This window comes from Vulpes vulpes, chromosome 16 (genome assembly GCF_048418805.1).
Source record: "Vulpes vulpes isolate BD-2025 chromosome 16, VulVul3, whole genome shotgun sequence".
NCBI lineage: Eukaryota > Metazoa > Chordata > Mammalia > Carnivora > Canidae > Vulpes > Vulpes vulpes.
Window position 1 is genome coordinate 47,572,189 of NC_132795.1, and position 50,471 is coordinate 47,622,659.

At 52.1% G+C, this 50,471-nt stretch overlaps 1 protein-coding gene and 1 long non-coding RNA gene across 7 annotated transcripts; one reads left to right on the plus strand and one right to left on the minus strand.

Annotated features, from left to right (window-relative positions):
• Nucleotides 1-2,341: 2,341 nt before the first annotated feature.
• On the minus strand, nt 2,342-33,453 carry ZBED4 (zinc finger BED-type containing 4). 6 transcript variants are annotated; one of them, XM_072741029.1, is made up of 3 exons: nt 33,302-33,426; nt 14,084-14,204; nt 2,342-7,443 (listed from the first exon to the last, which is right to left on the minus strand). In XM_072741029.1, the coding sequence occupies exon 3, from the start codon at nt 7,096-7,098 to the stop codon at nt 3,601-3,603; it is 3,498 nt and encodes a 1,165-aa protein (XP_072597130.1). In that variant the 5' UTR covers nt 7,099-7,443; nt 14,084-14,204; nt 33,302-33,426; the 3' UTR covers nt 2,342-3,600. The 6 variants fall into 6 exon arrangements, with proteins under 6 accessions (XP_072597130.1, XP_072597131.1, XP_072597133.1 ...); XM_072741030.1 differs by having other exon boundaries at nt 14,140-14,204; nt 33,302-33,416; XM_072741032.1 differs by lacking the exon at nt 33,302-33,426 and adding an exon at nt 30,197-30,279 and having other exon boundaries at nt 14,140-14,204.
• Nucleotides 33,454-34,625: 1,172 nt separating this feature from the next.
• On the plus strand, nt 34,626-36,419 carry LOC140595831 (uncharacterized). The gene is made up of 3 exons (XR_011997720.1): nt 34,626-34,845; nt 35,497-35,676; nt 36,071-36,419. It is a non-coding gene; the product is annotated as an uncharacterized lncRNA (long non-coding RNA).
• Nucleotides 36,420-50,471: the final 14,052 nt, after the last annotated feature.

Consider the following 50,471-nt stretch of genomic DNA (forward strand, 5'->3'; position numbering starts at 1 on the left):
GGCCCTGTGGAGTAAGTGGCAGAAGCAGCTGGGCCGTCCCCTGCATGCTGCTCTGGCCCCGGCCCCCCGGTCCCCCAGCCCCACTCCCCCCGGCAGGCTGGCCCCGGTGCCTGAGAGTGGCCTGCAAGCAGAGGCCCAGGTGAGCCTCGGGGCGGCCTGTGCTGGGCCTGCAACAATCCTGCAGGACTGACACGTGTTCAGATAAAATAACTTCCAAAAACTCGTTTGGATGCTGCCGATTTTATGAAAACCAGCATATAAACCCAGGGGTGTCCACTAACAGTAGCTGCGGAACTAAAGTAGCTCGAGTGAGGGGTCTACGCAAATCCGGGCAGCTGGAGGGGAGGTGGGCCTGGGGCCGCGCACAATTCCTGCTCAGGGTCCCTGCTGCAGGCTCAGGGCTGGTGACCCGGTGACCGGCCAGGACCCCCTCTCCCTCTCCCCCCACCCCTGCACAGGACCCGCAACACCACGTGTGTGGACGATGCCGAGGCTTCTGTTCTGTGTGCACACGTGGCTGCTGCCTCAGCCTGTGCTCGGGCATCGGCTGCGTCCAGACGACCCTGCAACAGGCAAGTGACCTCTCGGCTCCCCAGGTTTCCCGTTGGTCCCCGTGTGGGGCTTGCTGGCGGGCACAGAGGGGGTGCGGGGCCGGTCCTGGCTGTCGCCGGTCGAGCTCGTGGCTGCGGGGACCGGTCTCTGCTGTCCTGCTGAGTCACGTGAAGGCACAGCAGCTCCAGACCCGTTCACTGAAGGAAACCTGCGCGTCCCCCCCATGCGCCAGGGCCCCCCGCACCCCGGCCCCCAGGACCCGCCTGCACCAGACCCTGCTCCTCAGACAGCGCCTCCCTCCTGTCGTCACAAAGCTCTTTGCACAGAGAGTCTGTCCGGCCTCGGCGGTGGTGGGGACACCCGGGCTGCGGCCACCAGGTCGCAGGGGCAAGGGGAGCTTTAACTTTGAATAGTCCCAGGTTCGGCTGACATGCACGCACGCTGCAGGGCCACCAGGTTCCTACAGGACTCCTCCCTACGAGTGACCAGGGAGTCAGGCCCAGCTCACCACCCGCTCTGCTCTGCGCACAACAGACCTGCCGGCCTCAGCAGGAGCCGCATCCCTCCCACCCGGAGGCTGCTCTGTCCCCGGGGCCGCCCCGCCGCACGTCACTGGACAGTGCGGCCCAGGACCGACGTGTCCTGCAAACGGGTGTGTCGTGGGCCTGGGCGCTGCCGTAACACGGCTGAGACACGGGCTCCGGTGACCAGGGCAGCGTCCACTTTACCACTGTGCCAGCAGCGGGCTGCACCTGGAGGAGGGCCGCTCGGGCACCAGGTGGGGGCAGGCTGCGTCCTGGGTGGCTGTGCGCTCGCTCATGCAGGGGCAGCCGTGCCCAGTGGGTTACCACTCCTGCCCTCGTGCAGCCAGGCCTGGGCCACGCGGTGCACCCCCATCCGCAGCCCCATGGCTGCCAGGGGTGGAGCCCTGCTCTGGCCAAACTGGTGATGCTGGGCTGGGAGGCATCGCGGGGTCAGGGGGTTGGGGTGTATCACAGGGATGGCGGAGGCCGCAGGACCCCAGGGAGATGCCACGGAGCCCTGGGCACAAAGGGGCTGGGGAGGGGCCAGGGCTGGGGGGCACAGGGCTGGGGAGGGACAGGGCTGGGGGGGCACAGGGCTGAGGGGGGACAGGGCTGTGGGGGGGACAGGCCTGGGTAGGGAACAGAGCTGGGGGGGTGGACAGGGCTGGGGGTGCAGGGCTGGGGGTGACAGGCCAGGCGTGGGGACAGGCGGCAGGCTCACCTTGCTATCCTTGCACGGACCCGCCCCCAGGGGAGACAGAAGGTCGGAAGGGGGCCAAGCCTCGCCCCAGGTTCCCAGCCGCCCCCCACCCTGGTGACCCCAACCCCACAGAGGCCCCCGGGGCCCAGAACTCACGGGGCGGCGTGTGCAGCTCCCCTCGTGCAAAGCAGAGGCACAAGAGCTCCTTCAGGCACAGCCATGACACCTGCCGTGGACTCACATCGGCAGCTCGGATCCTGGCTGGGGAGGATGAGGAGGATGGATGCACACATCGCTTCGCAGACGCTCCTAGAAATTCCCATGGAGAGCAGGTGGGCAGGACTCGCGAGCACGCCCCGGCCCTGCGGGGAGGCACCTGTGCCGCCCACCGCTCTGCCCGCTGGCACCAGCCGAGGCCGCCCGCTGCCAGCCCGCTGCCAGAACCGCGTCCTCCCCGTGCCAGCCCTCCCCGCGAGCGCCAAGATGAGAACTCCAGCAGGGAAGGCCGTGCCAGCGGGACCCTCCTATCATCCTCAGAATAAAAAGCCAGTGTCCTCCAGCAGTAGAAAATTGCAAATAAAAAGTTTAATTTCAGAAACTGAGTTCACCATTTATAAATACACTAAAACATAGTCAATGCAAATCCAGATTAATAATAGGTACAGTTTTTTTTAACAAAACAACTTTTCTAAAAGGTCATAGGCAAATGAGTAACTTGCTTCATCCAGAGTATTTAATCGGTTTGAAATAAGAAAACGAACCCTTCTCTAGATGTGGAAGCAAAACTTCTGAAGAGAGATCATTGTTAAAAGACTCTGACGATGGACGCCTCGTTGTGTCCTCGGGCTTCACACCCGGCGATGGCTGGTCCTCCCTATCATATATATAAAAAAAGCTAAACGCCTAAGGCTAGTCTTACACTGCAGTACGGCAGTCTCCTCCCTGTTGATGAGCCATCTCTTGTAAAAAGAATTTTATACATAATTTGATCAAATTGGGGTCAGTGGGGTCAGTGCACAAATTTCAAAGGATAGCTTCCTGGTGTGGAGACAGCAGGTCCGAGGCGGGGCATCCTCGTGGGCCTGCTGTGAACGGCCCCTCGCGTGGGCTCATGACCCAGGTCGGGGCCTCCGCGTGAGCCGACCACGTAAAACCTGAATGGGGAGCACAGACCAGGAACGCGCTCTTTAACCAGATCGCTACATAACCGACGTTCCAGGGCACGTCTTAATTTCATCTTCCGATGCCACACCTCTGTTGCGGTCAACAGTTATGTTCCAGAATATTCTCTGTACTCCTTGACATAGAGCCTGCAGTTAGAAACTGCTCAGCCAGGATGGCTTGAACTCCACCTCCTATTTACAGAATTCACTTAACAGCCATAAAGGCCGTTCTGTTGATTTAAAGCAATCTTTAACTAAAATACAGTACCTGATTCGTGGTTTTTACATAATTGAATAAAAAGCCTAGAGAATAAAATTGTTTACATCTCCTCTGCCCTTCTAGTAAGACAAATTACTAACCCCCAACTTTTAAAAAACTTTACAGTTATGAATGAAACCCTAATCATCGTTATTTCATCATCGGCAAGACAGGCTGTTCCTAGTGGGCCCGTGGGGAGCCCGCGGTGACACCCGGTCTGCAGGACGGGGAGTAAGGCACTCGTAGACATTACAGTGACGCTGGACGGGGAGGCTCGTGCCCGCCTCGGGATGCCGGCTGCGACACCCCGCATGGCCCCGCCCGGAGCGCGCCGCCACCCCGGGACGGACGGCTGGTGCCAGGTGAGCGACAAGCTGTGGCCTGGTGGTTCCGCTGTGAGTGTCAATACTGAAAGTATATCAAGGGAAGATTCACTTTCAAGAAGATCAGTTTTTCAAAATGTTCCATCGTGAGCCTGGACTGGCCGAAGCCACCATTCTCCGTGGGTGTGCTGAACAGCCTTTCAGAGGGTACGATACTGGGGGGGCAGCCCAGGAACCTGACGGCCAGGGCGGACAGGCCCGGCCAGGCCGACTTCTTCAGGTTCCAGTAGGTGAGGGGGTCACAGCTGTGTTCGAGCACCTCCTCCTCCAGATACGCAAGCACCATGTCCTCGGGCACCTTCGTCTTTTCCCTGGGGCCCTTCTTCGTCATCTTGGCCATGAGTGACCACAGGTTCTCCTCCCCCACTGCGTCTTTCGAGGGGGAGCCTGGGTCACACCCGTTGGAGACAGGCGTGTCCTCTGAGGTAGAATTGAGCACTTCCAGTTCCCTGATTAGATCCTGCTTGTACTGCTCCGCCTCCTCTTCCGAGAACAGGGAGGCCTTGTAGCGAGGGTCCAGCAACGTGGCAAAGATGTACCTCGGGTCGTGGAGGGTGGCAGCCAGCCGGCTCACCATGGCTTCCTTCAAGGACTTCAGCATGGTGTCGATGCCCATCGTCTCCTCAAAGAGCATCTCGATTTTCCTGTTGAGGATGTGGATCATGGGGATAACCTGGCTGAGCGTGGACACGTGGGTGCTCATCTCTCGACTCGCGGCATCAAAGGGCTTCAGCGCGTGGCACACGGACTGCATGACCTCCCACTGGTCACAGCTGATCAGCTCTCTGAAGTTGCACTCGATCGACATCTCGTTAATCGCCCGTTTCTGTTCTATGAGTCGCTCAAGCATGTGAAACGACGTGTTCCACTTGGATGGGACGTCTTGAATGAGGTGGTGCTGGGGCAGCTCGTACTCCTTCTGCAGCTCGGCCAGCTTCTCTTTCGCTTTCGGAGACCGGTGGACCCGCTCGCATATTTTCCGTGCGATGCTGAGGAGGTTCTGGACCATCCGCTGGCTCTTGATGGCCTCGCTGACGACCAGGTTGACTGTGTGGCTGAAGCACTGCACACTGGCGCGCTCCCCCTCACTCAGCGTCTTCCCGATGCTCGGGTTGTCGGTGACCGTGATCCCAATCTGAAGGCCGGTGGACGTCACCCAGGCCTCCCACCAGCACTCCAGCTGCTTCCGGATGCTGTTGCCGCTGTAGTCACAGTCCACCTGAGACACGTCCAGCAGGGCTGAGCAGTGGTGGTCCTCACAGTACGGCCGGGCCGATGACGCGAAGGTGACCCAGTGGGCGGTGAGCGTCAGGTACTCACGAGTCTGGTTACTCATCCATATTCCGGACGTGAAGTGGATCACGCCGCTCTCCGCTTCCTTAAGGTGTGACAGGACGATCTGTTTCACATTATCGTACATGCCTGGGATGGCTGTCCTGGAGAAGTAAGAAGGTGAGGGCAAAGAGTACTGAGGTTTCAAGTATTCGAGCAGCCGGTTAAAGCCAACATTGTCTACAAAAGAATATGGCTGGAGGTCAAGTGCAATCATTTCAGCTATGAGACTTGTGATTTTTTTGGCAACTGGATGAGAATCATAGAACTTCTCGTTGGTGTCGTCGAAGGAGGAAGCTCCTGACAGCTGTGCGCTCAGGGGCCCGCGGAGGCTGGGTGAGGAGGCCCGCGCCGCCCTGGGCACGTCGGGCTTGAGCACGCTGCCGTGGAAGCGCTGCAGATGGCGCAGCAGGCAGCTGGTGCCCAGGTTGGTGGGCTTCTTCCCCCGGCTGATGGTGCGGCCGCAGTGCAAGCATACCACCTTGGTGGGGTCCGCAGAGCAGATGGAGAAGTGATTCCACAGCTTGGAGGTCTTCTTGCTGTTAACGGGAAATAGAACCTGATTGTTTTTCGTAACCATAGTTGGCAAGTCAGTCAACTTGGAGGAGGAACTTTCTGCAGAAGCCAAGGTGGCGTAGGGAGAATTTGCCAACCCAGCACCCAGAGAGCCCTTCTGGTTGCCCACGACGTCTGGGTGGCGTCGGTAGAGGTGCCGCATCAAACAGCTGGTGCCCACGTCACCCCTCTTGCCCCGGCTGATGATGCAAGCGCAGTGTCTGCACACCGCCTTGAGGCTGTCCATGGGCGCCAGCGAAAAATGCTGCCAAACCTCCGACTTCAGCCTCTTCATGACCTTCTTATTCTGCTGGAACACAGCACCGCATTCCAGCAGGCTGGGGCTCATCCCGCCAGCCTGCGGCTTCTCGGGGGAGGATGCCAGCGAGGCCTCACCCACATCGTCAGAGGACAGCGCCGACGCGTCTTCCATCAGCGTGTCCCCGGCGTGCAGGTGCACCTGCAGGTCCTCCGTCAGCCGGTCAGGGGAGGAGGACGCGGAAGGGGACTCCTGGACCAACTTTCCCGGAGAGGACGACACGGAGCTCGGGTCCCCGTCGGGCGGCGGCAGGGCGGGCAGCAGGGTGGGGGGCACGGCGTAAGGTGGTGGGAGTCCCGAGCCCCCGTTCTCCTGCAGCACGATGGAGCGGTGTGCCCGCCACATGTGCCTAATCAGGCAGCTGGTGCCCAGGTCCTTGCCGTTCTTGCCCCTGCTGAACTCGTTCATGCAGTGGATGCACACGGCCTTGGAGTTGTCCAGGGGCGACAGGTAGAAGTGCTTCCACACAGCCGACCGCCTCCTGGAGCCCGAAGTGCTCTTGGGAGGCGGGGGATTCCTCTCCGCCCCGTTCTCCGTGCTGTCCTCGCAGGGGAGGGAGGGCATGGGGGGCGGGCCCCCCGGGGCCTCCTCCCTGCCGTACTTGTCAGAGGCGGGCGCGTCGGAGGGGGCTTCTTCCGAGGAGACCGCAGACGCAGACTCCTCCGTCATGTCATCAGGGGACGGGGCCTTCAATGCCAGTTTCGGGGCGAGGCTGACGGGCGAGAGCACGGCGCTCAGGTCCCCGGGGTCGGTGGGCTGCGGCGGCAGCCGCAGAGGAGGGGGTGACAGGGAGGGCAGGCCCGGCACGCCACCGTTCTCCTGGACGAGCACTGTGGGATGAGCCCTCCGCACGTGTCTCATGAGGCAGCTGGTGCTCAGGTCCTTCTCGTTCTTCCCTCGGCTGAACTCCTTCATGCAGTAGGTGCAGATGGCCTTGGTGCTGTCCCGTGGGGAGATGAAGAAATGCTTCCAGGCCGGAGACTTCTTCCTGGAGCTCACGGCCCGGCCCGAGAGGAGGCTCTGCGTCACAGCCTCCATGGCCACGTCGTACAGCGTGCTGCTGTACTGGGAGAACAGGGAGCCGTACTCCTCCTCCTGGTCGGCAGCGGGGCACTTCCCAGGCGGCCCTCTGGCCTCCGCCCGGCCCCCGCCACCCTCAGCCCGGTTCCCATCCGGCTCCACTTTAAACTCCACTCCTTCCAAACTGTGATTAGGGATTTGAACATCATCTTCCTCTTCTATTTTAAAATTTATTTTATCAGAAACAAATTCACCATCCCTTCTGGGACGCGTCTCCTGGTTGTTCTCCATGACTGACCATAACTACTCTGGCTGCTTCCTCCTGTTCTCTTAGGTGGGTGAAAACCTGATCCAAAGCCTCATCTGTGCCCCCCAAATGTACATTATCTTCAGCTCTTAAAAAATAATTCCATCTTTCGAGATGCGTGTGAATGTGGCTGATGATAAATCTGACCGAAGAGGGCATGTGGCTGGAGGGCAGGCCACTTCACCTCAGGGTGCAGAGCGCCACCTGCCCGCAGCCTCACCACAACCTGCTTCTTGGCGCAGACACCAACTGACACGGCGGAGACCCGCGTCTTGTCCTGGGAACTGGGCCGCTGTCACCTGGACAGCACAATGACCCTTCGGCATCATCTGTAAAAGAAGACAGGATCAAGGTTAGCACTGACCTAAGTCGCACATTTCCAACCAACCCGTCACGGCTACACAGGCCTCAGTACGCCTAGGAAAGTTCCATCACCAAAAGGTACAATCCAGAGCACTGGCTCCTTGACATCTCACAATCCTCTTATACGAGGAAAATGCCCTAGGACTACAAAATAAGCGAAAAATAAAGACAGGAGTTGAAGTGTCAAGGATCTACTGGTCAAGGACCGGGGAACAAGAATACCTCGACCACGGCCGGCAGCTGGGGGGTCCTGTGGGGCCCAGAGCCCCCGAGAGCCACTCTCCTGTCACTTTGCTCTCAGAGTTAATGTACCAAGTGGGGACCAAACCCCGCCGGCCCAGGACATAACCAACTCAGACTACACGCTGAACACCTAAGAGGGAGCCCGCGTCCAGCCGTGTCCCGCCTGTCCACTCCGCAGGCACCACAGCATGACACGGGCACTGGGACGGGACAGTGGCCCTGGGAACCGCCGCACCACAGTGAACGCTTGCAGCCAGTGTGCAATGGCGCCGGGGCAGGCGTGTGAGCAGGACAGGCTGGGACGGAGCGGGCTGGCACACGGGTCGGGGACGGGGTGCACACGGAGGGATGTGCGGGCAGTGGCGCACGGACAGGCCTGAGACGACAGCAACCAGGGCCTCCCCGCGCCCGGCAGCAGAGATGGCAGAAGGAACATGCTGACATATGAAAATAGATTCTAGAAACCTACTATAGACGTATGTTGTTTCTTCCTACAGGACCAGGGGTTTAGTGTAAACACAGTTGGGAGAGAAACACTTAACACGACCCATAATCAGCAGCAGAATGCCGGTGGGGCCCGACGGCGCACCCCCCCATAAACACCAACAAGGAGGAGGACTCAAACGGAGAAGCAAAGGCAGGCAGGGAGGAGCGAGTGTCACGCAGCGGCCCCAGGGCTGTGTCGGGGCACCAGGTGCCACCAGCACGCAGCCCTCTGGGTGGCCCAGCGCTCCGGCCCATGGGGTCTCTTGGCGGCTGCCCCGCCGCCTGGGGCCTGGCACAAGCGGGCCCTGTGCGGTCAAGCTGCCAAGGGGACGATGCGCTCACTGCCTGGCCCGCGCCCGCCCCGCTCGCGCCCGCCTCCGCCCCCGCTGGCCTGGATGAGGCTGAAGCACACCGGGCACCCGCCTCGAGCACCCGAGGCCGGGCCGGCGCGGGCAACTGCGCCTCGGCCATAGTGCAGGGAGGACACCACATCCACTGGCACAGCGGCTGCAGGGCAGCCCGAGCCCTGGGGGTCTCCGCACCTCGCCCGCCGGGGCCAGCTGGCTGCCCTCCGTGTCCCTGAGCCCCCGCACGGCCACCGGGGCCGTGGGGATGGCCTGCACCTGGGGCACTGGGTGGCACGATGGAGCAGTGAGGGCTGCCGTCTACACCCTGCCCAGCGGGCCCCATGGCCCTCAGCCCCTGCCCAGGACCGCCCTGGCCCTGGACTCGCCCACTCGGCCGCACGGTTCTCTCACCATGTTCACATGGACATGCCCGCTAGGAGGCCAAGCACCGCCAACCAGGGCTGGCCCCAGGCAGCACCCAGGTGGCCACCCCAGCCAGGCAAGCCGTGGCCAAGGGCCAGGAGGCAAGGCTGCGGGGCCGGCCCAGGGCCCTTGCAAACCAGCACACTACCAACGCGAATGCTGAAATGCCAGGCTCACCTGGCGCCTGCTGCACAAAGCAGAAAGTGCAGCCACCCTAAAACAGTGTGCGCACCTCACAAGCAGCTAGCTCCTGCCAGAAGCAAATTCACGTTTTTCAGAAAACATCCCAAATAATGAATTGCTCAAAGTTCGGGCAAATACTCAGAATGAAAAATTAGCTTACAAATAAGATCTCAGTAAGCACAAAGGAAGCAGGCCACCAGGAGCAAGAGCCAGCAGCAGCACCAGGTTTACAACAACGAAGACTTCCTGGTGTCACCACGGAGCACAGAGTGATTATATGGACCTGTGTTTGTAAAACAGTATGTGTAATTACATAATTCCTAAGAAAAATTACATGTATATATAAATTATATATATATATATATATTTTTTAGTACAGAAGCCAAACAAAAATGACCAAAACATAAGACACTATAAAAACAAGAAGTCAGGGGTCCCTGGGTGGCGCAGCGGTTTAGCGCCTGCCTTTGGCCCAGGGCGCGATCCTGGAGACCCAGGATCGAGTCCCATGTCGGGCTCCCAGTACATGGAGCCTGCTTCTCCCTCTGCCTGTGTCTCTGCCTCTCTCTCTCTCTCTCTCTCTCTCTCTCTGTGACTATTATAAATAAATAAAAATTAAAAAAAAAAAAAAGAAGTCAGTTTGGGAAAAGACTTTTTAAAAATTACAATTTTAGGTTTACATAAATCAAAACCACAATGAGACACTCACAGGATGGCGACACTCAAAAAGACAGATAATAACAAGTGCTGACAAGGATCTGGAAATACGGTACCCTCACCCACTGCCACTGGGATGAAGATGGGGTGCCCCCCTGGAAAACCACTCTGGCAGCTTCTCAAATGTATAAAAAGTCACCACAGCAATCCAGCTGCTGTGTAAATACCGAGGACAGACGAAAATGTCATCGCTCAAGAACCTGTGCGTGAGTGGCATCGGACAAAGAGTGGAAACAGCCCAAATGTAATCCACAGCAGAAAAAGTGTGCGGCAGCGCTACCTCCGCAAGACCGTGCTGGCCACGACAGAGGAACCGCGACGAGCTTGCTGGACCGAGCTCAAAGAAAGAAGCCGGACACTAAAGGTCGCACACTGACTGGGTGACAGAATTCACATGCAATACTCACAGAGAGGGGTGTCCAGAGGCAGGGAGGTGAGCGGAGGCCAGGGGCTGGACTGGTAATGGGCAGGAAGCTTCCTTTAGAAGGAATTAAAGATTCTGGAATCAAGCCACCCGGATGGCTCAGCGGTTTAGCTCAGGACATGATCCCGGGGTCCTGGGATTGAGTCCTATAGGAGGTCCCGCATCGGGCTCCCCGCAGGGAGCCTGCTTCTCCCTCTGCCTGTGTCTCTGCCTCTCTGTCTCCCAGGAATACAAAAATAAAATCTTAAAAAAAAATCTGAGGACAGTTGGAGAAATGTGAACACTTAGTGCATATTTGAATCCCACTAAGAAAGTATTTATTTGGAGCATGAAATGGTACGGTATTTGGACTTTCCTGCAAAATAATCTGATTTGGTGCTGGGGCAGACAGAAGGCATACATGAACCATGCACGTGCGGATGCTCACGAACAGGCACAGGGCAGCCGTCACTGGATGCGCGCCATGGTTCTACTTGTGGGTATGCTCAAAATCTCCACAATGAAAAGGATTTTAAAATTACAGCCAATACACTCATGAAAATAAAAGAAAGTTCCTTTTAAAACATTGACAAATCAGATTCAGTAGTACCAACGGGACTACTCCAAGGCTGCAAAGTTCATTTAACATTTGAAAATAGGTTAATATAATTCACCACAGTCAGAGAATGAAAAACCGCACCATCATTTCAACAATGTGGGAAAAACATGATACAATTCAACACATTCATGATAAAAATTCTCAGCAAATGATAAACAAAAGAAAACTTCATTAACCCTATAAAGGACACGTGAGCCTGGAGTCCCTGTTTGCTTCTGCTCAGTGACAGAGACTGAACACCGTCCTGAGGTCGGACGAGGGTGTCCATCCCTGTTGCTCCAGTCAGGGCCACGCTGGCAGCAGGAGCGGAGCAGGGGGCTCCAACAGAAAACAGATAGGAGACGGACTATCTAATGGAATGGCCGGGAATGGCCTGCATTCCCAAGAAGAAACAGCAAGGAGGGCCGGGAATGGCCTGCATTCCCAAGAAGAAACAGCAAGGAGAATCCTCAGAAGGGCACAGACTCAGCAGGAGGCTGAGAATAAAGGTCTCTCAGGAGCCATCCCAGCGCAGCCTCAGCACAAGCCCCAAGAGGGGCAAACTGCAACTAATTTAATCATGTCCTAAAACAAGTCTCAACAGAACTTACAGGAATGTAACAACACCCTGCACACAATAAAGTAAAATTCAAAATGGCTAGCATCAAATAAAAATTACCAGACACACAAAAGAGCAGGAAAACATGACCCCCTAACCAGGAGAAAATCACTGATGGGCACAGACCCAGCTAGGACGCAGATGGTCAAATCCAGCTAGGACGCAGATGGTCAAATCTGGAGACAGGAATATTAACACAGGCATTACGAACACAAAGGTATAATGGTACAATGTGCGGAGGTAAATGATAACATGCAGATATAATACACGGAAATAAAACAAGAGGAAACACAGAAAGGAAAAAAAAAAACTGGAAAATTTAAACCATGAGAATCAAACAACACTACTGGGTGAAAAGACAAGGTGTAGAATGAGAGAAAATATTTGCAAATCATATATCTGATAGAGGGTTAATATCCAGGAAAGACAACTGCTACAACCAAGCCAACTACCCAACTCACAAATGGCCAAAAAGCACAAGGAAAGAGGCTTGATGTCATTAATCGTTACAAGAAGTGCAAACCAAAGTACTAAGATCACTTCGTGCCCACCAGGATGGCTGGTATTAAACAGCAATAGTAAGAAAGGGAAAAAGTGTTAAGATGTACAAAAACTGGAGGTGTGTTCCTTAAAGCCTGATACCGCTGAGCATCTTCCACGCATATCTACCATTCACAGCTCTTCGTGAAATATTTGTCTGTGCTCTCGCTAGGCTGGGCAGTTCTTGATACGAGTTCTGAGAGCTCCCCACGAATCTGCAAACAAGCCCTTTATCACGTATGTGATTTGCAAATATTTCCCCCCAGTCTCAGGCTTGTCTTCTCTTCGCAGTGTGTTTTGAAAAGCAAAAGCTAGGGATCCCTGAGTGGTGCAGCGGTTTGGCGCCTGCCTTTGGCCCAGGGCGCGATCCTGGAGACCCGGGATCGAATCCCACGTTGGGCTCCCGGTGCATGGAGCCTGCTTCTCCCTCTGCCTGTGTCTCTGCCTCTCTCTCTCTCTCTCTGTGTGACTATCATAAATAAATAAAAATTTAAAAAAAAAAAAAAAGAAAAGCAAAAGCTTTTAATTTTAATAAAATCCAATTTACCAATTTGTTTTTTAGTGGATTGTGCTTTTGGGATTATACTAAGAAATCTTTGCGTAACCCTAGTCACAGAGATTTCCTCCTGTGTTTTCTCTTCTAGAAGTTTTACCACTTTGTGTTTTATATTTAGATCTTTGAAACATTTAAATTTATTGGCTTGTATATGAATATCTAATTGTTCTAACACCATTTGTTAAAAAGACTTCCTTTTCAACAAAGGATGAATACCTTTGTAATTTTGTTGAAAATCAGTTGTATGTAGACATACATATATGGCTTACGTGCACACCAAGGTTTGAATAGTGTTGATAGCAGCTGTTTACCTACATAAATAAGATTAAATGTGTATGCATATTTATTCATCAGACTGTATACTTTAAATGTGTGATTTACTGAATGTAAATAAATCCCAATCTGGATAACGTGAGAAACACGCGTGTGTGTCTCTGCCCTCGGGTCCTGGCACGGAGCTCCTGAGACCCCGGGGACCTCCTGGGAGCCTGGAGTGTTTGCTGCTGATGAGGCGATTTGGGTGGGCTCCCGGGTGGGGAATGGTCACCAGACACGCCGAGCTGCGATCCCAGGCTGGGGGTTCAGGGAACACCTGATCACGCCTATGTGATCAAACCGCCATGAAAATCCCACACGTGTGGGGTATGGGGTTCAGGGGACCCGTAGGTTGGGGAGCACATCCGCGTGCTGGGAGGGTGACACACCCCAACTCCACGAGGACACAGACGCCTGTGCTGGGGCCCGCCCTGCATGTCTCCACCCACTGCTCACCTGTATCCTTCACCACAGCTGTCACTGAGGATCAATGAGGAGAGGAGTGGGCGCTCCCCCGAGGTCTCTGAGCCGCTCCGGGGAGCAGTGGGACTCCAGAAAGGCTCGTGGTGGTCCCATGGAGCCGCGCCGGACAGAGGCTGTGGGTAACCCGGGGACCTGCCCCCCGTGGGACTCAGCCCTTCCCTGCGGGATGTGACACAAACTCTGGGCAGATGGTGTGAGAGGTGAGTGCAGCCGGAGGACCCCCCGCGGGGTTGGAGACCTGGTCTCGGTGGGGAAAAGCACCCACACATTCGTGACCAGAAGTGTCTGTGACTGGAGAGTGAGTTAAGGAGAAATGGGAGTTTCCCTAGACACACAGAAAAACTTTTTTTAAAAAGGCAGGGATTGTCAGATTGGATAAAAAATCAAGACTAACTCTATCACTCACAGGAAACAAACTATTTTTTTAAAGATCTGATTTATTTCAGAGACAGAGAGCAGGAGAGAGCATAAGCAGGGGGAGCGGCAGGGGCAGGGGGAGAAGCAGACTCCCGCTGAGCCCGGAGCCCAACGCGGGGCTCGATCCAGGACCGAGATCACGACCTGAGCTGAAGGCAGAGGCTTAACCATCGCTTAACTGAGCCACCCAGGCTCCCCAAGAAATAAATTTTAAACATAAAGACACAAACAGGTTAGAAGCCAAAGGACAGAAAAGGTGCACGTGCTGATACCAACCACAAGAAAGCTGCAGTGGCCGCATTAACCTCAGATGGAGATTGAGGATGACGTACCAGGGACAACAGGGACTCTGTGAGAAGGGACAACGGCCAAGTCACCAGACGCGCACACGGCAGAGCTAAAGGGAGACGAGACAGAGTCACAATTAGAGATGTCAATACATCTAATTCAACAGTCAACTAAACAGGTAGAGAGAGCGTCACCAAAGGCAATAGAAGCTTTAAAAATGCCACTGTCGCCTGACCTAATTGACAGTTATTGAACTGTTCAGCCAACAAAAATAGAACCCGTGTTATTTACAGATGCACACAAAACGTTCCTCAAGATCCACTGTTCTCAGGACAGTAAAGCAAACTTCAACGAATGTGAAAGAACTGAAATCAAAGGTCTTTGACAAGAAATCAACAATAGAATATCTGGGAAAATCTGGAATGTTTTCTTTTTTTTTTTTAATTTTTATTTATTTATGATAGTCACACACACACACAGAGAGAGAGGCAGAGACATAGGCAGAGGGAGAAGCAGGCTCCATGCACCGGGAGCCCGATGTGGGATTCGATCCCGGGTCTCCAGGATCGCGCCCTGGGCCAAAGGCAGGCGCTAAACCCCTGCGCCACCCTGGGATCCCTGGAATGTTTTCAAATAAATAACCCTTCCACATTAAGCCAAGGGTCAAAGGCAAAAGTCAGGAAGAACAGGAAAGGAAATTTCATGCCAAAGTAAACCGAGAGAAGACAACAGTGAGAAAAGATGTAAAGTCACTGAAATGAAACATTGCTTCTTTGGAAAGGTCAGTAAGATGGAAGACAAATCACCAACACCAGGACCCAAGACGGCTGCCAGGCTGGACCTCACAGGAAAGAAGGGTAAAATATGGAAATACACAAATAACTTTATGACAATAAATTCAGCCAACTTAGATGAAACGGACAAATTCCTGGAAAGACACATGTTATAGAAACTCACTAAAGAGGTAAGCCAAGTGTGTATTTAAAAAATTGAGCCTGGGCAGCCCGGGTGGCGCAGCGGTTTAGCGCCGCCTTCGGCCCAGGGCGTGATCCTAGAGACCCAGGATCGAGTCCTGCATCGGGCTCCCTGCATGGGGCCTGCTTCTCCCTCTGCCTGGGTCTCTGCCTCTCTCTCTCTCTCTGTCTCTCATGAATAAATAAAATCTTTAAAAAAAAAAAATCTTCCCTTAAAAAAAAAAATTGAACCTATAGTTTAAAAACCTTCCCAAAAGAAGCTCCAGGCCCAGTTGGCTGCACTGGTTACCAAACACTGACGAGAAAGAATCAGTGAAACACAAACTCTTCTGTAAGATCCAAGAAATACTTTCCAGCTCTTCATGAGGCAGTGTCACCTTGATACCAAAAATCAGAAAGACACTACAAGAAACAGATCCACGTCCCTATGATCACAGGAAGATGTCAATAAACTTAGCAAGTTCTTAACATTTACCAAATCAGGGGGCGCCTAGGTGGCTTAGTCAGTTGAGCCTCGGACTCTGGATTTCGGCTCAGGTCATGATCTCAGGGTGGAGGGATTGAGCCCCCTCCGCCCCTCTGCCCTGCCCTCCCACCCTCACTCTCTCCCCTCTCTAAAATCAATCAATAAATTTTTTTTTCTAAAGTTATAGGTAACATATGAGTAAAAATATTAACAGAATAACGGAGGAAGGCCTTGGTCACACGACAGAGAAAAAACCACATAACGACACTTCTGCCCCTACTCCTGACAAACGTGCTCAGCACGGCAGTGGCCCGAGGCCACCTGGGGGCACGCCGGCTGCCGCACAGTGCCTGGGGCCCGCCAGCGTGAGCCCGCAGCACGGCCGCCCAACCGCACTCCCACAAACGCTGTACTGGAGCCCAGGCAACAGGCGGATGGAAAGGACAGGGGACACCGCTGTCCTTCACCAAAGACAAGCCATGTGTGTAAGCAAGCCGAGGCCTCTGCAGAAGACACTGGTCACCCCGCGCAACTGCCCCTGCGCTGCCCACCTCGCCCCCAGCACTCCCTTCTGTGTTCCTGTGCCACACTGTCCTCTGTCCTCTGCAGGTGGCGAGGTGGGTCCCTAGCCCTCCGGGCTGCAGGAGCGCACCCTTCTCCCTTCCAGGCTGACAGTTCGTCCCACAGCGACCTGGCCCTCTCGAGACTCCTGAGGCAACACAGAGGGATGACGGGGATGGTAAGAGCTAATACTGAGTGCTTCCCACGGGCCATCTTTTCAGAGCCTAGCCTGCAGTATCTCATTTAAAGCACGGGACAGGGGCCCCGGGGTGGCTCAGTGGATTAAGCCTGCAGCTCATGATCACGGGGTCCTGAGCTCAAACCCCACATCAGGCTCTGTGCTCAGCATGGAGCCTACTAAAGCTGTTCCCTCTGCCCCTCCCCATGCTCGCTCGCTCTCTAAAATAAATACATACATACAGAAACCCCGTAAAAATGTTTTGAGGACAGTTTACTTTGCCTTTTCTGCAAAGAGAGGCTGAGAAACCTGTCTAGGGCACACAGGCGCGAGGTGGCAGGGAGGAGAACTGCAAACAAGTGTGGGAACAAGACGGCCCGACAACACAATTCCCAGCATGAATGAAAGCCTGCAGACCACAGGCTTGAGAATCCATACAAAACCCAAGATTTTCAAGATGTGCTGAAAACAAGAGATAAAACAGATAAAAATTACAAGGAACAGAGGAACGTGTTTAAATAACACCAGAATGATGAAATCAGCAAAATCTGGATTATGGGAAATTCTTCAAGACAAACAACCCAGTTTCCTTAACAAACAATTTATACTTGAATCCTGACCTTAACTAGCAAACTATATATGAATATTTTTTAGACAATGTGGGAAATCTGGATACTGAATACTGCATAAGAAAGATTATTGTTGTTTTTTTTTCTTAAAGATTTTACTTATCTATTTGACACACAGAGAGAGGGGGAGAGGGAAAAACAGGCTCCCCGCTGACCAGGGAGCCCAATATAGGGTCAACCCAGGACCGTGGGATCATGATTGGAAGCAAAGGCAGACACTTCACCGACTGAGCCGCCCTGGTGTCCCCATAAGAAAAAAAAAAAAAAAAAAGATTAGACAGACTGCTGACTTTTTATGAGAAGTGATGTGAACCAAGAGAAAAAGAATGATACTTCAAAGTTCTGGAGAAAGGGCCAAACTAGAATTTAATACTCAGTGAAAATAATCCTACAGAAAAAAAAAGTTTTTTTCAAAGAGCTTATTTGTTCACGAGAGACCGAGAGAGGTAGAGACCCAGGCAGAGGGAGAAGCAGGCTCCCTGCGGGGACCCCGACTCGGGACTCGATCCCAGGACCCTGAGGTCACGCCCTGGGCTGAAGACAGATGTGCCACCGCGGAGCCGCCCTGCGTCCCTCCCACAGAAATTGATATAAAATAAGCAGACCATCAGACAGATCGAAGACAGCATGTGTCAGCCGGTGGCCTGCCCTGGAGGGGATGCGCCAGGGGGTCCATCAGGCAGGGGAACACGAGCCACGGGGCTCATGAGCAGGCAGGAGGCAAGTACAACGGAGAGTGAAGGTGGGGTGCGGAGTGGCACCTGATGTGCTCTTCGCATGTGCCCCAAGCTCGCCCAGCGGAATTCGTTCAAACCATCAATACGCATGGACAGCTACACGCACATGCGCCATGACAGAAACGCACGCTCACCCCGGCACCTCCCGTCTCAACCCCACGTCCCAGGGTCATGGCCGCTCCCTTTATCCATATCTGGAACTTGTCGCTGCAACAGTGAGAACTCAGGTTCCCCTTAGCCTTGAAAGAGGTACTTATTCGCTAAGTCCTACGGCACCCAGAAGGTAGTTTCTGAGAGCTAAGCATCCGTTACCCGGAGGAGCGAGCTTCCGCTGTGGAGATGTGGAGACAGCGGTTTGCATGGGCTTGTCTTGGGCCGGAGGCAGGCAGCCCTGCAGGCGTCCTGAGCAGGTGTCCTGGAGCCAGTCCTGGGGCAGGCGTCCTGGGGCCAGTCCTGGGGCAGGCGTCCTGGGGCCAGTCCTAGGGCAGGTGTCCCGGGGCCAGTCCTGGGGCAGGCGTCCTGGGGCCAGTCCTGGGGCAGGTGTCCTGGGCAGCCTCCTTGGAGGGTGGCTCTTGCATGCATTTCAAACACAACTGGGTCCACTTGTTCCCGGTGGGAAGGGCACAGAACTAGAAGAGCAAGGGCCCCCTCAGGAGGGTAGCAAGGCCAAGGTGAGACCAGCGAGGGGTTTCCTTCAGTCCCAAATAGAAGCACAGAGAACAAGCCAAGCATGCATCAGAGCCCGTGTGGGGTCAGGTGGGTGTGGGGGTGGCCGCCGCGGGCGTGTGATACCCCGAGCAGCCGGGATTGGTTGGAAACCGAGAGGGCCAGTGGCCGGGGGGCGACACAGCGGAGGGAAGGGCCGGGAGGGCCCGGGGCGCGGGGCAAGGGGCCAGTCACAACTGCGCGAGGGGCACTGGCTCAGGAAAGGCCGTGCCTCCAGGCCTGCCACCTTCCTGGCCACACGAAGTCCCTGCCACTGCACTGCCGCCTCCCGACCTTCGTCCCGGGCCCAGAAAAGCCGCACTCACAGGCCACAGCCGTGACGAGACGGGCCTGAGAGCCTGCGGGGAGGACAGCCCGCTCCCCGGGAGCTCTGGGAACAAGCAGTTCCGCCTTCTGCAGCACAGCGCCGGCAGCTACGATCCGGCGGGCCAGGAAGAGCCCGGGAGGGGTCGGGGGGACACCCGGGAACCAAGATGCCCATGGGGGCTCTGAGCTGCTCTGGCAAACTCCCGCACCCATCCGGAAGGGCGCACAGCCCAGGAAGCACCTACACTCCCCGCCCCACCCCGCCCCTGCTGCCCCTGCGCTGCTGCGAGCACAGGCCGGAAGACAGGGCAAGGGGCTCAAGGTCGGAGGCACACGCGCACACGCAGCCCCTGGCCAGATGGCACACCCAGCAGTTCGGGCTCCCTGCATGGAGCCTGCTTCTCCCTCCTGTGTCTCTGTCTCTCTGTCTCTCTCTCTCTATGTCTATCATAAATAAATCAATCTTTAAAAAAAAGAAAGAAAGCCACAGGAGAAACAGACTACAACAAAACAAGATTCCAGCAATAACACCAAACACAAAGGGGAGGATGATCTGATGTCCAGTTTTCAACAAAACCAAGTATGACAAAAGCAGGAAAGCATGGCCCACACACAGGGGAAAAAAACAGTCCACAGGAGCTGTCCCTGAGCGGGCCCAGATGTTGGACTTACTAGACAAAGACTTTAAATTGGGCATTAGAAATGTGTTGGCTAAATTAAAGGAAATGGTGTATAAAGACAACATATAAAACAAAGAATATCGTGTCTCACCAAATAAATAGCAATACAGACAGAAAAATTGCAGAAGAGAACCAAGCAGAAATCATGATGCTGAAATGGAGAAGTTACATGAGGAACACTCAGGAGAGGGCTTCAGAAGCAGGCAGAAAGACCAGCAAACCTGAAGGCAGGTCAGCCACAACAGGCGGATGGGAGGCCAGCAGGGTTGCAGAAGACGGGCCAGTGCCGTCCACTGCCCCGCACCAACAACCACCCCACCCATGCCTCCCTCACCTGCACACAAAACACCACATGCTAGGCCAGGAAACAAGCATTACTACATTTTAAAAGGGCTGAAACTATACAAGTATGTCCTTTCTCCATAGGGCAGTTAGATTATAAAACAGTAACAGAAGGAAATTTGAGAGATCAATAAATATTTGGAAATAAAAGCACATTTCTTTTTTTTTTTTTTTTTAAGATTTGTTTATTTATTTATTCAGAGAGAGAGAGAGAGAGAGAGAGAAGCAGAGGACACAGGCAGAGGGAGAAGCAGGCTCCATGCTGGGAGCCCAACGCGGGACTTGATCCAGGGTCTCCAGGATCATACCCCAGGCTGCAGGAGGTGCTAAACCGCTGCGCCACTGGGGCTGCCCTAAAAGCACATTTCTAAATGATCCATGTGTCAGAAAGAAATTACAAGAGAAATTAGAAAGTAATTTCATTTCATCCAAATGAAAGTAACATAACACATCAAAATTTATAAGATGATGAAGTGCTCAGGGAAAAATGTATAGTTTGAAATGCCTATATTAGAAAAGAAAAGCCTCAAATCAATAATGTAAAGCATTTCTTCAAAGTATTCCATCCAAAACCATAGAATACACATTCTTTTCAAGTGCACGTGGATGGCCACAAAAAAACCCTAAAATCATACTGAAGTGTTGATTCACTATGTTGTAAACCTGAAACTAATAGTGCACTGCGTATATTACCTTACTGGAATTTATTTATCTTTTTAAAATGTTTTTATTATTTTATTTATTTATTTGAGAGAAGAGTGCACACAAGTAGGGGTAGCAGCAGAGGGAGAGGGAGAAGCAGACTCCCCCGAACAGGGAGCTTGATGTGGGACTCAATGCCAGGACCCCTGGGATTATGACCTGAGCCAAGATATTCAAACACTGAGACACCCAGGTGCCCCGACTAACTGGAATTTATTTATATTTGTTTTAAAAAATATTTTATTTATTTATTCATGAGAAACACAGAGAGAGAGGCAGAGCCACAGGCAGAGGGAGAAGCAGGCTCCCTGGAGGGAGCCCGGTGCAGGTATCAATCCTGGGACCTCAGGGTCAAGCCCTGGGCCAAAGGCAGACGCTCTACCACTGAGCCACCCAGGTGTCCCACTAATTGGAATTTAAATAAAAACTTTTTAAAATCTGAAATCATATTTTATATATTAAAAAAAAAAGCAAGCATTAACCATAAGAACAAAAACAAAAACAAAACAAAACAAAAACCCTGGAGAAAAAAGGCAGGAAAAGAGACAATAATAAAGATTAGAATGGATATTAGTGACATGAGAAACAGAAAGGTGATACAGAACATCAACAAAACCAAAAACTGGTTCTTTTATAACATTGTGAAAACTGACAAATCTTTAGCTAGATTAACCAAGAATACAAGACAAAGTTTGAGAAAATGTGGGAATGTTAGCACTGATTCCTCACAAATTGAGTGAAATATAAAAAATACTATGAACAACTACATACCAACAAGCTCAACAACTCATGGACAATGGGAAAGAGACTTGAGAAGAAAGAAAACCAGAATGGACCCTATAAATAAGTACAAAGATCCAATTAGTGATTTCAAATCTTTCCACAGGAAAATCATAGGCCCCAATGGCTTCACTGGTGAACTGTTTCAAACATTTACAGGAGAAATACTATGGCTTCTCCACACACTCTTTGAAAACAGAAGAGGATATGACACTGTCCAGCTCAGCCCAAGAGGCCACATCACCTGGACCCAAAGCCCGAGAGCAGCAGCAAGGACGAGCTACTGGTCACCACATACACAAAGGAGGCCCCACAGTTTTCACAGGATAAGGAAGCATCATGAAGCTAGAAGTTGCTAAGTTGTATCTCCTTACATGTCAAAAAACCCACTAACATCAAATAAATATAAAAGCGACAGAATAACAGCCCCGTCAGAAGGCCACGTCCTAACCCTGACATCTGGGAGTATGCTGGGTTACATGGCCAGGAGGAATTATTAATCAGGCTGCATGTGGAATTAGGGAAGATTACCCCGGCTTATTTGGGGGGCCCCAGTGTGATCACAGGGTCTTTACAGTGCAGGAGGCAGAAGAGAGACAGGGGGTGATGCCATCAGGAGAAGGGCCATGTTGGGGTGCCTGGTGGCTCAGTCGGTTAAGCGTCTGCCTTTGGCTCAGGGTCCTGGGATCCAGGCCCAGGTTGGGTGGGGCTCTCTGCTCAGCGGGGAGTCTGATCCTCCCTCTCCCTCTGCCCCTCCCCACTCATGCACATGCGTGTGCTCTCTCTCATATAAATAAAACCTTAAAAAAAAGAACCCACACAATGTGGTGCTGCTGACTTTGAAGACTGAGGAAGGGGTCCACTGGCAGAGGACATCTTTCTGATGTCCTCCAGAAAGAAAGGGAGCCTGGAAAAACCCCAGCGTGACCCATCTCAGATTTGACCTCCAAAGGTATGTTGTCTTCAGCCACTCAGTTTATTAAAACAGCACCAGAAAATGAATACAATAAGCAGCAGAAAGAATTAAGGTCAAATCTCACAAAAAGATAAGAGAAAAAATAATGAAGAGCAGAAAGCATCTCCACAGATTATGAAACATCAGAAATCATAACCTCAAATTAAACCATATGAAAACTGCAACTTCTTTCAAAAGAGGCTAAAAATATTTAAAAATAATACAAAAGGACAACCTAAGTGAGGCTAGAAGAACACTGAAATGAGGTTATGGGTCTTAGGAAAACATGGGAAATAAAAGTAAAATAGTTTTTCGAGAATAAACACGAAGCTAGAAGCACCATGGGAACAAATAAACTCCACAACTGATTACTGAAGAGAAACAGAAGAGGAAAAGAATTTTTTTTTAATGAAAAAGGAGGAATAAAAAAGACCCCAGAGAAGTAAATGGAAAAGACGTAAAGAAGATCCAACACACACATAATCAGAGCACCTCCCCGACTCACAAAAGTGGAGGGGACAAAGCCAGGGAATAGAAAGTAAAAACCTAAAAACCTTCCGTGGAGCCCCATAATGATAGAACATGCCGTGTGGAGGACAAATCTATGCTGAACGATGGCAAAAATGCTGTTCAGGCAAAAAAAAAAAAAAAAAAGTCATTTTTACAGTAAAGAAAGCAAATTTACAGGGTGCCTGGGGAGCTCCATCAGTTGGGCATCTGCCTTCAGCTCAGATCATGATCTCAGGGTCCTGGGATCAAGTCCCACATTGGGCTCCCTGCTCCTCGAGGAGTCTGTTTCTCCCTCTCCCTCTGTTGTTCCCCCTGCTCGTGCTCTCTATCAAGTAAATAAGTAAAATCTTAAAAAAAAAAAAAAAAAAAAAGAAAAGAAAAGAAAGAAAAGAAAAGAAAATTACCATGTGTTTGATTGACAGCAATGCTTTATGCTGGAAGACAAGAAAATAGTATTTAAGGTTTTTGAAGGAAAAAAATGTGAACTGAAGACTTTACAACCAGTCAAACTGACTTTCAAGTACAAAGGACACATAAAAGCTATTATCGACATAAGAATTCAGGTAATATTTTCCGTGCGACCTTCCAAGAACCCCAGGAGAGAAGACATCTGAACCAGAAGTCAGGCGTGAGCCTTTAGCGTGGGTTTCCTGGCAGAGCTAAGGCTCACAAGGGTCTCTGGGAGAGATGCGCTAGGCTCTGAAATGACTGGAGGATGGAGGGACGGCAGGTCTGATGCAAACAGTAACTGCTGAGTCACGATATGGGGTAGTGTCACTGCTGGTGCCAGCCCGAGAGAGTGACACCGGCAGCGACAAGACCGTAAACAAGCAATTAGCGATGGCCTGGTGCTCTCCTGTCCTCCACCCTAGAGAACCTGGGTTCCTGTGGACAAGGGAGGTGGGGACATAACGTACAAAAAGTCCAATGAACAACGTTACTGCCTGTGGTCAGAGTACACACCCTGGCTTTGTCCACCGCAAAGATCCAGAAACCACCACCGATCCAACAGCACTGAGTGTTCCTCATGGGCAGATCGTGCTTCTGAACACCATTTCCCCTTAAAACAGACGGGCCCCCTGTAGAATGGCTCCCCCAGGTCTGGGGCGGGAAGAGCACATGCCATGCCGGGGCATCGTCGCACACCAGAGAGCAAGGGACCTTTGGGAACAAGCTGAGATTGTGTCCAAAGTGTGCAGCGCCAGCTTACAGAGACCCCTGCTGCCCAAACATGACACAATCTCAACACAAACGGGGACCGTGAATAAGATTTTAAAATTCACCCAATATGTTTAAAATCTGAGTTCATAACCTCAGTGGGTCACCTTTGGAGGATGACAGAAAAGTGATTCATTATTTTGAAAACTGGTAAAGAGAAGAACCAAGCATTTTTACCTGGGGTGTCCTGCAAACACTACAGACCCAGGTACCAATGACGACAGCTCCCCCTTACAGGAGTCCAGCTCAGGAACATGGAAGCAGCCGCTCGGCCAGAACATCACAACGTCACCGTCTATAATGTGTTATGAATGAACACTTGTACATCTGGGCATCGTTGGCTCCCGGCATCACACAGGAGAGACACCAGGGGCACCTGGGCGCCTCAGCCAGGTGAGTGTCCTACTCTCCATCTCAGCTCAGGTCTTCATCTCAGGGTTGTGAGTTCAAGCCCCGCTCTGGGCTCCACGCCGGGCATGGGGCCTATTTTAAAAAAGAGACACCACACACAGGCACCTCCTCAACACGACACCCTGTGAGGGAGTCTCACCAGAGGCCAAACCCAAATCTTATCAAACCTCTATATCCAAGGACGGATTTCAAGGAAACCAAGGACAGATCAAAGTACACTGGAGGACTGCCATCAGCAAAGTCTCGACGGGGAGAAACACAAGTCCGACTGCGAAAAACTTCACGGGGGCTAGCGGGGAGCTACAGATAATACTACAACAGCTTCTGAATAAACACGGGAACGTTAACTCCTATTTGGAGGGATGCGATGGGGTCATCAAACTATGAAGGAAGGAACTGCGCTAAGGGTGAGGTCAGCAGTTACGTCAGGAGGAGGGAAGCTGGGACACAGGACAGGGACGGGATACAGGGGAGGATTCTGGGGCCAGCAAAAGTTTACTTCTTCACCCAAGTGATGATCACAAAGACATCCATCTTATAATAACCCCTCAAGCTATACATTTACTTCACACAGTCTCTGTGTCTGTGCTATACCTTAAAATTAAAAAGGCTTGGGGATCCCTGGGTGGCTCAGTGGTTGAGTGTCTGCCTTCGGCTCAGGTTGTGATCCTGGGACCTGCGATCGAGTTCCACATGGGGCCCCCACAGGGAGCCTGCTTCTCCCTCTGCCTATGTCTCTGCCTCTCTCTGTGTGTCTCTCATGAATAAATAAAAATAATTTAAAAATTAAAATTAAAAAAATAAAGAGAAAACAATAAAAATTACAATGAAAAAATACTCTTATAATCTTGATTTAGAGCAAAATAGATCAAGGGAAGATGGACAAATCAGACTACACTAATATTAAGCAGCTAAAAAATCATGGAAATATGAATTAAAGCCACAATCACGTATGCCTTGTCAGATGGCTACATGCACGCACACGTGCACACACACACACACATACTCCGGCCTGACAACACTGGTGAAGGCCTGCGACAGACAAGCACCACCACACTGGGGTGCGCTCGCTAGCACCTGGTAAGACTGAACTCCACATACGGTATCATCCCATGACCAATCGGGGTCACACAACCAAGATGCTGCCGATGTGCAGAGAAGGACAAACCCAGGAAGGTTCATGGCAGTGTTCACAACGGTCAAGGGCTGGCTGCCGACTATATGCACCTGCCGCGATAGGTCCTCGCGGCGGGATATCCTACAGCAATGAAGGTAGAGAAACTGCCATCATACCAGCAATCCAGCTAGAAAGAACACACACTGCGGGATCCCAGGATACGAACAACAGTGGTACAAGCTGCCAAAATTATTAACTTTAGGGCTGGGGGGATGGGGGCACAGGGGCAATTTTCCATCTCTTGACCTGGTGACCATTCACTGAGATGAGCACTTCTCTGCATGTATGTGATGCTTCACAGTAAGAGATAAGGGGCGCCTGGGTGGGATTTCAGCTCCGCTCAAAACCTCAGGCTCGTGGGATCAAGCCCCACGTTTGCTTGTCCCTTTCCCTCTACCCCCCACCCTGCTCACGTGTGCACGCTCACTCTCTTTTTGAAATAAGATCTTTAAAAAAATAAATAAAAATAAGAGTTAAAAGCTGGAAATCATCTAGGCATCCCTCAGCAGAGCCACCTGAGTGGCCCCCGATGCATCTGTCCCACCTGAGCAGGAGGGAGTGCTCCCATGGCGGCCCACATGGCAGAGGAGAGGTGGCCCAGATGCCCTGGGTGTAAGCGTGTATCCAGACATATATGTCCTGAAGAGTATATGAAACTTAACTGCAATAATCATGAAAGACTTCCACTTTCGACTTTCTACATTTCTCTATTACTTTGCTAATTTTGTTCATATTATTTCATAATCATAAATAGCAATGATGTTGCTAATTTAGGAAAAATACTGTCATTTGATCTAGCAGTTAACTACTACAGAAAATATTTGCCTACTATTTCAGCACAAATTAAAGAAAAAAAAGAAGCAAGTTATCTTTGGTTTTCAAACCACAAAAGGATTATGTTACTGTGGCAGTTTTCATAATTCTAACATATGTGTAAAGAATAATTTGGTTTTTGCCACCTACCCCAAAACTCTGAAGAGGATTTCCCTGGAAGGCATCTGGAACTAGTTACGCCCTGGTTCTGACTCGACTCTCCAGCAAACAGAAATAGTGTAATCAAGGACACTGCGGAAAACACAGGAGCCTTCCGGAACCAACGTCGTCGCTGCCCTCGCAGCCTGGCTCCCCCAGGACAGGTGGCCGCCCCAGCTCTCTGCACCCCGAGGGCTCCCGGATGCTGGGCACCACAGCGATGAAGGAATCCTATTGTGCTCGGACGGTGAGCGCACAGATCCCAAATTAGGATGAGAGCCGGGGAGACGGAAAGAAGGCACCCCAAACCAAAGTCTCTGGACTCCATCGTACTTTTAGTTTCAAACAGAAAAATACCAAAAAGTAAAAGGAAGCTAATCAGAGGATCCTTTCCATAGGCTAGAAATGGTAAAATGCATGGCAATGTTCTCACTTGGAAAATCGATTTACTTTTTATTGAAAGAATGAAAGAAACCACCTTCCGACTCTGACGCGGAGGCAGGAGCGGCGGCGCGGGGGCCAGGCCAGCCCTCGCTGACTTCCAGAACACAGCGTCTATGTCACGATCGCAAACGCTCTGGCTACCAAACACATCTGATTTAAAATATATTTTTCCATTTTTTACATTGAAATCAAAGCCTATTAAAGGAACACTACAAAACATCAGGTCTCCCTGGGTCAGGCTGGCAAAGACCCAGAGCTGGGAACACCCTCCACCCTGAGGCTCTGAGTAGCAGGGCACTAACATCACATCCCCGCACCCAGGGGACCCCAAGTATGAAACAACACGTGCCCCCGGAGCCACCGTGGCGGGGCAGTCAAAGCTGGAAAACCACCCTCCAGGAAGGCCGGGAACACAGAAGCCAGAGGCAGGCACAGTGGAAACTGTACATGCTACCTTTTATGACAGATGAGAGAGGAAACCAGAATTTCTGCAGGAAAAACAGAAATAAAAACAGTTGCCTATAAAAAGTGGAGGAAACAGGGATGTAAGATTTCTGCTATCTTTCATATGACTTTGACTTTTGAGCCACGTAACTATTTTGAACATAAAATTTAAAAATTCCAAACTGAAACAAAAAAAACTAACTGTATATAAAATAGGCAACATAACCACAGACAAAAGAATATTCATCAAGAGGCTTGTTGTCAAACACAGTACTTTATCCATAGTCAACTTAGGATGCACCAAGAACACAAGCACCCTGGGGGCGCCCTGCCGGCTCCATCGTGGGGCCTGGGGCTCGGAGCTTGCCCCGCAACTCTAGATCTCGAGGTCTGAGTTCGAGCCCCGCACGGGTGTAGAGATACTTAAATAAAATCTTAAAAACAAACACCAAAAGTGCCTTAAACTTTGCTAAGGAGCCCCATTAGTAGTAGTGACACAGTATTGTAATTTTACACCCTATCTTACGTATACTTGTTTTTTTTCTTTTTTCTTTTTTAATATTTTATTTATTTATTCAGGAGACACACATAGACAGGCAGAGACATAGGCAGAGGGAGACGCAGGCTCCCTGTGGGGAACCCGATGTAGGACTCGATCCCTGGACCCCGGGATCACACCCTGAGCTGAAGGCGAATGCTCAACCACTGAGCCACCTAGGTATCTCCTCTTACATATACTTGAACATAAAACAAATAATTATGCCAATGACAGTAAGAATCAAGATTTTCAGGATAAGGAAAAGATAAATTTTCTAAATCAAAGAAATTAGGTAAATCCATATAATTTCAAACTTGCATTAAAAATATTGGTATGGAGATCCCTGGGTGGCTCAGCGGTTTAGCACCTGCCTTTGGCCCAGGGCGGGATCCTGGAGCCCCGGGATCGAGTCCTGCATCGGGCTCCCTGCATGGAGCCTGCTTCTCCCTCCTCCTGTGTCTCTGCCTCTCCCCCTCTCTCTGTGTCTATCATAAATAAATGAATAAATAAATCTTTAAAAAATATATATATACATATATCGGTATGAACTGACAATGCTTTAAAAAAAAGTTCCCTACTTCTGTCCATCAGCTGGGTCCTTACAGCAGCAATAATACGCAAACACAGTGAACACACCACCACGGAGCCCTTGGTTTCCAAATACTTTTCTGCACAGAAAGGGACCACAGCGCTCTGGAGCAATTGCTGCTGGCAGGTGGGAAAGGAGCCAGGGAAGTGCTCTCAGAATGATGGAGGGAGGACAGGAGCCCGCTCAGCGGGGCACCCAGCTGCTCAGCTACAACCTGCTCAACTACACCTTGTGAACATCAAAACACACACAGAAGACTTTAATAGACCCAAATGTAATGAATACATAAAAATCCATGACCCTGCACCAATATTCAAGAAAGAAAAAGGGAAAACAAAAGCATTTGCCACAGTGAAGCTAAATGCCCTGAGTGCTGCTCCCTGATGAGTGGGGATGAAGGGGGCGGGTCCAGCATCGGTCCTGCCTACTCAGGACATCCAATGTGGCCACACAGAGAAGAACACAGGGAAGCTGGCATCCGAAGCAGGACAGCCTCCAAGAGTGGTGTGGCAGGAAGCACACAGCATCACCTCTGTGAACATGTGCCGCCTGCTGCCCATCAAGCCTCTTGCCATCAGATCCCAGCATAGGGGCGAGCAGTGGGGGGGGGGGGGGGGTGCGGAGCAGAGGAACAGGTCAGATTATGATACCGGCAAACCAGATCCAGAACACAGGGCACTCACAGGCCTAGTCTCTTCAGAAAGTCAATGTCACGGCAACAACTGGGTGGGCGGACATTACTCCCGAAGAAAAGAGACTTAAAGAGACAAAATAATGACCTAAACCAGATTCTGGTTTGGAGAAATGGGCTACCAAAGACGACTGGGGCCAAGCAGGGAGACAGGAGCGGGGACTGGCCCGGGTGATGCCGAGACATCCCTGTCCCCATCCTAGACGTCGTCGGGCACCACGTGCTGGTCCTATAAAACAGTCCCCACCTGCCTCTTCTTTGGAGAAAAGGACATTTAGGGGTGAGTATCTGTGATTTCCTTTGAAAAAGTTCAGCAAGCAGCATCTGGGCAGAAGGTAGCGGTCAGGGTGACTCCGACCAGTGCTCTCTGTAAGTTAGAAACTTCATAATTCATACATTTAAAACCCTGAAGCACACTTGTGTCCAACTCAAGGTTCACACGCTCTCAATGAGTCAGTGAGCCACAGCGACACTGCCGCCTGGTTCCCGCTTGGAGACAACAGTCTTCCCAGCAAGGTCATAAATTAAGATCTGGCCTCCGTCTGAGAGTACCTTTCACACATCTTGAGTGTGCGTAGGCATAACTAACACAGCCTTGGGGTGTGGCCAGAGCATCAAGCGCCTCGAAGCCAGAAGTTCCACAAGAGCCACTGTGCTCACAAAAAGGAAAACTAGAACCCAGAGCCGGCTGCGCCCTGAAGGGAGACAGAACCAAGAGCCAGGGACCGCTGTGAAGGGTTAAAGTTCAGAAACCCAGAACCAGAGCCGTTTCCATGAGATGTGGTCAGAAATCACGATAAGGCTACCTTGGAAACAAAGCACATTCCAAAGCAAGCAAACAGCCCATGCTAAGGTCAGCTGGTCTCCGTTCTGTCCCTGAAATGTTCTGGGTCACAGACCGGGGCTATTTGCTGGTTCTGCTCACTCGTTTTGTGGGTCCCCTCTACCCAACAGCAGCACCCTGCCTGCCTACCTTTTCCCATGGGGACAGGGCAGTCCCACGAGGAATAGGTCAGAAATTGCTGCTGTGGTTGGAAGCTACCAAGAGTTTTAGAGCGTCCTTTTACTTACAGGATGTGGATCACGGCCTCTGTGACAGAGTAACCGGAGCTCTCCCGGAAGAGCTCAGCGCTCCCGCTGCTGCTCCCTCGCCTGGCAAGTGAGCAGACCATCAGGGGCAGATGAGCCAGCGGTGGCCTTGGATGGAAACACGGCCCCTCATGGTTTACGTCTGTGAGGACAGTGAAGCAGGACAGAGCAGGTGCAGGGGGCCAGGGGCACTCGGTCCAGATCAAGGAACGGTCACACGGAGAACCCCAAGGTGGGCCGGCAGGGGACAGCCCGCCCACCCCAGGCCCAGGCCGCTGTCAGCGGTGGGTGAGTGCCAGGAAGGGCTGCACCGCAGATGCCCCTCAGGAGCACAGGCTGCCGCGGACACGGAGGCACCCACAGGGCTCGGGCTCAAGCAGTGGGGCCAGCTTCTCCGCGGCTTCTTCCCTAGGGCCTCCATCTGTGGCCCAGGCCCCTGACGCTGGACTCCCCGAGAAGGGGTCTTCCTGGAACACACTTCTCGAACAGACTCTGCCCACCACCTCTGCTCGCACCTGCCTGAATTTTCCTTGGGAGAACTGGCTGGCCCTTTATCTCTGGCTTAAGTCTATTCCCAGCATCAGGCTTAGGTTCCCTGAGGGCAAGGCCACCTTTTACAAACCACCGCTGCGCCCAGCAGGTAGGCTAGGCTGCCCTCAGCAGGTAGGCCTGTGCTGGGTACAGAGCAAGAGGCCAGGATCCTGAGTCCAGCACCTGTCTCCTCCAGGACCTCTGCCTCAGAAACAGGCAGCATGAGAAGGAAAGGCGCTAGCTTTCTTGCAGCAATGCTTTCCAGAACATCAACCACCTGGAGCACATCACCAAGTAATTAATGAGGAAGTGATCTGAGCCATCTCCGAATGGAGAGACACCGGGGGAAGGGAAGTGGGGTGAGGGAGGAGAGCAGGAAAGGGGGGTATAAAGAGGGCCAGCCCCTGGAAGGGGCGTGGACGGCACATCCGTGAGTCCAAACACTGCAGACACTATAGTCATCAGGGCCAGGGGCGAACTGTGACACTATGCAGCTAGATTTGCTAAGAACAGAGCGTAAATAACAGATTCCTACAGCTCACGCTCTCAGGCCCTGGGATTTAAATAGTGCCTGAAAAACCAAATCGTCGTTAGAAGAACAACAGCCGAGGACTCGCAGCTCTGTGCTTTGTGCAGAGCAGCTCAGGAGGAAGCAGAACGCTGGAGACCAGAGCCACCGGAGGCGGAGGCTCGGATGCCAGCATCACTCAGCTGCTCCCCCCCCCTCGAGGCAATCATCACCACCGAGTGCTGCGTGCTGGGAGGGGAGGGGGGATCAGACCGGAGTTCACCAACTGAAGGAGCTGGGGCCGGGCGCAGACCACACGGCACTGACCACGATCACGGCTCCTCCTGCTGTGACAGCTGCACCTCCCAGTTCTGCTCACTGTCCCGACCCTACTCTGTGCTGGACAAGACACCCGGTTCCTCCGCTCTCTGAATATCCTGCATCGGCTCCATGGCACAGACGCGGAATTCAAGCCACTGCCCTAACAATTCACTTTAAATCTTTCTCCCCTGTGTTACAACATTCTTTCCACAGCATGAATTACTCACAAACCTCCTGATTTGCACGTCGTGATGTTAAAGAACAGAGCTTTCAGGTCCAAAATATCAGGAATAACCAGACCAGTGTGTGCGGGAGGGGGCGGCTGTCAGGTAATCACCTGTCAGGGAGAATAAGAGTCCAAGCTGTCCTCCAATACACGGGGATTAACCGTGTCCTTTGAAACGTTGAGAAGATTCACAGAAGACGTCTTGCCTTGTCCTATGTCTTCTTGAGAAAATGTGAAGTGTGACAGGGAGATAGGACCTGCATAAGGCTTTTAGGAGGCATGTGTCCTTGCACCAACATCCCGCAGAGGACTTCAAGGCTGAGCCCAACTCCTGCTCGCACTTTCCTCTTAAAAGGCAGCTTTGCTTAGTGACCAAAATCAATCCATAATTGAAATTTAGGGGACGCCCGGGGTGGCTCAGTGGTTGAGCATCTGCCTTCAGCTCAGGGAGTAGCCCCGGGGTCCCGGGATCGAGTCCTGCGTTGGCCTGCTTCTCCCTCTGCCTCTCCCTCTGGGTCTCTCATGAATAAATAAAATCTTTCTACAAAAACCCCGAAATGTGGCTTATTCGTAGTATTTACTCAGAGACTTCAACTAAATCTTTTCAAGTCTCCTAATTTTTTTAATCACCACGATATACGCAAAACAACAAACATTCATATTCCTATATAAAAAGTCGCAAAGGGTGCCCCTGCTCTGGCAAACCAGCCTCACTGAAGTCTAAAGTGGATTTTTTAAAAGCTGTGCACTTGATGCAGACGGAGCTAACTTCAAAACAAACGACTTCCCTTTTTTTATACAAAGAGAAGGATGAGAGCAGCGGTGTCCTGGCTGGAGAGCGGCTCGCAGGGCTGCAGGGAGGTGCGGGGGTCCCCGGGGTCGCCGGGGGGAGGAGGGAGGGGGGCGAGCAGCTGCGATCCCCGACCAGGTGCGATTGCGCGGGGCGGGTGATTCGCATCGTGTTCACGAGATGCAGCGGCGGCGCCGAGACGGGCCAGCGAGCCTCCGCGGCATGTGCTTCCTGAGACATTTAACCGAGGCCGTCGGCGGGCTCTTCCTGGAAGCAGCGCGGAGCAGCGAACCCACCTGCAGCGCGGCCCGGCGGCGGCGGCCGGGGCTTGGGGAGGCCTCGGGGTCGCGCCCCCGGCCCCCGCCCCCCGCCCCAACTTCCAGCACTCGGGGTGTTTTGTCCACACGCCGCCGCCGCCCGGAGAGCGCGCCCCGGGCCCGGCCCGCCGCGCGCCAGCTGTCAGCCGCGGGCCCGGGGCGGGGGCGGGGGCGGGCGGGGTCCGGGCCCCCGGAGGCCGCGCCCGCCCGCCCCGCCCCCCGGCGCCCCGGCCCGCGCCCCCGGCGCCCCCCGCGCCCCCCGCGCCCCCGGCCGCCCCCGCCCCCGCCGCGACCCCGACCCCGACCCCGCCGCGCGCCAGGACGGCCGGGCCCGGGGCGCCAGCCCGCGGAGAGCCGCAAGCCCCGGCCGCCCGCCCGCCCGCCGCACACTCACCGCGGCCGCGGGGCTCCGGGCGGCGCGGCTCCCGCCCTCCTGCGGACGACGGCCGGCGCGGGCGGGAGCTCCCATTCATTAGCCGCGGCTTTGTCTGCCCCCGCCGGCCCCTCCCGCCGCCGCCGCCGCCGCCGCCGCCCGCCGCCCGCGACGCCGCCGGACGCTGCGCCCCTCCCAGGGCCCCGCGCGGCGCGGGGCGGGGCCGGGGGCGGGGCCGGGCGGCCCCAGGGACCCAGGCGCGGCGGACGGGGCGAGCCCGGGCCCAACGCGCACGCGCCGTCTCCCGCCCTCCGCCGGGACGGGCCGACCGCGCAGGCGCGGCCACGCCCCCGGGCCGGGCCGGCAGCGCAGGCGCGGTCCCCAGCCCCGGGCTGGTGCGGACCGGCCTCAGAGGCGCAGATTCCGCACGCCCGCCTGGTCCCCGCGTCCGGCCTCGGCCTCCCTCCCGCGCAGGCGCAGACTCCGCGCTCCGGCCTGGGCTCGGGCCTCCGCGCAGGCGCAGTCCGGGCGCGCTGGCGGGTGGGCGGCTGGAGGGTCTGGCCGCGGTGGCCCGGGGTACGGCGGTCCCGGCGGCGGGGCGGGGCGGGGCGGGGAGCCCAGGGCCGCAGGACGCGCCCAGACCCGCTTACCCCGGCGCGGCGCGAGCGTCCTCCGTGGCGCCCGGGGGCTCCGAGGGCTGCTGCGCCTTCGCGCCGGTGCATCTAAGCCCTTAAGTCTAAGGCGATAAGGTGCTTCCACGCGCGGCCTGCCCCCTGCACCCCAGGGATTAGAACGGGAGCCCCGTGGGGGCCGCGCCGCAGGCCTGGGGCTCTTGGCAGCCGCGGAATGGGGACGGGTGGGGATGGGTGCGGGCGGGTGCGGGCGCCCGGGGCTCGGGTCATGCAGCAGTGGGACAGTGTGCAGAGCAGCTGAGCGGCGCAGACCCGGCCTGGCCCCGAGCCCTGCTGTCACCAGGTGCGGACGACAGCTGGCTGTAGGGCCCCGGCGCAGGTGCGCACTGCCACGTGTCCGTGCTCCTGCTAGGGGCCAGGCCGCGCTGGCGGGACCCCGTGACTGCGGACCGCGGGCCCTCTCCCTTGCACTCGCTTGTTGCTCGTCCCGGCGGCCGCAGGCGGTGGCTCTTTATATATTTTGTTCTCACGGATGGATCGCGCCTCCCAGAGTGCTGCCTGCCACGGGGTATCGGTGATCCTGGGTACAGGCGGGGGCGGGGGGCAGCATGCACCAGGGCCACAGTCCAATCAAACCGGCCACCTGTGTGTGGGCTTTGGTTCGTTTGGGTTTTCTTATTGCCCCGACCTAAGCATATTTTCTCACTCTTTAGTGGCTGGGAAAGTCAAAATAAGAATAGTGTTTCATGACCTGTGAAAATGCTATGAAATTCGAATGTCAGCATCCTGATGGAGTTCACTGGGACCCGGCCCCACCCGCTCGCGCAGCGCTGCCTGCAGCCAGTTTCGCAACACGCAGGCCGAGTGGAGGAGTACTTGCAACATGTGACCACAGCAGCTAGGAGTATGTGCCACCAAACCGCTTGCAAAAAGGTGTGGACTCCGGCCCTAGATGAAGGAACAGCCCCTGCCGTGCTGCCTGCCCAGACACCTTCAGGGGCTCCCCTGCCACTCGAGGCCAGAGTGCTCGCAGCTGTGGTGACCAGGCCCACACCGCCCTCCCTCTAGGGAGGACTTGGCTGCAGCTACACTCGACCCACCTCGGGCCCTTCGCCCTGGCTGTTCCTCCAACTGCAGTGCTCTTCCTCAATTGACTGCCTGCCCACCCCCACCCCCACCTGCTCAGATCTTTGCCCAAATGCCACTGTGCTGGCGAGGCCACTGGACCCTCTCCTCTAAGGTAGCGCCCCTCCCCTCCCGGCTCCCGCAACTTCATTGCTCTCTGACGGGTGCCCAGCCTCCCCGACCTCAGCAGCCGCTCTGGGCGAGCAGCCGCTTCTCTGACACATGCACTGATGAAGCCATGCCCGGCAGGAGCAGAGCAAGCACGTCCTGAGTCTTGGCAGGATAGGTGGTTGTGTCCCCAGGGCTCCACGCCCAGGCGTGGACAGGAAAGGTTCCCCTAGCACAAGGGCAGCAACCGTTCCCAGGTCCACCCTCCCTCCTGCACCGTCCACATCCTGAGGGCCAGCCAGGTGTGGCCGGCTCTGACCCCTCCTGGGCGGGATTTTGCTGTGTGCACAGGACGGCCATATAGCTTAATGGCAGAGGAGCCCTGAAGTGCAGTGCTGGGAGCCGTGGAGCCAGCAGCGGTGCACACGGACCGCCTCTCGAGTCAGGATGCACGGTGGCCCGATTGAAGAGCTGTGTCCACATCTTTGAGGAGCACTCCACTCCCTCCTGGGAGACTGGCAGGATCATGAGGTGAAGGTGGCGGCAGGTGGACACCAAGCTGCCAGGATACACTGGGCACTGGCAGCAGTGAACCCAAAGGCTCCGTACTCCAGAATACCCCCAGCCCCCACCCCGTGATTCCCCCACCGGGTATCCCCCATCCCAGTGTCCCCATCACTGCTGCCCTAGGACTGCTCTAGCCTCCTGTGGTGATCACTGCCCACAGTGGAGGCTCCAGCTGCCCCAGGACGCGCAGGAAGAGGGACCCTGTGCTGTCCCAGCCTTGCGGCATCTGTGCCCTTACAGGCCAGAGAGCCCCAGTCCCCTAATGGAGCCATGTGGAGGTGTCTGGGGGACTCGGGTCCTGTGACCTAACGCTCTTGGGCTGGATGAGCTCTAAGGGCCTGCACTTCTCTGCTTCCAGAAAGCCCACTGCGCAGCCCTGGAACCCCAGAGCTGCACCAGCAGGGTGCCATCTTGGTGTGGAGGGGACGATGACGTTAGGATGCTGCCAGCCTGGCATGTGATGCGGCCAGAAACAGGCAGGGGCAGCCCGGCGCAGAGTAGGTGCGCAGTCACCTCTGGTGCCAGCTGCCGGCCCCAGGCCTGCTGCTGAGACCTCGGGCTTCCCTTCCCAACCTGGGGGAAGCAGGAGTGTGGCGTGAAGCAGGTGGGGAGGACTTGCATCCACCGGAGCACCCAGACCTGCGCCTCTGCTCAGAGGGTGGACGGATCCTGTCCATCGGAGGCCCCGGCAGCGGAGACACCTGCTGGTGAGAAGGCCAGGACCAGGAAGAGGCTGGGGACCCCCTGGGTGCGTCGCTGGGGTTTGGCCCTCCCTGGGGTGTAGACGGGGGGGGGGGGTGCGGGTGAAGGAGAGCTGGGGATGACTGCCAAGACCACTCAGTGTGTGGGGAGAGCTGTGGCATCGGTGGCAGACACCGCGGGGCCCCAGGACAGGTGCAGGAATTGGTGAGGGATGGAGGCAGACGGGAGCCACAGGTGGGCCGCTGCAAGCAGCGAGGACCTCCGTGGATACAGAACGGCCTTGGGGACAAGTTCTAGCGGAGCCTGCCAGGAGGAGCTTCAGCACATCAGGGACACGGGGTGGTGGGGGCTGTGACTGGGATGCGGTCCTCGGGAGGGAGCGCCCGGAAAACATCAGGCACCAAGGCCTTGGGGCAGGAACCAGCATGGGGGTGGGGGCAGGGGGATGCCCCGCAGGCTGGGAGGGGCCCCTCAGGAAGGGGCATGAGAGTCTGCTCGGGAGGAAGACAGATGGAGGCAGAGGATCCCCGGGGGAGCAGCCCTGTCCACTGCTGGGTGGAGCCGACGGAGCCCAGGATGCCTCCTTGGTGAGAAGGGGGTGCCTGGGGTTCAGGTGGGCGCACGCTGGCCCTGGCCTTCCTGTCCTGGCGACCCTGCCTCTGGCAGCAGCGACAGATTCCACTTTATTTTCCAGGCAGAAACAGCTTTGGAGTTTGTGGTCATAACCAGGATTGCCAGATCTAGCAAGTAAAAGTAACAATATGGCCCGAATGTGGCACCGGACAGCTTCATACTAAAAAATTATCTACCTGGGTTTAAAATTTAACTGGGCACGCTGTATTTGATCCAGCAAGCCGGTCATAACAGGAATAGTATCCCCTCCCCACCAACCACCCGGCCAACAGCAAAATAAAGAACCAGGGAGAACCGTCAGCCACCCCGGGGGGATGACTTGGAAACAAGCTCGTTGTGTGTCTCTGCCCCGGTTTCACACCCAGGCTGGTGGCTCAGAACACAGACACGGCCTCACTGTAGGTATTGCGCTCCAATGCGCTGCGTGCACCCCACGGCCGGCCTCACGCGGGTGACCCCGGGGCCCCGCAGCACGGGTGCAGCTCTCAGGCTGCAGGGCGCCGTGCACCCAGGGGCGCAGGGCGCGGGGACGGTCCCCGCAGTGGCCACCTAGCTCCCGGGGAAGTCGCCTGCCCAGAGGCCCTGCCGGGCCCCTCACGTTATTTCTTCAGGAAACGTTTGTAGCAGTGAGATTTTTTTTTTTCTTTTTGAGATTCATTTTATTTTATTTTATTTTTAAAATTTGTTTATTAATGAGAAACAGAAAGTGCAGCAAACCCAGGCAGAGGGAGAAGCAGGCTCCATGCAGGGAGCCCAACGTGCGACTCTATCCCTGGTCTCCAGGATCGCGCCCTGGGCCAAAGGCAGGCGCCAAACCGCTGCGCCACCCAGGGATCCCCTTTTTCTTCCTTTTTAAAAAAATAACAGTGGGGAGGCTGCCCGCGTGGCCAGGCCATTGAGTGCCCGACTCTTGCTTTCAGCTCAGGTCATGACCTCGGGGTTGTGGGATCGAATCCTGCGTCAGGCTCAGTGCGCAGCACAGAGTCTGCTTGACACTCTCTCTCTCCCGTCCCCACCTGTCAAATAAAAAAAATAAAATATCTAAAAATAAGTGAACAAAGGGAGAGTCGGAGGGTCGCAGCCAGGGCGCGGACGCCTACGCAGTTGGCTGCTGCTGCTCCGACTTCGCGCGTGCAGGGCTGCGGGCGGCGGGCGGCGGGCGGCGGGCGGGCAGCCCTCCTTCCGCAGGTTCTTGGCCGCGGGAGCCTCCCGGTGCCAGTGCCGGTGCCGGTGCCGGCAGGGCCGCTCCGCACTCTGTTCCCACTGACCGCTCCGCTTGCGGCCCACGCGGGCCCACGTCCTCCCCACCCCGCGGCCCCCGGCGCGTGGCCGCTGCGCCCTGGTCCTCAGAGCAGCCGCCAAACTGTGTGGGCACGTGGCCCCGCCCCACGGCGAGCCCCCGCCGCTCCGACCCTGCGCGTCCTCCCCACGCGCTCGCGCTCGGTTGAAGGGCTCCTCCCACCCGCCCGCGGGGTTTGCGTGGACCTGGAAGGCCTGTTTGGGCTCCTGACCCCGGGGCTGCGCGTTCTGTATCCCTGCCGCGCTTGGCCCCTTCCTGTGGCCGCGGATGTGCCCTCCCCGCCCCCTGCTCCCCCCAGGCTCCTCGCAGGGCTTCCCGGCACGGCCCTCCCCCTCCTCCCCTCCCCTCCCCTCTCCCCCTCCTCTCCTTTCCTTTCCCCCTCCTTTCCCTCCCCTCTCCCCCTCCCCTCCCCTTCCCTTCCCCCTCCTCACCTTCCCCCTCCCCCTCCTCCTCCTCTTCTCCCTTCCCTCCCCCCTCCCTCCCCTCCCCCATCCCCTCCCCTTCCCCCTTCTTCCTCCTCCCCTCCCCTTCCCCCTCCTCCCCTCCTCTCTTACCCTCCATCTTCTCTCTCCCCTTCTCCCTCCTTTCCCTCCCCTCCCCCTTCCCCTCTTCCACATTCCCCTTCCCCTCTTACCTGCCCCTGTCAACTCCCTCTCTTCTCCCCCTCTCCCTCCCTTCCTCTCCTTCCCCTCCTCCTCTCCCCCTCCTTCCCCATCCCTTCCTCCTACTTCCCCTCTTTCTTGCCCTTTGAGCATCCAGTTGCTCCAGTACGGTCTTGAAAAGTCTATCTTCCTCCGTTGAAATGCTTTTTGTTTGTCAAAAATCAGTACAACTGGGCAGCCTGGGTGGCTCAAAGGTTTGGCGCCACCTTCCACCCAGGACTCGATGGGATCGAGTCCCGCATCGGGATCCCTGCATGGGGCCTGCTTCTCCCTCTGCCTGTGTCTCTGCCTCTCTCTGTGTCTCTCATGAATAAATAAAATATTTTTTAAAAAATCAGTGGGGCCTGTGTATGTGGGTCTATTTCCAAGGTCTCTGTTTCCCTATGATCTGTGTGTCTCTCCATCTGCCAATACCACACAGACCTGATTCCCATAGCTATACCGTGTTGAAATCCGGCAGGCCAGTTCCTACCACTTACTCTCCTTTTCAAAGTTATTATAGCTAGAATTGTTCCTTCACCATTCTTTTTTTTTTTTTTTATGATAGTCACACAGAGAGATAGAGAGAGAGAGAGAGAGGTAGAGACACAGGCAGAGGGAGAAGCAGGCTCCATGTACCGGGAGTCTGACGTGGGATTTGATCCCGGGTCTCCAGGATCGTGCCCTGGGCCAAAGGCAGGCGCCAAACCGCTGCGCCACCCAGGGATCCCCCTTCACCATTCCATATACAGTCTAGAACAAGCTTGTCCATATCTAAGAAAAATCTTGTTGGAATTTTGACAGGAATTGTGGTGAACTTGTGTATCAATTCAGAGAGAACTGGCATTTTTACTGTTTTGTTTTCTAACCATGCAAGTGGTATGTCTCTACGTTTATTTAGACCTTTGAATTCTTTCATCAGCATTTTGTCACTTTCAGCATACGAGTTCTACACATGGTTTTTAGAGATTACACTTAGTATTTTGTCTGATTTAGAGCCATTGTAAATGGTTGCATTTCTAATTTCAGTTTCCTTGTGTTGATTGCTAATAGTTGTGGTAGAAGCAAGAAGAGCTGATATGAAGTCAGAGGCAGTCTGCCGGAGAATTCCCTCTTGCTTGGGGGAGGCCAGCCTTTGTGTTTTTCAGGCCTCCAACTGATTGGATGAGGCCCACCCACATAATAGAGGGCAATCTGCTTTACTCAAAGTCCACTGATTTTTTTTTTTTTTTATTGCATGACTTCTTTACTTGTTACAAGTTAAGTATCTAGATATTTTTTTTTTACTGACTTTGTAAGTGTTCTCAACATCTCCATTCCTATGTGCATATTCAATTCCTCACACTAAATTATAGGGTCCCTTACTTTTCTCTCTCTCTCACTATGATTTTTTAAAATTTAAATTCAATCAATTAACATATAATGCATTACTAGTTTCAGAGGTAAAGCTTAGTGATTCATCAGTCTTATATAACACCCACGTGTCCTCCTTAATGCCCATCTTCCTGTTTCCCCATCCCCCCCACATCCCCTCCAACAACACTCAGTTTGTTTCCTATGATTAAGAAAGAGTCTCTTATGGTTTGTCTCCCTCACTGATTTTGTCTCCTTTTTTAAAAGATTATATTTCTTCATTAGAAAGAGTGAGAAAGAGAGAGAACAGGAACAGGGGCAGAGAAAGGGGAGAAGCAGACTCCCTGCTGAGTAGGGAACCCAATGTGGGGCTCGACCCCAGGACTCTGGGATCATGATCTGAGCCAAGGGCAGATGCTTAACCAACTGAGCCACCCAGGTGCCCCTCTGGTTTCATCTTGTATTATTCCCCCCCTTCTCCTATGATCCTCTGTTTTGTTTCTTAAATTCCACATGAGTGAGATTATATGGCAGGTATCTTTCTCGGACTAACTTGTTTCACTCAGAATAACACCCTCTAGTTCCATCCATGTTGCAAATGGCAAGATTTCTTGTTTTGATGGCTGAGTAATAGTCTGTTGTACATACAGACCACATCTTCTTTGTCCATTTACCTGTCGATGGACATCTGGGCTCTTTCCATAGTTTGACTCTTGTGGACATTGCTGCTATAAACACTGGGGTGTAGGTGTCCCTCTGGATCACAACATCTGTATCCTTAGGGTAAACACCCAGCTGTGCAATTGCTGGGTCACAGGGTAAATCTATTTCAATCTTTTGAAGACCCTCCACACTGTTCTCCAAAGTGGCCACACCGGCTTGTATTCCCACCAGCAGTGTATGGGGCTCCCCTTTCTCTGCATCCTCACCAACATCTGTCATTTCCTGACAAAGTCCACTGATTTAAATGTAACCGTCATCCAAAAATACCCTCCCAGAAAAAACCAGAATAGTGTTTGACTAAGTCTCTGAGCACCATGGCCCAGCCACATTGACACATAAAATTAACCATCACAGGCCTCTTAATACCCTTCTGATGTCTGTGGCTCTGGAGTGATGCCTGCTGGTTCATTCTTGATTTTAGTAATTGCTGTTTCTCTTTTTACTTCTTTGTCAGTCTTGTCTGAGGTTTGTCAACTTTATTGACCTTTTCAAAGAACCAGCTTTTTCTTTCTTTGATTTTGTTTCCAGTTTCATTGATTTCTACTCATGTAATTTTCTTCCTTCTTCTTGCTTTGGGCTTATTTCACTTTCTTTTTTCTGTAGCTACTTAAAGTGGGAGCTTAGATTATTGATTTGAGGGGCACCTGGGTGGCTCAGTCGGTGAAGTGATTGCCTTTGGCTCAGGTCATGATCCCAGGGTCCTGGGATGGAGCAGGGAGCCTGCTTCTCCCTCTGCCCTTCCCCCTGCTTGTGCTCTCTCTTTCTCTCTCTCTCTCTCTGTCAAATAAATAAATAAAATCTTTAAAAACTAGGTTATTGATTTGAAAATTTTGCTCTTTTCTCAGCTATAGATTTAGTGTTATAGATATCCCTCTTAGCATTGCTTTAGTTAGGTCCCAGAAAGTTTGATATATTGTATTTTCACCTTTCTCAGTTCCATATTTTTGTTAAAGATTTTACTTATTTATTTGAGAGAGACAGAGAGATGGCAGAGGGAGGGGGAGAGAAAGAATCCCAAGCAGATTCCCTGCTGAGCATGAAGCCTGATGCAGGGCTCGATCCCATGACCCCAAGATCACACCTTGAGCCAAAATCAAAAGAGTCGGACGCTCAATCGACTGAGCCACCAGGTGCCTCTCAGTTCAATATTTTTGAATGCCCTTAAACTTTCCTCTTTGACCCGTGGATTATTTAGAAGTTTGTTGTTTAGGGGTGGGTGGGGTTTGTTATTTTAGTCACTGGGGGGTTCCGTGGTTGCGTGTCTGCCTTCAACTCAGGGCGTGATCCTGGTCCTGGGATCGAGTCCCACATCGGGCTCCCCGCAGGGAGCCTGCTTCTCCGTCTGCCTGTGTCTCTGCCTCTCTCTCTCTCTCTCTCTCTGTGTGTGTCTCTCATGAATAAATAAATACAATCTTAAAAAAAAAGTTTGTTGTTTAGTTTCCAAGTATTTGGAAATTTTCCTGGTCTTTCTGCTGTTGATTTTGAGTTTGATTCTGTTATAATTAGAAAACATCGTCTGTATGATTTATATTCTTTTAAATTTGTTGAGGTTTGTATTGTGACCCAGGATATGGTCTATCTCGGTTAATATTTCATGAGGGCTTGGGATCCCTCGGTGGCGCAGTGGTTTGGCGCCTGCCTTTGGCCCAGGGCGTGATCCTGGAGACCCGGGATCGAATCCCACTTCAGGCTCCCGGTGCATGGTCAGGCTCCCGGTGCATGGAGCCTGCTTCTCCCTCTGTCTCTCTCTCTCTCTCTCTGTGGCTATCATAAATAAATAGAAATTTAAAAAAATATTTCATGAGGGCTTGAAAAGGAGGTGTATTCTATTGTTCTTTGGCAGAGAGTGCTATAAATATTGTTTAGATCCCATTGGTGAGGAGGCCTAGAGTTCTTCTATATCTTCATTGACTTTCTGTCTCTTAGTTCTACCAGTTGCTGGGAGTGGGGTATGGACGTCCCTCATTATAATTTTATTTTTTGTTATTTTATTAAGATTTTTTTTTTTTTTTTTTAAGATTTTGTTTATTCATGACAGACACACAGAGAGAGGCAGAAACACAGGCAGAGGCAGAAGCAGGCTCCCTGCGGGGAGCCCGATGCAGGACTCGTTCCCAGGACCCCAGGATCATGCTCTGAGCCAAAGGCAGACACTCAACCACTCAGTCACCCAGGCATCCCACGATTTTCTTTATTTATTTGAGAGAGAGAGAGCATGAGCAGAGGGGAGAGGCAGGAGAGGGAGAAGCAGACTCCTCGCTGAGCAGGGAGCCCAACATGGGGCTGGATCCTGAGACTCTGGGACCGAGGCCACACCCACGTTTGTACTAAATTTGCATCATATATATCTTTTTTCATTCTTTTATTTTTAACCTACCTACATCATTATGTTTGAAGTGAGTTTCCTGTAGACAGCACATAGTTGGGTTGTATATTTTTTAAGTGTGTTCCACGACCAACATGGGGCTTGGACTCATGACCCTGAAATTGAAAGTTGCATGCTCTCCTGACTGAGCCAGCCAGGCATCCTAGCTGAGCTGTATTTTTTTTTAAATCCACTCTAACAATCTGTGTGTTTTAATCAGTGTATGTAGACCATTTACATTATTTTTTGTTGATATATAAAGGTTTAAGTCTGCCATTTTATTATTTGTTTTCTGTTTGTTCCCTCTCTTTCTTATTCATCTCTTCTTCTTTCTTATCTTCCTGTAGGATAACTAAACATTGTTTAGAATTCTGTTTCATTTTTTTATGTGTTTTGAGTACAATGTTTTGTATAGCTTTTCCAGGGGCGCTCTTAGTATGATAGTACGCACAAATTGTCACAGGCCACTGACTCCATTTTAGCACTTGGAATGAAGCATGGAAACCCTACTTCCACTTAGCTCCCTTTACTATCCCCACTTACAAAAATATAATTGTCTAAATTATTTCCTCTATATATTTAGTGCCACATCAGATAGTCACAAGTTTTGCTTCAGCCATGCAATACAAGAAAGCATGATAAGGATGATCCACTACACTCACCTCTATTTTGTCCACTCCTTTGTTTTCTTTCCTTCCTGAAGTTCTTTTCTTTTTTTAATATTTTATTAATTCATGAGAGACACACACACACAGAGAGGGATAGACACAAGCAGAGGGAGAAGCAGGCTCCATGCAGGGAGCCCGATGCGGGACTCGATCCCAGGACTCCAGGATCACACCCTGAGCCAAAGGTGGACGCTCAACCATGGAGCCACCCAGGCGCCTGGACAAGTGATTTTTAAAAATTGTAAACAACTTGGATATTATCTTAGGAGACTCTGAATCCTATTTAAACTTTCTGTTTTAGCAGGCAGTCATCCTGTTTAGGTGCAGCACATCCTAACCTATTTTCATGGGTTGTGGTTCCAATGATAATTTAGTTTTTAAAGCCCCTTCCTTTCCTACTCTGGTCTGTTTTGTTCATCTGGGGCCACAGAGGCTCCCATTTAATTCTGTTGGTGCTCTCTGTGGGGACAGAGGTGATTCCCTAGGCTTCCCAGAGCTAGTAGGTAGCTGTGTGAAAAGATGGATCTGTGGGATGGAGAGTACCTCCTCAATCTCTGCCTCTTCCCCCATGGGAGGATAGTTGAGCTCCCCTCACTGCTGGGGGAAGGCAGGGAGACAGTGGGCCTGGGCTACCTTCTGCCACTGGTGGGTCTGGAGATACTGGACCTGGACAGCCTTCTGCTGGGTAGGGGATGGGAGACTCCAGGCTTCTGTGTTATTCCTCCTCAATCCTAGGTCTCCAGCCAGACCCCCTTCCTTTTCCTATAATTGTCTGCTGTATTATTTCCTGGTTTTAAAATATTTACTTGGATGAGCAGGGAGAGAGGAGTCCACATCATCTACTCTTAAACCAGAAGTCTCTGGTGTTCTTTTTTATTTTTATTTATTTCTTCGATATATTTTTACAACAATTATGTCTTAAGACATAATTCACATACCATGCAATTCGCTCATTTAAAATATACAATTTAGTGGTTTTTAGTATAGGCACAAGGTTGTGAAACCCTCACCACAGTTGATTTTAGAACATCACCATCCCCAAAGAAACTCCATACTCATTAGAAGTCGGTCTCCATTTCTCCCTCCCCTGAGGCCCTGGCAACCACTAGTATGATTTCTGTGTCTATAGCTTTGCCTATTACAGACATATCATATAAATGGGATCATTCGGTACGTGGCCTGTTGGCATCTTTTCTTTGCATAGCATTTTCAAGATTCCTCCACATAGTACATTTCAGCACTTTATCCCTTTTTGTTCCATTTGTAGGTGTATCACATCTTGATATTCATAAGTCAATGGACATTGGCTTATTTTCACTTACTATCACAAATAATACTGCTATAAACCTTTGTGGATGAGTTTCTGTGCAGACACGTGTTTTAATTTCCTTTGGGTATGTAACCAGGAGTGGAATTTCTGGGTCATGTGGTAACTCTATGTTCATCATTTTGGGAAACTGTCCAGCTGTCTTCCAAAACAGGTGTACCTTTTTACATTCCCTTCAGTAACATATGAGGATTCCAGCTTCTCCACATCCTCACCAACACTTGTTATTATCTGACTTTTTGATTCCAGCCACCCTCGTGGGTGTGAAGTGGCAGCTTTTGTGGTTTTGATTTGCGTGCTCCCAAATGATGAACGATGTTGAACACCTTCTCATTTGCTTATTGGTCATCTGTATGTCTTTTTTGGAGAAATGTCTGCTCGAGTCCTTAACCCATTTTTAAGCTAGTTGTTTGTTTTTTGGTTGTGAGTTCGAGGACGTTGACTTTTATTCTGAGAGAGATGGGGAGCCATTGCAAGGTGGCAGTATCACTTGGGCTGCTGTGTAGAGAAAGAGTATATGGGTTCACAGGTGAAACAGAGAGACTAGTCAGGATACTGAAATAATCCAGGTGTGACTGGGCCCGGTAGCAGAGCAGGTGGTGACCTGAGGCTGATTCTGCACACCTTTTGAAGGGAGAACTAATAAGATTTCCTGATGGATCAGATGGGCACAGGAAGGCAATGCCTCTCACCCAGGAAACATGAAGTTACTATTTACTAAGAAGGTGGATTAGTGTCCTATGGCTGCCATAACCAAGTAGCCACAAACTGGATGACTTAAAATAACAGAAATGTATTGTCTCATAGTTTAGAGGCCAGCACTCCCTCTGAAACCTGTAGGGCAGGATCCTCCTCCGTCTCTGCCAGCTGCTAGTGGCTGTCAGTCTCGGCTTTCCCTGGGCCAACGGCTACATCCCTCCAGTCTCTGCCTCTGTCCACATGGCCTTCTCGCGGCCTGTGTGTCCACATCCAAATTTCCCTCTTCCTGTGTGGACACCAGTTGTTGGATGAGGACCTATCCTGATGACCTCCTCTTACCTTCACCATCTGTAAAGAGCCTGTTTCTGGATGAGATCCACTTCACAGCTACTGGGGGTCAGGATGTCAGCATATCGTTTAGGGAACACAATCCAACACATAACAGATGGGGAAGACAACAGAGGAGAAGTTTGGGGATGAAGACCGGGGGCTGAATATCAGGCACGTTAATTTTAAGATGCCTATTAGATATTGTAGAGGGATGTTGAGAGGCAGCTAGATGTAGGGACCATCAAGGCATAATTTTCAAAAAATTAAAAATACGACTCTACAACTCTAAAGTGAGGATGTGTCCAAGATTTATTTAAATCATTAATGGGGAAACGAGCATGACGGTAAGTTTGGTAAAAGACTGAAGATAGGAGGAAGTACTGGTAGTGGCTAAAGACAAGCTTGCTTGAGTAAGCTCGCTAATTTAGATCAAAGACTGGCTAATGTTCTGTAGGGCCATGAAACGGCAACCTTTTTTTACCGGACAGAAATAATTCCTACCCCTTACTCCTGGACAAAATTTATTTGTGCTGCTATCAGGTGGGGATCATTTTATCTAGCTGTCTGTTTTCTCCAAGTTAAAGTCTACCCTTAATGGGTTGTAAAAAAAAAAAAACCATAATCAATAAATAGTGAGTGAAACAGGTGCACACTCTTGAGGATAAAAAAAAAATCCCCTTGGCAGGTTTAGCAGACAGTTGCTAGACGACATTCAGCCTCCTGCCAAAGGACCCACCACCATCCTTTTACCCATTCTTAAGTCTTGAAAGATTTTTATTAGACCCTCCTTATGATGATAAATTATCTACAAAGCTTATTCTTGACCACAGAAAGCTGGCCTTCCTGTCTTTGGACCTGATTCATCTATGCAGGTGCTGTAAGAAGTGGTAATTAACCCATATGAGCTTCCTCGTTGGGCTGGCACACCTAAGTCATATGGTGCTACCCATAGATGAAGGCCAGAAAATCAACTCGTTTGGAGATGTCATCATAAGGAATGTGGGGTTGAGCCTCTATTATGCCTGAGATTTTCTCTCATTGCTCTTCTGTTCCTAGGTTGGGAAACCGAATGAACTGATCTTCCCGATTTGCCTGTAGTGCCTGTGAACGTGGGTAAGTTCCTATCTTCCCAAGGACCATGGTGCCTGGCACAGTTCTTGGTTTCCTTACTACTCATAGGACCAAGACCTGGTACACCACAGGACAGGTACTTGAGTAGGGTAGGTCTGAGGGCTCTGTGGGCATTGATTCAACACAGATGCTACAGCCCTCATTCCTAAGGTGGGTGGGTCACACTGAATGTAGTCTCAAATGTGACACCCAGATAAGGTCTTGGTTGCACAATTTCTCTAATTACATCCTGGTAAATAAAAAGAGAGAGAACTGATTCCTATCAATATTATGCAAATAGTTAAATTTCTATTAAAAGAGTCAGTTAAAAATGATTCTTTCCTGAATTCGGAAGTGAGAATACCATTTAAAGAATGTTGTGCTTGTTTATGGAAGCGCAATCTACTATATCAAAGACGAGAGGTAGTTCAAATGCAAGGAAAAAGGGTTTCATCTGACTTCTGCCAGGAAATAGAACATTAAAAAAGGATGCCGATGCCCTCTTTGCCTTTGTCAGGTCAAGCTCTCAGCTGTCTATCTTCTGGAGGTACATCCTAGTGCAGGCGGGGCAGGGGGTGGTGGTTGAGGTCTTGGGTCAACTGTCTGGCTGGCACAGCTTCAACAGAGACAGAGCGAACTACTAGCCAAATGCATCGAGTCTTTTCATTGTTGAAAAAGAGTTCTACATAAAGGGAGGATAGAATGAAATCTGTTGGATTGTAACTGGAGCTGTCAGTGTGAACTTTAGCTTCATCAATCGATCTCAAAAAAGATACGGGGTGTGTGTACATACTTGCGTGTACGTGTCCTGGCTTACTCCATTGAGAGTCAGCAGAATCACACTTCGTGTTAGAGTCTTAAGTTCCTCCCGTTCAGGGTTATGCGTGTCTGAGATTTGGCCATGTGGCCCCAAGTGGAACAATCCCTTCATTGTCAAGCTATTGTGTGCTATTGCAGTGTCTGGATACACCTCACTTTGTTCATTTTATTGTCCAGAGACATTAAGGTAAATTTTTCCTTCCAGTATTTTTGCCATTAAATCATGACATTAAATGCTGTCGTGAACATTGGTATGTGATGAACAAGCGTGGCTTTGGCCTACGTTCAGGCGTGGAATGGACCGATGGGTACGTAGCAGCCGCACATGAGGCAGCTTGCATTTTCCCCAAGTGGCCACGGCTTCTTCCATAGCACGTTCCTTCCTCTTAAAATGTGGCTTTGACACTCGTCTCCACTGAGGGCAGAGGGCACTGTCTCATCTCTGGAATCTGGACAGGCTTGGGCCCAAGGGACACTAGGTGACTCTGGCTACTATGGGAGAAGTGATACAGGTCCCTCCTGGTTCTCTTGGGACTCGGGACACGGTCACACTCCGTCCCCAGCTGGAACTGGCCTACCGGCCACCCGAGTGCACCACCTTGGAGTGCGCCCTCCAGCCCGCGTAGGGACATCCCAGGGGCTGCAGCGGGGACTAGATAGGCCGCACCTGCTGAACCCTGCTCATGTGGCAGCTCCGTGTGCAGAGGGAACAATTATCATTTTGAGCTACAGTCTTGCAGCTGGTTTGTTAGGTAGGAACACGTAACCGGTACCACGTGCAGCTTTGTTGGGTCGTGTCTTGTTATTTACCGACACAGTTGTGCCACGTACACAGTGTACGCGTATCTCAGTTGATCCACCTTCGGTCATCACTGGGTTGGACTTTCACATTTGTGCTCATTTGGTGTGATTTGTTTGCATCCCCAAAATTACAAATGTGGTTACTGGCCCTTCCATGTTCTTCTCCTCAAGGAACCTGGTTATGGATTTTGTGTGTCATTCTATTGGCTTTTTTTTTTTTTTTTAAGGATTTGAAAGGATTCTGGACACTAATCATTTGCAAGGTATACATGTTCGACTATTTTCCGGTTTTTAATTTTTTGTCCATTCTCTTTACAGTCTGCCGAAGAACGAAAGTTGTATGGTACATACTTTGTCCATCCTTTTATTTTCAATCTCTCTGTGATATTTTTAGACTATTTTTTTTTGTAAATAGTACCTAATGATATATGTCTGAGAGTTTCTATCTTTTAATAAATTAATTTAGTCATGTTTGTGATTCCTGGAATACTTGAATTTCTTCCTGTCATTTCATATCATATTCCTTACTTACCAAGCATTTATCTTTTTCTGCTTTTTGTTGCTACCGCCAATCTTTCTTCATTTCAGTTTCCCAACTTCTTTCTACCAACTCTGAAGTCCTCCAACAATATGAGAACTTGCACTGTCATCGCCCCTCATAGTATGCTGTGTGGGGCTCAGCTGGGATTTTCTCTCAAGTTGTTATTTGATTTTCTCTGCTGGCATCCATGTCTTACTCTTCGACATACTCTTCATTTTGCTGGAGTCTATCTTCCAGCATTTTTTTTTTTTTAGAGACTTTGTGCGTAACTTGGTAAACTTGGATGTTTACTGACTGTGGAGACACCCTTATTTTGCTGTCTCACCAACGAGTTTTGTCATACAGGGAATTCTCGGTTCAATTCTTAGAATTTTGACAACCGCTTCCTTGCCGAGTGGCAATCAGACTCAGTGTGACCAAACAATATCCTTCTTCTCGGAAGCTTTTGAGGTAGTCTCTTTATCCCTGGAATTTGGGAACGTCACTCTGACATGACTACACATGAGTTTGTCCTTCTCTCCTGGGCATGCCTTGCCACCTGGGAAGCCATTCTCCGTCTCCAGGTGTGTGAAGAGGCTTCCTGGTTCTCATCTCCTCCTACTCCGGGTTGTAACCTGCTGGGGCGTGTGGGTGTGCCCCTGGCTGGCCCAAGTTCGAGGACACAGGGCTGTGCCCCGCTCCGTCGTCCTCCACCCCTGGGCGTCCTGGCAAGTCTGGTGTCAGATCAGCAGGCCTCTGTAGAGCAGG

What these genes read in the sequence shown, in the direction of transcription:
- ZBED4 (XM_072741028.1), bottom strand. Translation starts at nt 7,098, where the DNA reads ATGGAGAACAACCAGGAGACGCGTCCCAGAAGGGATGGTGAATTTGTT.